We start from the raw sequence: 52,062 nt of genomic DNA, 5'->3' as shown, positions 1-52,062 counted from the left end.
ATTCGTATTTTTGCATCTATACTTTCAGGCTACTTCAAACACTCCAAAGCCTCCTCACTTTTAATAAAAATACAGTAGAAGCAGCAGCTTACCTTACTCAGGAATAGTTGTAGGTCAAGTCAAGAGAAGTCTTTGTAAAGTACTGAAAACACGCTGCTTTACAGTCCAGTGACTGGAAGGACTTTGACTCTGACCTTAGAAATCATCATGCCGTCCATCTTAGACACACAGCGGAGTTCTGTGGAATTGCAAGGCAAAACTGTCCTTGGTACCTGTAGATATGAAAAGCACAGCTGGAATCAGTGCAGGATTTAATAGCATTCGTCTTCTCCCCTGGCACCCACCGACCAGCCCATCTGGGGTCTGGGTGCTGCCAGGGTCAGAAATCAAGCACGTTCCCATTATATTCTCATGCAGAGGCAAGATTGGATTTGAAGATGAGATATTGAGCTGTATACTCTGAATAGGTAATCTTCCAGTTCTGGTGCCAGTGTAATGCTTTGCTCCTCTTGAGGTTCACTTGCTCCCCTCTCCCTTACGAGTTCACTTAAATACGGTATTTTCCGATTCCTTCCGCTGAAGCTGAAAGCTAGAAGAATACACTTGTATTTGGAGTTGGCTAACGTGCACCTCATAGGCTGCTGATTACTGGCTCTGCACAGTACTAACACAAAGTGGAAGTACAGTCTTGATATGAACTGTCCATTGAATATGAAATTACATTCCAAGTACTTAACACTAATTCATAATTATTTGCAATAGAAGTACTAGAGGTACTCACTTTAATGTAAAGCATTATTTTTTTTTATGGTACAATTCAATACTTACTTAATATACTTTTTGAAGGTAAGTTTATGATTAAAAATCGTGTTTCTCACCTTCTTAAATTTTCCATTTCATCAGATATCTAGATATTGGAAGAAACACTTTTTTATTTTATGCATTTTTTTTCCCATGTAAAATTGCTGTTTAGAGGAATCCTGGAAATCTGCAAGGGAAGACCTAAAACCAGTACGCCCATTACAGAAAGGAACAGAAAGCTTACCTCAGCCAACCAAAGGCAAAGAAGATATTAAGAAGAGAACATCTGAAAAGCGTTCAGAAAATGCAGCACAAAAAGCCAGGATAGAAGGACTTGTAAGTTTAAGACAAGCAACACCACTTCCCACCCCTCACAAATGTAAACTAGAATGAGAGAACACAGTATTACATTTATATTCTCTATTACTGTAATTTACTTTTAACCAGCATGCAAGCACTGTTGTATGGTATTCAGCAATTTAGTTTTCATAAAGTTCAGATCACTGTTCCTGTGTTAGACTAGAATTCTAGAATTTAGCATTCAGCCTTTACCCTTGTGACGATTTCTTAGAACACCACTGTGGCTTGAAATTTCAGCTTGGCTTTTGAAAAGAAACTAGTAATTTTAGAGGCAAGATGGTGTAAATGCTTTTATTTCACAAATACATAATATATATACCAAAAATTAATTTCAAAACGTATTTCAAAAAATCCAGAATTTATCAGAAGAGCAGCAGCTGAGGCAACGGGAGGACTACCTCAAGAAAAAGAGAGATATGCTGATGGCTACGAAGAAGGAGTCAAGAAATAATGTGATACCGCCAACAAACACTGACCAGAAAGAAGAGGAATCATCTCCTAAAGAGGTGAAGGATTCAAGTATTTTAATTATCCCAACCACTTCATAACAAATAGACAATTTCAGTGAAGATGTAAATGCTGCTGAATACAGTAGCAACATAAAAGGAACAAGTGGTGGGGGTAGAGACAAAGTATTTTCTAATTACTGCTTTCGCAGAAGCATACAGGCTAAAAGTTTAATGATTGTTAGCATTTTTTCCTTCTGTATTGCCAAATCCTCTTGATTAATTTAAATTTATGAGCCACTACATTGCTGGCTTTCTTCTAACCTGTGACCAAGTGTTTGAACTGAAGAACTGAAAGGCAGCAGCATTTGACTTGTTTCAGTCACAACGCACTTGTTAAGTGTTTCAGTGGATTGTCCTCTCACTGCCAAACCATCTTTCTTCCATTCTGCAGCATTGAATTTCTGAAAAATGACAAGTGTTTCTCACAGTGACTAATCTTAAAACTTTTCTGGACAAATTTGCTGATCGTAAGACTGCTTGTCATTGCCTTTGTATTTATAAGTACAGTGCAAGCAGGTAAAACCTATGATAATAACGGCAAATTCGCAGTGCAAGGAGAAACACCTGTGAAAATAGCAGATGCTCTTGTGTATCAAATTCTGTTTATACTGAGTTTCCATAGGGCATATGTGAAAAGAAAAAAATAAAGAGTTTTACGCAAGTCAGCAGAACAACCTGATAAGTGCTCTATCTAATTAGGGGAGAATGTCAGAACCAGGGAATGTTTCTGGGTTTTACTTCTCTGACATCATAAAGGCCTGTTCTACTTTTTAGTCTGTCAGGCAAATGCAAAATAAAGTATGGCCACATTTAAAAATACATAGGTATTCTGGATCACGCAGGAAGCTTAAACTCAATTCACTGACAAATAATTCCTTAGCTGATACATTCCTTAGCTTATGAGAAGTGCTAAAATCACAAAAATCCTTGCATGATGGGGGGGGGGTGATAGAAAAGTCTAGTATGGGAACAAGAAGTCAATTATACCAAGAAAAAATAAACCATAAAACCAGACTCATGCAACAGGCTAAAGCCAATTAGAAGACATCATAAAAAAAAGAAACTTCTACCTTTTGTTAATCATTGTTAGGGGTTAATATGACAGTGCGTTTGCCACAAATGATAGGTGGAAAGAAATGCTTAAAAACTCGCAACATAAATAAGGAAGCTAGTAGAACACCTTAAAAACAAACAAACAAACAAAAAAAAAAACCATAAAAGTCATTGCATCCATCTGCTAAAAAAAAAATAATCAGAGGTTTTCTGTTACCTCAGGAATGTCTCAGAATTGCCGTCCATTTTATTACATTCAGAATGTGCCCAAAGTACTATCGATTGGTGAATTTCTAAAACAACTAAGCAGCACCAGTTGAAGATGAAGTTAGTCCTCTTTCAAAAAGATTGGGACAACAGTGCAGGGGAAAAAGGCAGATTTATTTAAAGAGCCAGTCCTCCACATCCTGGGATCCACTCCCCAGGAAATGGAGTAACTTTGTAAGTCATTCTGGGTTGCAAGCAATTTGAAGGACTGGTCTGCAGCATCAGGTTTGGAAGTGAAGTTACTTGGCTGCTCGTTGTTAGAAAAAGTTGTGCACCAGCTACCTGCTGTGGCTTAGGGACCTGGTTAGCAGTTAGCATTAAACGTCACGATATATACCAGGAAGTCAGGCCATTTATTGCCTTTTTTTTTTTTTCCATTTTGTTTGTAGGAAATTTCAGAAGAGAAGCAAAAGTTACTGCAGAAGAGGAAAGTGCTTGCAGAAAAACTAAAAGAAGAAGTTATTAATAAGCGGTAATGTTAAGAAGCTCATTGCAGATCTCAGTAACAATAAGCAACTTTAAAAAAAAATTATAACCAATAATTGAATGGATTTGTTTTCAAATATGTTACATTTAGTTTTTATAGACCTTTCAGCCAAGCAACTCTGTACTGTATATAAAATATTTGAAATTACACTCAAAACAGTGAAAACAGATTTTTCCAGAATGCTGGAAACTCATTCATTTTCACTGGAATGTACTCAACAGTGAGGCAGTTTAACATCAGCTCAGCACGCAGATTGTGTGAACTACTGGCCTCAGTCACTTAATAGAGCAAAAGCAAATATTTATATCTGTTAAAATAATACTTAAGAATGTAAACAGTTTTGAATGAGTTATAATTTTTTTTTTTTTTTTTTAGGATTAGGGAACTTGGTTCTTTTCAGTAGAATATTAAAAATAAATTAAATTACTATACTTTGCAGCCAAAAAATAATAAAATTTAAGTTCACAAAGAAGTGTTACTATGATCACCTTATTTTTTGAGAAACAGATAATGCAGCTTGAAGTCAGGAGCCAAGACATCCAGATTATATTATTTTACATACTTTTGGAGCAGTTTACCAGTATCTCAGATTCAAGTTTGCTGTGAATGCAAGTAAGTTGAGAAAAGCTTTAGTTGCAAAATAAGAACTAGAACCAATATGAGACCAATTTAGTTCTAAAATCAGAAGTCTTTAAACAAAAAAGTAATTTACATTTGTCTTTGACTTAAAGTTGCGCACATTACAGCCTCTGCTGTGCTTCATTTCATTACATCGTTGACTTTAACAGTAATTTGCATTAGAAGAACCACCCAACTACTTCAAGTTCCATGTAGCTTTTTATTAAAATAGCATTTATAACTGATACATGTCGGCAGATGTTCTTTGCTTTTTCAAAAAGCCTGATAGCAGGAGGGCCCCAGGCAGAGGAACACAGCTGCCTACCAGCAGGACCACACAGCATGGACCAGGTCAGATGGGGAAGCAGCTGTGGGGGTGGGACTGGGGGGCTACAGCCACAGGTAAGAGCCAGTTAGTGTGCTGCCTGTTGTGTTCTACAGGGATTTAAAAGAAATTGAACAGCACAGCTGATGCAGCTTCATACAGTTTTTCTAGTAACAATAAAAATTCACCATACTCGTTTTTTCATTTTTGAGGAAAGAGACTCCTGTTGGTCTGAATTTATTTTTTTTAAGCACCTGACAGTACTCTAGGAAAGAGCTGGAGTGGTGGGGAACATTGAGTGAGAACTAACATGCTTCCATCAGACCCTCAGAGAAGTTGCCTTGGGTAGCTGTTAAATGAAAAAAAATCAGGACAAGTTGGGTCCACAGATAAGATGACACAATTTTTCAGCCTGGGGTTAGTCAAGGCACATACTGTGCAACTTTGCTGCCTGAGTAGCACATATAGTACTGAAGGAAGTTAATCATCTTTACTGATGGAAAGAAAAAATCATCAAGAAAAAAATGATGATCATTAGCAGGAGAGCAAGCACATGCCGGTGACACTGCAGCTATACTTCAGCAATTAATTCCTCAGATCTTCTGCAGTTGGAGCTGACTGGGTGCTTCATCATGGGTGAGCAGTGAGGAGTCCCATGCTTGGTTGCCTGGAGCCCACAAGAGGCAACACCGCTGTCCCCAGGTCCACACGCACAAACCGCCATCCGTCAGAATGCTTGGGTCTAGCTTACGGGTCAGTAGAAACACACACTCCCTTTGGGATTTCATCTGGTGGTGTAGAGTTACTTTTCAAACTGCACAATAACTAATTTTAAAGAATATTCTAAAATGGCCAATTTAAAATTCTGAGTTAACTTACCATGTACAACAAACCAAACAAAAGCAATAATTATGGAATTACAGGGTCACATTTTAATTCCTGAATTTTACAGTTCAGCATTAATATCACCACATGTATACAAATGGTGTAAAACAAGTACAGTGGTATTTTTAATACAAAATAAACTTCTGTTTTATGGAAAAACTATACTTCATATCTACACAGACAGCCCATCTTTTTCCAAACAATAGCTAAAATTAAAATTAACTACAAAATCTCCAAAACAGAGAAACTGCTTCAGTTTAAACTATTCCAGGAGAAATGGACCCATAACACATTACAAGAGTGATCTATGTGGTGGATTGCAGCTGTTTTCATATTTTTTTAAAAAACATTTGACATCAATTGTTGGGAAGTTTCCTCTTATTTCTTCATGATCTTAGATCACATATGGGCAAACTAACATTAAAATATTTACAGTTCACTTCCTGCTCTTGAAAATAAAACCTGGACTGTTTGCCTCTATCAACTTACCTATTTTTCTTGCAGTTTGTTTACCTACATGGAATGTGCTTTTATTTTTAAAAAAGCAGCTTTCATCTTGCACCCAGATTTAGGTGCTGCTTGTTGATTCTGCCTCACCGACTGGTGTCCTGCTAGTAATAATTTCATCTTGGTCCAAAATGAGTTTGATGTTAAACACCACTAAATTCATCACTATTAAAAACCTGTTAGTGTTTCTTATTACCACCTCAATTATGCGATTTAAACTTGCAAACAGGAAAATCCCTTGCTGCTTTGAGAAGAGAGAGCTCATTTTAACAAAGCGGAAAGTGATTCAAATTCGGCACAACAAGAAGCCGACAGCTATTCGAGTGTGCCGTGTAAAGCACCAGTGTGACACAAGCAGTTCCTGGAGATACTTTGGAAGCAGTCATTCCTTGGCATAGATATTACTGGATATCTAATTGAAAAAACAAGCAAAACCATCCATTTTGAATCCAGCTTCCGTTTTCTCTTCTTTAAAAATACAAATTAAAACTTACTTATTTTTTAACTTTTAAACAACTCAACATGCACTATAACTGCAGTGTCCCTCCTTCCAACCATGAGAAATTCAATTTGTAATAAATGGTCCCAAAATCTGGATTGTTCTTATGCAAATACAGTTAGTTTTACCTTAATATTTTTTTTAATTTTTTATTTTTTTTAAAAGAGGCATTGCTAAAAGAACACAACTGACAGCACCATTACAAAATTAAGATTACTGGGTTCAAAATTTAAGCTTGAATTCTTTTTCCTAGTTCTGCTTAACACTGGGGAAACCCTGCAATATTTAAAAAGAAGTTTACCTTACCTTTCCCTCCCCATGCCCTCCCAACACCTGAGACTTTCCTCGCTGAGAAGCCATCATCCAGGTTCTGTGAATGCTAACCCACTTTTTTTTTTTATTTTATTTTTTTTATTGACAGCCTGAATGGCAGCCTCCTTATTTACTAGAAAGATATTAAGTTCCTCAGAAGCCTTGTGTTTACAGAACTAACCCTTTCTAGCTCATATACCGAGTTTCTTTTGCTACTCCTTGTATTATCTTACATACTCATGGGAGAAAGCTTTCTGAATCAGATTCTTTTTAGCTCTTAAAACAGTTGCAGCATTTGAAACCCCGTAATAAAAGTTCTTATTCCAAAGTTTTGGTTTCTTTTATGAACCCAGACGAGGTCTTTTCCTTGGAGATGTCTCTTCCTCTTCATCATCATCTTCATCATCAGGATAATCCACTAGACCAACTAGACTTCCCTGCCAATTTAAAAAAAGAAAATCTTATATTGAAAAAAATACCCAGGAAGGTATAATTTTTAGTATATAACCCCCAATGAGCTTGTCCAGGACACACAAGCCTGCAGAAGGTCAAGTCTCTCTTAGGATAGCACTCAAATCTACAGTTACTTGTTTTCAGAACCTTTCATAAACAACAAGTAACTTCCCTCTCTACTGCAAGTGTTATTCGTAAGTCAGGGACTACATATTTTAATCTCAAGGGTTAAAAAAAAAAAGTATGGGGCTTCCTTGTTCCTCTGCATCCTGGCCTCAGAATTATTTCAAATCAATTTAAGCTCCCAGCTGGACTGCCACAAAGTCTAAAGCATACACATGCATTTTCCTGGTCAGTCTTTCTTACCAAGTCCTTGACAAGGTGCTCCACTAACACAGTTCAGGAAAAAAGCCCAGGCATATCTCACACAAGCAACTGGACAGTTAAAAGTAAGTTGAGGAAGGAGAGCAGTTGAATTATGCAGAAGATGCAAGATCGAATGGTGCCCATCAGGTTACCAGCAGGTTTCCATTCCTAATAGTCCTTTAAGCCTTCCCCCACACTAGTAAGGGTTTAACTACACAGGGCTTTGACTGAACACACATAAATGAGACCCCACCTAGAGACTAACACTAACCATACTGCATTATGGCCCGTCAGATTTCATTATTACTGCTCTGCTCCCTGAAGCGGGGACATCTGCTTTGTATAAGTTCTCCCACCTTTGTGGCTGTCACTGCTGTGGTCAGGGTTGCGTTCTTTGAAGAGGAGCCATTGGAGCTTGCTGGTGATGTCTGAGCTGCCACAGATTTGCTGTTTGCACTGTTTGCACCATTGGCTGCGCTGGCTGAGTGGGAAAAAGTGAACTTGAAACCCCCAGCTGAAGTCCTTTTGGGAAGATTCTCTTTGTCTTCACTCTCTTTAGCTGAGGGACAAACATTTTCATGCTTAAGTATCAGCTGTATGCCACAAAGCACAATCCACAGAGCATCACACGGGGCAAAAGCAACCTCTTTTAAATTTCAGTTTAAATGAAAGCTCACTCACTGACCTCATTCAAAGCACAACAGCATTCCAAATGAGAATGGCACAGCTGCTTTGGACATGGGGACAGCACCATCCAGTACACACAATTTCGTAGAGATTTGGTTTTGAATACCATTTAAAATTGCCCTAGACATGCACCTAGTTAACTCATTTTAATCCTAGCCTGGCTTGCAAAGACAGGTTGGGAATTTGCTACTTACTACTTGAACACCCTTACTCCTGCTTATAGTTCAGAACACAAGCAACTGGGTTGTTTACATGACACTTCACCTATCTGGCACACAGCACACCCAGAGATGACAAGCTGAAATTACGTAAATACCTTTTTTAGTTTCCATAAATTTTTCATAGCTATCTGGAAAATCATCCTCTGGTTTTGACTTTTCAACTGGAGGTACGACAGCTTCACCTTCTTCCTCTTCATCTTCATTGAACCACATTTCTTCATCCTCCTCTAAGGCTCTTGCATCTCTGCGAAATCTATTGCTACGCAATATAGATGGAACACTGTAAGAGACACACGACAAGTGATGCAAGTTTTGTATGCTGTTTCAGAATTGGACAGGATCAGAAATGGCTTCGGTGCTTTAAAGTAAATTCAACAGTTGGGGAAGGCAGTCTAGCTGCCCCTTGTTCTGTCAACGTGAGCTTCACCAAAACCCCAACTGACAAGGGGGACTGAATCCTAACTCTGACTGAAGAAGATTCTGCTCTTCATAAGCTGAAAGTTTTCCAACTAACATTTAATGTATTCACAAACTGAACTGTGCTAGCTAGAGTAAGCCAATGATGAAAGCCAGATGCAGGTTTATTCTGACATTTTCGTTGTTAATAAAAAAATACAAAACACCCCACGGCCTTCTGCTTTTTCTGCCCTCTAGGAAAGACTAAAAAAGCAGTAAGGTGATACTACATAACGTTGGAGAAGGCTCAGAATACATAAAATGGTTAGTACCTGTTTAGTTTCTGGTTTTGCCGGTCTTTTTCTTGCTCATATTTTGTCTTCAATCCCTTGAATGTCTGAACGTATTCAATAGATTCAAGTGCATTATAAAAGTTTTCAACTATATGTGCAATAAGTGACTTAATATCTTCCTGTGTAAGAACAAAATAGTATTTAAGTCTCACATATATGCATGCAGAAGTTCAGAAAGCTTTAGAGTTGATCAAAGAGTAACTAATTATCCAGAATGAAGACATTATTTTAAAGAACAAATGTGAAATCAGATTTTTCATAAATAAAGCTGAAGTCTAGAAATATATGGTTAGAATTTCTCATAAACAACCAATATTTTCAGTACTGTACCAATCCCATTTGTTTCATTAAACCATGATGTTTGTTATCTTTGCGGTCTAGGCCTTGAGAAAAAATTAGTTTAACTATGCCCTGCTCTCCCCACAAGTTTTAGTTCTCTTTCTAGTCATCAGTAGTTGCATCAGCACACATGGAAACAAGGCACCTTTTGGTCCCCTAAAAGTCTCACCGTATCAGGCAAATCTGATAAACATTAGTTCATATCACAAGGGCAAAAGTCATCTGAAAACACAATGCATTTTCCTTTTTGCTGGAAATGATAGCAGCTACAATACCCTAGGACTAAAAAGTGCTCTTCATATTCAGAGACCACAAAAATTCCCTGAGAAGACTCCCACACACCAATGCATTTGCCCCAAGTAGCTTAGGAGCTGTTGCAAGTCCCCATTTTCTACCCCAGCGATACACAAACTGGGTGCCCCTGTTCATCCTGTCTACGTAATACACCCTTCCCAACAATGCTGACAGTGAAGAGCTACTGATTCAGAGCTGACACTAAGAAAGCACATGTAAGATTTTCAAGGACAACGATCACTAATTTATAGTCAAATTGTGTATTACCAGATCTGAGACTAGATTTACTGACATATAACATGCTTCACTTAATTCTTCACTTCAAAGTTTGGTCCGAGACAACTCAGTCAGCCACTTCGAAGAATTTCACCCACAGGATACTATCTTTTACACAGACATACATACAAAGAGGGCCTCTACATACTCTTGGAGGGGATGATCAAGTAAAACAAACAAGAAGCAGCTTACTGGCTCTCTTCTACTTGAATATCTATCCCTGGGATTGTTAGTTTGTGATTTTAAGTATTAACACACTATTTCACATGAAAGACTTGTTTCGTTTTTGTACCTGTGATGACATACATATACACACACATTTCCGTAAAAGCAGAAGCAACTGCTAACGTACCACTCTGATGAATTCAAACAGTTCGATCACAGCAGAATTGAGCAGATTGTACCTAGTTCCATTATCCAACAGAGCATTTATAACTGGTTCGAACAGATTTCCCTTGGTGATATAACGGTTATAAAATTCATCTTTTAGGCCTATTATCCTCCTCATAAAGCGAAGAGCACCTACATGAAGAAAGAAAAGAAAAAAAATCAAATAATTTAATAATTATATATCAGGACTCCAGTCTGCGGCTCTTGGAAAGAGCTGAAAAAAACACACAGAACTGATGCTACTAAGAGAAAGAACGGCCCACAAAACAAAGAGCACTGCAAAGTGCTTTTTGTAAAGTTCTAAATAAACATTTGCAGATAGTTAACTTGTTTTTTCCTGAATTCTTTGTTTCTGTGCATGTGAATCTGATCAGGGTCCATTAAGTTTTGGAAGTACAGCAGCAATAAGCTTTAGCACACATGAAGTTAAATTATTAGTACATTCCTGTGCTTCTGTATCTGCTTTCCAGAACCAGCCACTCTTCCTTAAGTACCGTGGATCACAAAGTCCATTCACCTTCTACAAGAAGCACTAGATTTATGAAGCTTTTAGAGATGATCACAAATGATCCCCCCACAACCATATCAAGAGATGCAACCACTCTCCTTCCACCAGAAGCTGCATTGGTCCACATTAACAGACACCTGCCACCCTTTTTTTTTTTTTTTTTCCCCAAACTTACTAAGCAGGCAGTCTGCAATAGGAAATTAACACTAATTATGAACTTAGGTATACACTTGTATTTGTTACACATTCCATGCAGTACATAAAACACCTTGAGGAAGGAGGTAATGACAATTCCATACTCACACAAGGCCAGAAATGTATGTTTTGAATTCATCAAGACCAGTACTCTTCTTAGCAAATCTTTGTTCATAATGTAATTCTTGATGTGATACGTATGGTGTTCCACACAGAAAGTGAGCAGCTCCAAAATTAAGGCAAGTAGTTGTGCCGTTTGATAATTATCTATGAGAAAAAGTCAGGCATTAAGATACACTAAAGAAGGGGGAGAAAAAATTGCTGTCACAGAACAAATCACCACCACCTTCAGTTGCTGTTATGGTTCCTGACATTTCAGCATCACACTGAAGTGCTTTAGCAAGCAGGACATTGTGTCAGAACAAAACAAATACTAATTCAGCTTTGTTTTTTTCAGCCACAAAAATCACCCTGAAATGGCAGGGGGGCTTCTTCCATCAGCCAGTTCGTAGTTACAGGTGCCCAGAGTAACAACGCGCGGTAGCACTAGTCTTTTCATAATGCTCTTAAAGAACCCTGAACAGACAAAAATCCAAACCATAAAAGTTCAGCTATGACTCCTTAGCATATACTCTACTAAGAGTGATTTTTCAGAAGCAAGGTAGACTGGGAAAAAACAACAACAAACAACCACAAACCAAACACAATAATAACAAAAAAGTTAATTGGAAGGAGATGAAAATGTTCTTTCAGCTTCCTGCTGTCTCAAATGAAACCAAAAACCATCTATTGCAATAAAAACTTTTAAAAAAACAATATGGACATGCCTTGTTTTCTATGATGCTTTTTATTTAAAAAAAAATAAATCCCAAAACTCAAGTTCAATTAAAACTTACCAGGACAAATTGTATTACTCTTAGTGGACCCAACTACTGCATCTGATAAACAGAAAATAAAAGCACTGTAAATATTTAACAGATAGGGATAGATAAATGATTTTACCACTTTTCAAACTTTTAATCAACTCAAAACCTTCTGTAAGTTATAGGGAAATATAAATACAGCAAAAATTATAGCCAGTTGACGTTTCATTCAACTTATGTTACAAGCTTTTAAATGCAACTATGTGAAAATATATAACTTAGTACTTCAGAATTATTCCTACGAAGCTAAAAGAAAACGCCTATCCTAATTTCTTCAATGAATGCTACCCAGTACTACAGATATTCTACAAGTTTTATTTTCATTTAATACATTTTTTTCTACGTAACACTGTGAGAACATGGGTAAGATCAAATCAAACACTTCAGTACACATTTGCAAAACCGTTCCTTTCATCCCTTGAAAGAGTACTTAAAAAAAAAAAAGCAGCCTGACTCAGAGGCTGTCATTATATTACATTTGTTTGTAAAGCATTAAACTAGTGAGTGTTAAATTATGTGCCGCTTCCTTTACAATTGCCAAGCTAAAGAAAAGAAAAAAGGTAAAGGAGTTCCACATTGTATTTCTACACTATTGCCAAGTGAAAACTAGTCTTTGGGATGGATCACCTGAGCTGCTAATGACTATAGAGTAACGTCACAGCATTTTTGCAAACTTCTTTTCTAAAAAGCACCTGGGAACTACAGACACTCTTTGCTTTACAAGAACTATTTTCTTAAACCTTACTGGTAAAAGTGTTTTACGCTTAATGATATATATATAAATCATTTTCAGACAATGTTTTAGAAAGCACAGCGCAGAGGCATTCTCATTCAAAACCGCAATACAGGGCAAGACTGCTCACAGAACCCCTACAACAGAAGGAACAATGGATTTCAGGACACGTATTCCCAGCTTGCATCACAAGCTCATGGCTGTTACCAGTGCTGTAAGTTCAAAATATTACAAGATTTTTAAACAAACAAACAAAAAAAACATTACCTTTTTCACATTTATCTTCTGATGTATTTGCCAGAAGTGGTGCGGTAAGAACATGCATACAATGGTTGTAGAAGAAATTGAGAAATTCACTTTTTTCTGTTTTCTAAAACAAACATAACTTTATTAAATACTGGCATTTGTATACAGCCTCTTAAATAAGAAAGGGTAGTAACACAGAATACATCCTACAGATAATTCTGACTCCCTCTGGGCTGCCTGCATCTTTTTGATTGGACTGCAACATTATCCTCACTCAAAATATATTTCTTCATTTTGGGAAGAGATCTGAGACACCAAACCAACTTAAATAGCAACAAAAGCCCACCATGGATGCAAAAACATCCTGAAAAGACAGAAGCGACTCAAAGTGCTACATGTTCTTAAAGGCAGTAATTTTACCATAGTCACCTTCAACACTTTACACCAAAACACCTATCATCCTGTCCTTTTCCCTGCATTCCATATAATACAAACCTATCAATATACAAGTAGGATTACAATGTGCTTTCTTGTGATTTGGCTCAACACTGACCCCCCCCCCCCGACTCTCTTCTCCCAGTATTTATCATTCAGCTACCAGGAGTTATGACTGAACTAGTATTATTTCACCAAAGAACTGGACTGCTTGTGTTAATAAATACTTGCACAATGCCACATACACATACCTTTTATTATCAAAAGTTAATGGAAGTTTATTTTTAGCTTGTTAAATTTTAGTATCAGACCACACATGACAGTGTTAAGACTTTTTTTTTTAATCCTCTGACCAAAACAACAGTACGAAAATCACGCTTTCAATTTTGCTGAGACAGTAAAGTGTCTTTACCCCTTTGTATTTTCTTACATTAGCTGTGGCCAACATATTCTCTGGATCTATCAAAGTACGCAAGAGCCCCATTAACTGCACAGCTCCCCCAAGCTCAGGATCAGTATCGCAGATCATCTGCTCAATGACCACGTTGATGAGGAGGATATCCTGGAAAAAAAATTATACACAGAGTTTCAATAGTAGAATGACTTCCCTAGTTTCTATATTAGGATGTTTTGTTTATTATTTAAAAGCAAAAAAAAAAAAGTGAAACAGGAAAACTGGAAGAGCTGCATTTAAACACTGGAGCTCTGTCAGGTACAACCCACCACACTTAAATGTCTCTGCTAGGCAGAGCTACGATTTTATTACTGTACACACATGGGACAGCAACATGCTTAGAAATTTTTATATCTCAAGTCTAATTCTCCTTATGTTTCTACCATCTACATTTTTGGATTAACTGCATACAAAATGCTGAAGAGGTTTTTTTTTTGGTCATTGTTTTGCCTTAAAACTAATATATTCAGTGCATTCAACAAACTCTAACACACTTTTACTTACGTCGTCACTCTGTTGTGCCTCTTGCATTACAAATTCTCGGACCATAGATGGACTAAATTCTACCAGATAAGAAAATATATCTGTAGCAGCAGATCTAACTTGCAAGTCATCCATCCCCTAGTAAAAATGAGATCAATTTAGTGCAGAACCATTTCAAATAGAGCTGCAAAGAGTCAGGGAGTTTCAAGTTTTGAGAACATGTTATTACAAAAATTTCTACAAGAGATGCAGTGAACAGTGACAGGAGAAAGACAAAACAGTAAAATGCTTTAAAGGAGAAAAATAATGGGGAAAAAGACTGCAAGGATTTCTGTCAATTTGATGAACCAACTACACCAGTTAATTTGTCGGTGAGAGAAATTTTTGTACAGTAAGAATTATTAATTTTCCTTAGGGTATGTAATTTTTTCCTTCTGGTTAAGTGCACAATTTCTAAGCCTAGAAAACTAATGTAACAGGAAACATTGGGACTTGTCTAGACCTGGAAAAGAACCATGAGACTAGAGTTTGTCTAATCACTTAACATTTATATTACTTTTATATTTACATAACAGTCAATGTCCTTTGGTAACCTCACATATTGTTACTCTAGAATATTAAAAAAACACAACAACAGAATATACAGTTTCTGAACAGCAACAGCAATGACAATTTGCAATGGTCAAGCAGCAATAGCTGCTTCAACAAAAGGAGAGAAAAAGCCAGGTTTTCACACTGCTGATTACGATAAACTGCTTTATACCACTGAAAACGAGATTAGGATTGAACAGGAACAAGTAACAGTCCAAGATTATCTAAATCTAAAAATACTATTTCAGCACTGCTCCAATAACAACAACAAAAATCAAACTCCAACATGAAGAAGAATCCTTCCAAATTTTACCACTGTTATGAAGAGGGCTTCGAAGTAAATGCAAAGTAAAAACAGTAATAGTGATAAAGTTGGGCCACTTCAGAAAATCGTAGATCTTCCGGATTCAGGACATCACTATAAGCCGAAGCTTTCAGAGAAACAAAGTTGTCCAATTAAACTTACAGAAAGATGTTTAGCACATCTGAAAATCTGACTAAATGGCTGTGGTTGTTTTTCCTCTTTTTGCCTCTTATTAAAATGTCATTTTCACTTACCATTACAATTTCAAGAGCTGGAAGAATTCCCAACTTTGCCAAAGTTTTAAAAAACGCATCTCTGTTCTGAGGCTGTAATGTCTGAGAAAATGCGCAGAACTCCTTGAAGAAGTTAACCTATAACAAAGGGAAAAAAACAACACAGGTATTTGATTCAGAACACACTGAAAGTCAGAAATACTTATGATTTGTATCAGAGCCTGTGCGTTGGTGGGTATATGCCTTCCTGTAAAAAAGACTCATCTAGTCCTCTCCCCCCAACGTTCAACAGCAGTTAGGCAACATTAAGGGTAGAAATAAAAGGAGAACAAAGGCAGTTAAAAACAGATGAAAAAGTCCATTAAGAGGCTACGATGGACCTCAGAGAAATACAGTCATTTTGTACCTATTTTATCCCACCTAGCATAGGAAAGATTTATACTTCTGTCTGGCTTGCCTTTTGTTTGAAAGAACACAGATGTTTTCTGATAACATACACTCTAGATTTTTATAAAGGCAACTTAAGCTGATAAACATATTCAGAGATAAATAATGTTTGTAAAATATACGCCAAGGGACTATTGATAGCTCTCAGTCATAGGACTGAAAGGCCTTATTGAGTGAGCAAGATACAGTGGAGAAAAAAACAGCAATTGGATACAGTACATTAAAGAGTACTTAGAAGAAAGTACGTTTTCAAGCCTAGGACTCAAGCTTAGCACTAGCACTTTCTCAATAGTAAAATAAGTTACTTAGAACAAATAAATCAGAGTTTTACCTAACAAGAAACATTGTCCTAGGGAGCACAAAGACTACACTGCGTTAGAAATGACTGTAGGGTTAGGGAAATACCTCAGTGACTGCAGAACCAACAGAACACCTTCAACATTTCTACTTCACGTCTGAAGTTTAAAGCGCTCAGCCACCTACTGAGTACACCAACTCACCAATTCACATCGTTTGTCATCATCTGTAGCTTCATCTGTTAGTTGTGCAAAAACTTCAGACAGAAATTTTTCATCTTCCTGTGTAACATAAAAGTAAAGTGACTTAGCACATCTTACACATTAAAACTCTTATCTTTATAGGCTCTGACACTGTATAAAGTCAGACTGAAGTTAACTATCTGCTCACTTCGTAGAAACAAAAAATGTTCACTAGTAGATTAGGTAGAAAAGCTTTTTTTTTTTTTTTTTTTTAATAAACACAGTCACCTACATTTTATCACTGAAAAGGAAGTTGCAGCACCTGTCCGAGAGCTCCGTTTCCAACACACAGTCTCAGCACCCACTCCATACGGCAGGGCTGCCCGCTAAGCTGCGACAGGCAGCATTACTGGGTCCAGTCCCAAAGAACCTCTGGTACTTGTTCGGCTTGGACGCCTACGGCTCTGCCCTACAACCTGCAGGCTCGCTGCGTGGTTTTTCCACTCACATCCAGGCATCACAACACCACAACCCGTCCGTCTGATCCAGGCTCCCTCCCCAGGCCATGCACGCAGCCTTTCAGGAAGGGCACCTGCGGGATTCCCCCTTGGGTGCTGCCAAGGGGGCTCTAACCATGGAGCGCCTTTGCTGCTGGCGCCACACCGAGCACTGGGTCACACATCAATTCCTACTTCCCATCTGCAGTGTTTCAACAGTTTGCCACAGCCATGCACCCCCTGTCAACCTTGCTCTCAATAAACAAGCTCCCCCACTTGAGCACAAAGCTCAGCTTTCCCCATCCAGGAAACTTCTCTGATCATTTACTGAGATCATCACTTTGAGATCTCCTGCCAATAGGTACTTATTTTTAGGTGTATATAGGACACCGTTTCTCTTCTTGCCAAGCGTTTCAGTTACACCATGGCTTAACACTCGAGAGGTGCACAAAAACCAGGGTGAACAGCATTGCCTCCAAACAGCTCAGGCACATCCTGCTCTGCACACTGATTTCCCTGCACACACATGGAGGAGTGCTGGCATTCCTTCACATCAAAATGCCCATCACCTTTTGAATACAGTGCAAACCTCAGAACCAACAGCAGCATTGTGCTACCGCACCACAGAGCTGGGCAGCACCGCACTGATTCACTGAACAAGCACGAAGGGACGCAGCAGTACTGTGATAACCACCCATGTTACGTTGCGTGTTTTAGACAGCAGTTACTTCATACTTTGCTGTCTGCTATTACTAAATTCAATGCATTTTATTAAGCTGAAGTACAGAATTTTTTACAATCACTTGAATGTTGGCCAAAAGGTCACATTTTTCCTCACATCTTAAAATTCTCAGGAAAAAAAAAGTGCTTTACAAGCACAAGGTACCTGAATCAGCATCCAACAATGCAACTTACACAGACTTAATAGTTTATTTTAAGCCTTACTGACTTTAACAGCTAAATTAAGTCTGTTAAAAAAAACAATCATATCACAACAAGAGACCAGAAAATCCCCACCACAGACTACTCGGCAACAGACAGATCTCTGGCTTGTCTAGAGCTGCGACCCGGCGCAGTCCTGATGTCCTAAAGCACAGGGTGGATCTAGGTTTGTTTTCTGGGCTTGCTGCATTTTCCACATGCCTGCCCTTCCTCCTCAGCAGTGCTGGGTCTGCTGCTCCATGTCACATCGAAAGGGCTTCACTGCAGTAGCAAACAGCCTGGTACTCCTACAAACTGCACTTCCTAGGGAGCTTTACCAGAGTATTTAGGGTAATAAGACTTCTAATTCGTTCACCAAACCCAAAGGGACTTTAAGATTCTTGTGCCGCAACAAAAAGCTGATTTACACCAGCAGACTGGGAAAGCGGTCCTGAACCTGATGCCCACACTACTATGTAATTTTCCCCAAGCACAATAACCAGCAACTTCTCTTCCATGTGTGCTTTCTTTGTCACTTACAAATCCAAGGCAGGTCAACTGATTTAGGTGTCAATACTACTTGTAAATCAGCACGCTCGTCTCAGTCACAGTCTCAAAGCAGATACACCCATGTGCCATACACTTGTCTCGACTATGGCAAGGCCAGCAGTGACCGAGCAGCGAAGAACTGACAGAACTTCAGAGCTTCCTCCAGCGAGTACTACAGGTGAGAGTCACAGATTCACTGCTTTCAACTAAGGTGCAAGTAGGCATGCAGTACAGTAAAACTTTGGTGGAAAATAAAGAACTTTACAGAGTTTTCAAGAAAATATCTAAATGGAAGTCATTCATTTTGCTACCAGGATTTACTTTCTAGTTTCTTCCTGCTATTCAACCGAAGTAAAAAGAAGCCCAAAAGTTTACCCATGTAGTTTTCTGTCTTTTTTTCCCCCCTCCAGTCCTCTGCTGCAGTCTTATGGCAATATTATTTCTCCACTGCGTATATCTTTCCACAATTTTAATACTTTTTTCTTCACAAGAAAACAGACGCATTTGTGAAGTTCTGTTCCACACAAACATGCCATTTCCCCAAGTACATGGACCAGAAATAGAATGAAAACATTTTGGTAGCCATTAGTTTGCACAACAAAATATGAACTGACAACACTCCAACTGTCAGCAAATGCAGCACAGTGCTTCGCACCAAGGCTCTTCTGGCAGCTTAGCTTCTTTGTGACAATCGGCTACTTTTAAACCTGCTTCTGACTAGGAATCCTTCAGTGAGTTTTTCAAAGCTCTGATACAGTAACATTTGGTTACCTAGTATTACTTTGGGATATCAGTATGAAGAGAAAACGAATTCAAATTAATTCATTAACTACTTTATACTACAACATGAACATTTGAAATTAGTACAATAAGATAATTGCTTACAATCCATTAAAAAATCTGTAAATAAACTCACCTGAAATCTACTATCTTTAAAAATCAAAAATAAAAGTAAAGTTTCAGAAAAAGGGAAAAACAATGCAAATCACAGTGTGCGTGATTACTTTAGACAGTGTTATAGACCCATAATCAATTTAAAAACTACACCTAGGTGCATCTATACATAATCCACCTATACCATATTAAAAATCACTTACCTGCAACATACTGACAATCTCAACTTTGTTGAAGAAAATAAAGGAAGTAAGGGTAGAAAGAAAATTCTCTTCAAAAACAGATGGTGTCGGCAAGATGATGTCCTGAATATACTGTACCCTGTAAGTCTGGTGGATTTTTTGCCTGAGTTCAGAGTCTGTTATAGGAATAACCTCCTTAAATTTTGCTGTTTTGGTCAAGAACTCCCTGTGACGTTTTGGCTGAGCCAAAGAAGGATCATACTCAAGGCATCCAACAACATCCATAATACACTCATCAGAAAACATCACCTCAAACAGAGTTGCTTTATTGAGGAACAAAATTCCTCTAATAATTTCATACAAATGATGCAAGCCTTCTGTGTTCTCTAAATTCTCGCAGACTTGGAAAAGCTGCAATAGTTTTTTAATGTAGCCTTCATTCTCCAAGGCCAGCGCTAGCTTTTCTCTACGGATGGGTGAGGAGAGAACAGAGGTAACTAGGTCAGCAATCTCTTCAAGTTTGTTGAGTTCACAAGAAGGAAGGTCAATCAAAGGACTAGTTTCAGGCATTTCTTCTATGTGTTCCTCTTCGGACTCGATAAGGTCCTGTGTGACTTCCACTGAAGGATCCTTACCCTGAACCTATGAACAGAGCGTGCACAATTACTGTCTCATCCCAATACATATGCAAGAGTAAATCAAGTCGATAATACATACATAAATCCTTTCATACCTTCAGTTGCCTGGAAAATACCTAACCATGAAGAGGAGAAGTTTGCTGCTTGTGAATCCTACAGAAGTCACTACCATTATCTTAACAGGTATTTCTCAAAAAGTGAAAAAAAAAAAAAAAACACAAACCACCAAAACCTAATGACATCTGTGAAATAAAGTAGTCTGAAGCACCTTGAAGATAAACACAAAACATACTAGGAAAAAAAAAGATGGGCATAACAAACCCTTCTTCCAGTGTCTCAAACAGAAGTGTATGAAGACTTCAAGTCACGGTAAGAGCCCACAGGTGTGTTAATGTTACACGAACCGTAACAAAAGGACCAAGAACAAAAGACATGAAAGGGTCATGCCCCAACTGAACAGGGGAAAAGGGATGCAATCATCTCATCTGCTCTGCAGTGCTTTCCTTCTGCTCTATATGCCCCTCTCATCTCCTCAGCCTTCTCATGCACCCTATACTTTTTATTCCCTTCACTGATCCGACCCTAAGATTCATAAATTCCCGGTGGACCTCCCTCACAAAGGATCACCTCTCAGACAGCAGTCTTGAAGCACTAGGAGTTTTGAAATTCAGTGCAAGAGACTAAGGCTAATGTTTTGCGCTGTCTGATCACACAGAGACCTCCCTCTCAGACAGGTGATCAGCTCAACCCCAAACGGGACCAGTGTGAAACCTGGACTATTTATTAGACACACATACTTGCAATTACTAGCATTGGTTCCTTTCAACAATGGTATTTGAGTACTGGCTGAGAAGACGTGTAGCCTAATGAATGCTAAGTTTAAGAATGCATCTAAATTGCCTACTTTGTTCAAAGCAAACTGCTAGAAAACCCCAGTTCCAAGTATCTTTAGTTACAGCTTTACACTTTTACAATCCGATACAGTTACAATAAGTTCTGACATGAAAGCCTGGGTTTCTTCTTTTAAGTACACATCCGTGCAATTCCACTGACTTGTTAATTCCAGAGATGAAAGTGTAAGATCTATACTCTGTTTCATAATAATGAAGATTGAAATATCCATAAGACATGGATAATAAGACTTAGGTCATGATGAAAAAATGACAGAGATTTTGAGCTCTGACAGCAATGCCACCTCTGCCTCTCAAAGCAGGATCTGGCTCCTTGTGTGTTACAACAGATTGTTAGTTCCACACTCCAACTAGTTAGCTCCTTGCAGATTGGGAGAAGGACAATTAAAATCTGGCACCCCCCCAAAAAAAAAAGAAAACAAGAAAAAGAAAGAAAAAGAAAAGCCACAGAAAATAGTGGTGAGCATATGCTTATTTTCCAAATAGATTTAAAAATTACAAACCAAATACGTGAAGCCACAGAAGACACTAAATCATTTGGAAGAAACAGAATATTAAAATATAACTGTACCTGGCAGATTTTCTCCCAAATTTCATCACAGCCAGCTTTTTCTTGAAAACTCAGTGCTAAATCATAATTTTCTGCTTCTGACCAAACAATCAAGGTGTCCTGTACAAGACAAAAAAAAAATTGTTTGAGACAGCTCAGACCTACACCACACATTCATCTGTATTCCATTAAGTCATACCTAAAGAATAAATAATAATTACACTTGTCAAAAAAAGACTATAAGCCACTGAAATATTAAGTTACCTGTTCTGCTGTAAGGGACATTTCTCTTTTTTGCTTTATGAACATCCTCTTACATATTATCCACGTATGTATTTTTTCCATACCAAAAACATTTATAATGGCATTTTTCTGCAACCTAATTCCAAACTGAGGCTCTTGGTTGTGCACGTGAATGCACACATCACAGGAAATTAAGAAAACTTGCAATATAAAAAGTTAAGTCTCCTCATATTTAAGAAGCTGCAAACCAAAGTTAAAGATTACAGTGTTTCCTCCTCAGAAAGGGTTTAATACAGCTGTAGCAATGTGAGAAACACAAAGCCTCACCTATTACAAACAGGTGTCTTTTTCCTGAATTCAAAGACATACACCATGGATTATATAAAACTTGTAAGATACTACTAAAGCTCCAAACATCCTGCCAACAGGTATTTTCACTTGAGCAAATTTTCTTTCCCTCCATTCTTATTGCCTCTATTAATTCAATTTGTACACTTGCACAATACATCTAGGAATTTGTTGGAATTTCTGAACAGACTTTTTTTTTTTTTTAAATGAAGCATTATTAGGTCACTTGCTGCTCCAAGTTACACATTTCCTTTCAGTATATATCTAACAAAATATTTTATGACTTATTTCACTATGACACTACTACTACAGAATCTCTTATTCTGAAATAAACATAACTACCTCATTCAGGTTAGAATAGGTCCTAGACAGGGGGATTCAAACACACACTGAATAATGGCACTTGCACAGAAGAACTGTGTGAATGTAACTTAACTGGCTGGCAGTGAACTGCAGTATATCAATTTGTTCTTTCATTTTTACCCCTTCATTTAGAAGAAACAGAGTCTGCCCTTCATGGAAAGCACTGAGCTCATTGCCCTGTGACCTTAACGCTGCTCAGAGATTTGTTTCTTTTTGCAAGTGTCCTATACCACACTTACACTTTTGTGCTCCTGCCACAAACATTAATAGGTAGTCTGCCTGCTCTTGGGCTCTGATTCACGCGTGCAAGTGGCACAGCTTCATACAGCTGACACGGTTTTGCTTACAGCTGTCCAGCCTCATCTCTGGCTCACGGACAGCTGAACCTATGGTTACAGCGTGTGATGTTGGAGTGAGCAGTTGAACTGGCCTTCAATGAAAAAACAACTGTAAACTGCAGGGAGTGAAAAGCCTGATGGGCTCCCTGGTCTTGTTCAGAATGAACTGGCGCAGAAAGCAGATACGAGGAGAGCGGGCCCTCAAGTGCTCACTCTGTATTGCCAAAGGCACTTTTTATTTTGCAAAGACTGAAAAACAAAACACACAAGTTTTTGCTACTGTATTTTATATAATGTTATAAAGTATTTTGATGTAGGGTTTTTGAACAAAGTTTTGTATCATTTCCATTCAAGTCCAGGTATGCTGAACAATGCCAGTTTGTTACCACTGGAAGACACTCTACAACATAACAGGAACTCAGTCAACAGCTTAAAACAGAGTGCCTAAATGATTTAAATAAGCTACAAATTAGCAGGATCAACTTGCCTTTCACAAAGTACCCTCTCTAAAAAATGCTCATTTACAGGTTAATCGAAAAATCAGAATTCTTAAGTACAATTTTATGGCAGTTACTCATTTCAAATTTTTATTTTTGTATCTGAAAACATTCTGTGAAATTATGAATGCCCTAACACTCAGAAAATGGATACACTTCCAGGTAAGCTAAAAACCAGAGGCACCTCAACAAACAAAGAGAGACATACATGAAGAAGTCCTGTTCATAGCCCAGAATCATTCCACTAACAGGCCTGCCGCAGTAACTCAAACGACTGTGTGCATCCATAGAGACTGTACTTAAAATTTTTTGTGACAATTCTCGGGTTACTGAGTAGTACTTGTTACAATCTGCACTGCCCACACGAGTAGAAGTTACGTAAGTTTCTCCAAAAATATTTCGGAAGGACTTCTGAAATATAAAGTGGCTGAAGTGTTTCCAGTGAACAGGCACACAGAGGAACTGCATGGAACAACCAGGATCCTTCCTGCTCCCTTTCAAGCACTTCCGCTCGCTCTTACCAAGCAAGATGCTGCCTATTTAATCATCTTTATTAAAAGGTAGTTTCATTAGAAAATAATTATCCGACACCAATATAATATTTACTCAGCCATGCGCTTCCTGCATGTCCCAAGACGACTCAAGATCAGACAGATATCCTCCAGACCTAGCTCCTTCACAAGACTACCGCTTCGGCCTGCTTAGATCAGCGACAGCAACATGCCTTCATTCCCTCACACAACACAAGACAAAACAAAACAAAGATTAATTCAGAACAATTTGAGCTTTATGAGGGCAGTTCTAACCCCCTCCTTCATTGTCAGTACTAGTTTGTACAATGCCTGCTACTCCCTCTCCTGGTTCGAGCACCAGCCCCTCATCCCCCTCCTATGTCAGCACAGGTATGCTGTGCAGGGAACCAGAGAGAGGACAAGAGACAAACAGAAATTAAGCCAGCAAGAAGACGTGTTCCAGTGGGATCAGTTCCTACATCTAACCTGCTGTATGGCTACCTGAAGACTCATGCTGGCACGAAGAAGTGAAGAAGCCCCCTGGTAACTGCTCTGGCTGGCGACAGCAGCACCCCTGGAAGCCTGTAAAATCCCAGCCTCAAGTAACTCCACTGATTTTGCCTGAAGCAAATTGCTCTGTTGTCACTTGAAAGATGGCAACTGTGTTTCAAGAGCATTCGTACACATTCTTCGTCTCAGATCTGAAAACAGATAGAGTGTACCTAAAGGAGAGTTAACATCAGAAGGCTGTGTTCACGATGAGAATTTCTGTAGCTTTTTACCAGTCTTAAACCCATGCAACTGAAAATTACCACCCTTGTAACAAAGCTGGAGGAACAAAGCACACAAACGGATCCATCTGACTTTCACTGAGGCACCCGTACATGCTTCTCTGCCCACATGCCAGGGAACAGCAACCTCAAGGAGAGGGCGGAACAAGACGTGGGTGTGGTAACACCCTGAAAGCACTCCTACTGGAGCCTCCAGAAGATACCTTGGCAGCCACTGCGTGCTCAGCAGAGGCATGCATTTCTCAAAGCCTATGCCCAAAATCCAGCGAGCTGCTAAAGCTCTTTAGGTGTCTCACACTCTGCATACACAGCATCAGGAATTCTTTTAGGCTCAGCAGCAGGGCACCCACGTCCAAGTCCTCTTCCTATTGCATGCCTAACACTGTGACAAAACTGAATTCTGTACAAAAGCTAGAGAGACCACAAACACGATTCAAGAAGGCAGTATTTATAGTTAATCAATCACTATAGTACTACTTAGTGCAAATAGTATATATTGGGAATCATAAACTGATGCACAGCAACTAAATATTGGGTATTTTTCCACAGAACTATGGTATGCAAATCCAAACTTAAGTGGCAGCTATTCCATGAGTCAATTCAAGTTATTTTTAAAGAGACAGATGTGTAGGCAGGGCGTGTTTCCTTTTTGTCAAGCTGCACCATGTTGTGGCTTTCCCCAAACCCAAGAAGATCAGCACCTTAATAAAAATCTGCACCTACACTCTGACAAGTCAGTCAGCTACAAAAGCACCTGTCCTGGACAGATGAGCACAGCCTCCAAGTCCGCAGGCTACCTACAGCACAGCAGACTTCAACACTCGACTAGGGACACCAAGACCACCTCTGTTCTTCACTGGTTAACCAGAATATTTTGCCTAATTCTTTACGCCATTTTAAATAACATCGGTTCTGAGACACCCAGGTGCGAGTACTACAATCTGAGCTGAGGCTGAAGTTTCACAAACTGCAGCACAGGACTGCTACACAAAGTTTTGATCTTTGCCACTCTGCAGCACATCAAATTCAAAGACAAAGCACTGTCAACTAAAAGCAGTATGAGCTCAGAAACTAGACAGATCTAGAACCTGCCTCTGGAAATCATCCATCATTATTCCTCTTAAAAACAACGGAAAACATCTCCAGAAGAGTGAGAAGTGAAGCAAAGATTCAGCCACAAGGACACAAAGCATTAGGATTAGTAATAAAAGCCAACCCGAACAAACTTCAGCCTAAGATCAGGTTTTTGGAACTACAACCTAGAAAGTCTTTTCCATAACAACAACAACAACCACTACCAACTTAAGTCACTTGAAACTGCTCAGTTAAGCAAAGAAGGTTTTCAAGTAAGCAGTTGTATGAAGTTTCAGAGTATAAGTTGCAAAAGGAAGCAATTCTAACTTTGCATCAACACAATCCGTGCTTGTATTTCGTTATGCAGTAGCTTCCTCTACTAAACAGGAAGCAGTTCAAGGCTCTTGCCTTTCAGAACCCTGCAGAGCTCCCACAAAGACCGTCCTCTCTTTCCTCAGCGGCCCACCCAAGAAAAGCCTACAACCATCATCTGACTAAATACACCAGTATCTACTGAGTGAAAAATGGAAACCACAGAAGACAGCCTTCTGAAAAGCTAGGCCCACAACTGACTCACTCCAGCCAACCTGTGCTCAAGAGCTACACAGGTCTCTTTCCCCCAATTCTCATGACATAGCTTGTCACCTTTCTTTCAAAAAAAATCCAAAACAAAACCCTTAATGATTTGTCTCTTCATCATTTAGGAAGAAAAAAAAATAGTTGTCTAGTGCTGAAACACTTCTGGATACCATAATGATGAAGAGCAGTATTAAATACTGAACAAAAGAAATCGAGAATCTACTGCAGAACAAAGAGGCAGGAAAAAAAACACGTAATAAACCACAAGAACAATGAAGGCAGAGACACCAGAAATGAATACAGAAGGAAAAAGCAATAAAAGCAAGAGATTTAGTAAACTAAGTTTTGTAGTGGATTAAACAAAGATGACCTATTAATGTAGCTCCCAACTGTTTTACTTCTTTGTTCTGAAGAAGCCTTACCCCCAGGAAAGGCAACTGTGCAATTAAGCCCCACCATGGCTAGTCACTTTGCTTAGGAGAGCAGAAGGTTCCAGGGCTTAAAACAAAAACTAAACAACAATAAGGGAAGTCCCACAAAAACAAATTCCTTCGTATTACTTCCAGAGGAAAAAAAAAAAACTCAGGAAGTAAACGCGACACAAATAACAGAGCTGGCTGAAATTTTGCCCTCCTGACGTGTCGATTATTTCATATGAGCAGCTTTTGTCTCCTACTCAAGGCCATATATGTTTCTAACTAATTTTCATATATATATGTATATATTAATAAGACGAACATGTAAGCTTCTGGAATACAAAGTAGTGCAGCACCACAGGCTTCTAAGCAAGTTTTTCACCTCTATGAAAAACAACATTAACAACTGCATGTCTCACCGCTTAGCCCTTTTTCTGGAAAACAGTGCAGTCTTAAGCTGGAGAAACCTACGGAACCTTTGAACATAAAACAACTCCTCAGCATCAGTAATCAGAAAAAAATAAGGCCTAGTAATGATACTTGCCTGCTGCTTTTGATACGCGGTATTTGGATTTATCTTCGATTCTAGCAGTAGCGAACCTGGAAAAGTTATGAAGATATTTACTGAGTTTAACCAAACAAACATTTCCATGGGTCTTACAGCAGCCGCCCGCATGCCAGACAACATATGTTCAACCTAATCCGTATCTTCCAGAAAGTCCTGGAGAACGATCTTTAAACCTAACTCCTGACAAACAAGCCAGGTAAAACAAAATCCAACAGAAACACCCACATAAAAGCGCTTTTCTCTTCTACTTGAGACCAAAATTCTCTGCAGCACTATTTTCTCCTCCTGAAACCTGGTGTGACAATTAACTGCTTTAAAGGCCATTTAACAAATCCGTACAAATTTGCACCAGGTAGCATGCTGCACAGCATAAAGATGTATTTGCCCACACAAGCCACGTGGGCCATTTGCTTTTATTTCCTTCAACTGTCCTTCAGAAGTGAATCACCCAGATAGCATGAACCCAAAGACTTGACTTTGTGTATGTGAACAGTGTATGTATCCTGGCAACAGCTCCCAAGTCATTTATACCAGTCTGAGGTGGTTTATTTAGCACATTAGCACCTGTCGGCTGACCGAGCGGCAAGCGTGTACCACGCAAAAGAGAGCCTTGAGGTGACTTCAAAGAGCAATAGAATATAATGGCACATAATTTGATTGCCTTGGAATATGATCGGTAAATTTCTAGGGAGGAGAAAAAAAAAAAAAAAAAACACCACGACCATAATATTTCTATAGTAGTAACGAGGAAAAGGGCACTTCAGAACATGGGGGGGGGGAGGGGGAGGTGTAAATATTCCGAGGCCGAGCAAGATGTCGCCCCACGTAACTTCACCTCCGGCCAGGGCACCCCGAGGGTCGCAGGCTGCGGAGCCCGGGAGCCGGGATCGGGGGCAGGGCTGAGGGAGCAGGGCCGGCCCGGAGCTCTCACCGTCCGCCTCGGCGCGCACCAGCAGCGACATCCCCTTGAGGCGCTCCACGTAGGTGGAGGAGACGTGCCCGGTGCCCCTGTCGTCCCATTGCCGATCCTCGTTGAGGGTGTACACCTTCACCCGCCGCCGGGTGTCCGACATGGTGCGGGCCCGGCCCCGGGCCCGGGCTCGGCCCGCGGGGGGCGACGGGGCGAGGGCGGCGGGGAGCGGGGCTCGGGGCGCGGCCGCTCAGGGGCTCCGCGGGGCCTCCCCCGCGCCGCTGCCCATGGCCGCCCGCCGGCGAGAGGGCGACGCCGCGCCCCGGCTCGGGCCCCGCTGGCGCCGCTCCGGCAGCTACCGCTGCGCCGCCGCCATCTTGTCGGGCGCCTCCCGCCGCCTTTCTCTTCCTCCCCGCCCGGCCACGGGCTCCCCTCGCAGGGGCTACGGCGGCCGGCAGGAGCCGCGGGGCCGCCGCGGGACGGCGGCAGGGGGCGGGCGGGCGGCGGGGCGGGGCCGGCGCTGTGAGGGGAGCGGGGCCGGCACTGTGAGGGGAGCGGGGCCGCGGCCGCTCTGAGGGCTCGGCTCGGCTCCGCGGGGCTTCCCCTCATCCAAGGGGCACATATTGCAGCCTCTAGTTATGCGTACTAAGGGTATTTCTTTCTTAGAGCCTGCCCTAGAAGCTGGTACCAGCGCTAAGCACCCCTCTTCACACACAACGTACATATCTAGCTAGGGCTGCCACCCCCAGCCCAGCAGAGCTCCGCACCTACAGGTTAAAAATTAGGGCTTCTTGGTGCCTGCCCTCAGCCCTCGTGGGGCACAGTCCTATACCAGTGTACCGCAGCGTACCAGTTAAGACAAACCACTCACCCTTGTAAAACCTGTAAAGCTTCATTTTCGTATTTAAGCCAGCTACCCCCTTCCTCTGTCCAAAAAAAAAAATTTAAAATAAAAAGGTAATAATGAAATTTAAAGCTTACTTCTGGCTATTGTGGATAGAAAGGAAGAGCACAGAGCACCTGCTGCTCTGCTAGGGGACAGAAGGCTGTACGTGAGACCTGGGGAGCTCCAGCACTTACACGCGGAAAACGGAGCACGCAGCAAAGCCAGCTGTATGAAGCGACGGGGACCTCAGGGAGAAGTTCAGAAGCGTCCCACAACATCTTCCATGCTCTGAAGGGAAAGGAGAGGGCAGAGCGAGTGCTCCCCAGGCCAGGGTGTGTCTCATTCCCAGACAAAGCAAGGCTCTTTTTGCTCTTGCCTAATTGCAAAAGCAGTCACACCAGTATAGCTCTTACTGAAAAGACTGGCATTTCTCTGGTTTAAGTTCAACCTTGTTCCAAATAAAGAGAAAAAGCAGTTTACTGAAGAATAAGCCAGCATACATAGCCATGTACTATGGTTCCATATGTTAGAAGAACCTTCACTGGGCAGACAAGACAATATTGAGAATATTTACATCTATGCAATGATTAAGTCTTGGGTTTTGCTCTGATGTTGTTTGTAACAGGCCTCTAAGATTTACCACCATTCAGCACCCAATATTTGACAGCCACCAATCCTTTCTCAGTGCAGCTTTCAATCAGCAGAACAGCCAAAAAGTTCAGCACTCCCTCGCAGGAGGAGTAATGCATCTGAGCACTGGCTCGCCTGCTTATTTACTCTGTGAGAAGAACCCTTACCAAGGTTCTGGGGAACTAGGGTTCAACCCCAGTCAAACCTGTATTTTTGTCTTTAACAGGGGCCACTGAAGACACAATGATTATCTTTTGCAAAAGATAACAAGATACACCTCTGAGAACAATCACATACGCTTATCTCGAACATACTTTCCGTGTGCATCATATAATTATGAATAACTAAGTCAGTAACTGTATGAAAAAAAGGCCATGTTACCTTTGTAGTTTCACCAGCCATGGTTTGAGGATCACAACAAGCGGATAGGGTCCCAGCTACATTTTTAGTGGTCTTTACTATATTATATGGCTTGATCCTCTCAAGGTATTACACAACGACTATTTCTGCACCAGTGAAAGTCCAATAAGAAGAAAAGAAGCATGTGAAAAGAAAAAACACAACGGCCACTGCATACTGCTGCTTCAGGACATCTGCCGCTCTTAAACTCCAGCCTTCTTCTGCAAGACCTCTGTGCATACTCTTTAGTTCTTCAAACAAGCGTGTAAACGTGTGACCTCTCCTCTTAAAGTTTAAATATGACACTTATCCAGATACACACAATAGCGAGAAACCACACTAGAAGATTCTGGAGCAAATTCTCATTATCACGGTGAACAACTACAAAAGGAATAGGAAATATGCGAGCCAGAATCAGCACACACAAAAAATATTTCTCTGCTTAAGCTGCAAATTAGGTCTGCGACCACCTCAGGCATGAAAACAACCTCTGTGGAAAACCTCCTGAACAGATGCAGACATTATATTTCCTTGGTCACCTGGCTCCTTTTTGCGGAGAACAGGACTCTGCTGCCTGGGCATGGTTTGGCTGGGGTGTACAAACTGCAACATGACCTTATCTATTCCACTAAAAGTCAAGTCAATTCTGGGAAGCTTTGCTTTTAAAAATTATGCAAGCATTGTTCTAGCTGCTCTTATGAATCTGATTTAAAACCAGAGTAAATACAAAACCAGGAAAGTAATACATGGAAAGTTCTACATCATGGGGCTCAGAAACAGCAATACAGCACTTTTTAATTGAGTTGTTGCACCTGTCAGTAGCTCACCTACTCGTTATCACAGAGCAATATGCTGTAGCTGTTGAAGTTCTCCATTCCTTATCAAAACAATAAATTTTGTTAGGATAGGCTGCATACAGAGCAAGTCATCAGTTTTGACAAGATGGAATGGCTCTAACTTCATTTACTCATTCCTACATTCCTACATCACATAAAAGTTCTTGAAGTTAGACTGCATCGTTCCCTCTGGCACATAAGCCCAGAAGTATGATTAGGCCAGTGCTTACACTTTTATTGTACGTGTAGTATTTATTGAAAGCATTTAAAAACACCTCAGCTCCTAAAGCTCTGTGCCTATGTGAAAGTTTCAGCTTTGCCAAACACAGTTCTAGCCCTCAACTGTTACAAAGATACAGCACCAGCTTTGGTGTGATAACAAGTTTCCAAAAATTATTATTCTCTAAACAGGATGGAAAACAAGAAATTTTGTTTACATGCAACAATAACAAAAAGGCGATTTTAAAGAGACACTATTACCTTAGTTTCTGTAAACATCACCTCCAGTTCTCTACAACATTCAAACACTGTTCTAACTGCAAGCTCTTCGGAGCAGACCAGTTTTGCTTGTCTGATGGTAGTGCAACAATTCTCTAGATTTCAATATCTTAACACAACAATGCTAAGACATCTCACTTCCCCGAAAGTTTTCACCAGTTGCACAATACAGCTCTGAGGAAAAGCAGTCTAGACTCTGCAGACAAACCAATTTAAACAGCATACTTTCACTGAAGTTGCATTTTAAGTTGTTCTCTCCGTGCTATAAAAAATAAGTATTCACATCGATTTAAGCTTTTTTTTTTTTTCCTCTTAGCAGTAACACATTTCTGCTTGCTAAAACATTATTGATTTGGACACTAGCTGGCAATATAAAAATAGGCTAGGTAAGGATATTCTTACCTTCAGGTGGAACAACGGATGTGGAACCAATTTTTCAGAGTTCTCACACAGAGGTTGGACTGATCACTTGCTAGATGCAAGTATCTCCTCACTTTTTTTTTTCCTAAGTATTTTGGATTCTGAGATTAATGCCAGAAAAATAAACATCCACAACTTGAACTCTATCTTTTCATATTAGAAGTGCTTAGAAGTATATATATAACTTCCTTTACGATACTATTAAGTTATAGAACTAGAGAAATTCACTAACATTTATTAATAAAGTTTCACTTATATTCTGTTACCAAGATAGGCTTCTGAAGCCTACCATTTGTTTGGAAGAACGTAGTTTATTTTATTGCTAACAGGTAATAATGGGTAACAATTATTTTGAACCTTAAGGATGACAACGTCAGCCTTTGAGTAAAACATTGAGATTCTGATTTACCATCATAATCCATGCAAAAAGCTCAAGTTAAAAACAAACAAACGAAAAACCAAAGCAAGAAGACTGCACCAGCCTAGTGCCTGCCTTAAAAAGAGACTACAGCGGTAGCTTTCATTTAGCACAAAGAGATATCTCAAATACAAGTCTTCCTCTCAAACTTCAGTCAGGAAGTTCAAACTCTAACTGGATAAACTTCGTTAAATTGCACCAAGAAATGAAGCTGTAAAATACCAGGCTGCTGCCTGGAATCCTTGTTATGCAATGCTGCTTCACCGAAGTAAGTTCACAGCAGGCGGTGTAATGCTGCAACTGCCCAACTTCACTCTCCATAGCAATTCTCAATGGCTCCATTTAAAATGATGGGTCATTACAGAAGCTAATCATCTATGGCAGTAGAGACAAAAATCACTATTTCAAACATGAAGAAATTGCTACAGCAACAGGGCTGAGTTCTCTCTCAAGCACTAGGAACCCACCTGTTCTCCAATTAATACTGATAAGCTGAGGGAAGAGTCAAGCACCTCGCACACCATGGCCCAACCTGCTGTTAGTGACGGCTCCCAGATGGACCCTGGGTGCCTGACCCCAGCCTGCTGTCCCTCCAGAAAGGTTCTCACTTGTTCGCACTTACTCAATTCTTGGTTCCAACTGAACTTCTCTCCTCAGAGGTGAGCAGCTGGTTTGTGCTCCTCCCATACAGTTCCCAAACTTATTTTCTTCCACCCCTTCCCATAGGGCCTAAAACTTGTTACAAGTGCAGACAGTCAGGTTCCACCACAGGAACACACAAGTATTGTCCCCCACTAAGCAAAAATCCTCCAGCACCCCTAACAGCTTAGTTACCAAGATCACCACCTATCACACAGACTAACAAATCATCAATATTGCTGTTACTATGAGTGAGAAATTACAATTACAACTTGTATCAAACATTTAGATTCTTTGGTCTCTTAATTTTCAGATTCAAATGCAAGCATCTTATTGGTAATGTGCTAGCTAAAAAGCTCCTAGCATTAGTATTATAGTAACTAGAACACTGTTCTGTTTACTACAAAAAGAAGCTTTACAGAAAATTGTCTATAATAAAAATAAGCTAAACCTTGGAAAACCAATTAAGATTGCAAAAGTCAATTTCTGAAAACAGTTATGAGAAATGAAAATGTTTCTGAGCTTCCGTTCGGGAATTTTAACATTTGTCACTATTTCATTAACACTATCCAGGATGATAGCAGCCAGGATACCAGCCATTTAAGTTAACTCACAGGAAGCAAGGATATTAGAATTCTTGCTAAGAAATACAAGGATACAGTTCTCACAGAAGAAAAAAGATTGTTAAGGAAAATTTTTTCCATTTTACATAATAAAAGACAGACAACAACAAAGAAGGGGGCTATTTTTTTTTTTTTTTTTTTTAATATTTTAGGTCAGAATAAAAAAGGCAAAATAGTTTTTACTATACATTCACATTTCTCTTCTCTCCACTTTTTTTTTTTCTTTTTTTCTTTCAGGAGGTCCAGAGCTGACTTGCCATTAGAAACTTGATTTTCCTGTTAGGAATATCTACAGATTTGGGTACACCAGAAGGGATACCTCATTGATTTTTAAGGTCTGCACATCACAGTAGAAAAAAACAAGGAGTTGTATGTTTTGAAATTTAAAAGAGATCAGTGAGTCTGATAATAGAACATAATCATATAGAGGAATTCTGAGACTCTTAATGAGGAGGTTTTGGGGGAAAGAAACATCACATCATTTGTTTATTGTAAAACAATTATTTTAGTATTTTTATTATGTATCTTAAAACTCAGTATTAATGAACCCAGATAAGTGATGTCGTTTCAGGTAGGTTCTTCATTTTTGTCCCCCTTCTGCTCAGATACCTTAGCAAGTCTGAACCCTATGGCAGTTATTATGTATTTATCTGAAAGAGTGCCCATCATGATACAGGTGATAATTTGTAAAGTTTCCACATTTTGCTCAGCATTTAAATCTTAGACACTGAAAAGCCAGTAAAACCTGGACTGGCCAAGTATGCCTCTCAACCATTGTCATACCTCATCAACCAAATACACAGGAGAATTCCTTCTCCCAGGAAGTACTCTTAAGTACTTGCCTTCCATCTTTGCATTTTTATCCTGAGATGGTAGCAGGAAGAATCTTAAGCACTGAAATGACTTAAAGTAGTCTGCTCTTCAGTCTATGCAATTCCACATTCTTAGATTCTTACCCGTGCTACACAATGTAAGAATATTGGTTGTTCCTGTTTCTTTTGAACAATGTTTTAATCAGTTTGAATACTTTTAAGTTTTACATCACCTTTAAGCATGAATACCATCTATTTTAAAAATATGATTCACTACCATCCACATGCAGAGACATCTGCAGATTCAAGTAAAGGTGTCTCATGTTTCCATGAACTACCAGGCCTTTTTTTCCTGAAAGAGAAAGAAAATACTCTGTAACCAACTAATATCAAGACATCAAATTCAGAAACACTTTTTGAAAGACTGTAATTTTCTTCACTGAATTTTAATTTCTTCTAGCATTGTGAATCATTTTAGAAGATTGCCACAGATTGCCTTAAGTTATCATGGGTGCATTTGCAACTCTATTTGCCAACCTTGTTGCACAATTACTCTTAATCTTATGATCAGATACCTTCCAGCTCTAGCAGCTTCCTAAGGAAAACAGAATACACACAATAGATTTGGGAAAAGTTGAGACAAATCTATCAATCATCAAATGCATGCTTGGAAACTAGTTCTAGAGAAGAGCTTTTGGCACTCCAGTGAGTGAGTTTCAGTTTCAAGAAAACTGAAAAACAAAACAAAACAAAACAAAACCCTCACCTTCCCCTACCCTGCCCTTCCCCCTACCCCAATATAAAAAATGGTGGCAGGGTAGGGAAGATAGAATACTTCCAGGTATTCTAGATTAATAAGTATGTTGGTTTTGGAGAAAATACACTGTCTAGGATGACCGAAACCATCAAGGAATTTGTACTCTTTTTACAGCATCAAGCTCTTTAGAACAAAATGATATGGAAGGCAAGGTGCTACCTTATGATAAATTGTAACAATTGGCAAGCAGTATTCACACAACACTGAACATCAGCTATACAGTACAAGAAACAGACTGATAGTCCTATACAACAGTTGTAAAGAAGGCACAGTACTGAGCTGTCAAATGTTTCCTGTGGCCTTACCAGTCATTGAGATGAAGTAGATGACTGTGGAACAGTACCTCCCATCATAATGCTGTTTTTGTCTGTGAGGGTTTTAAGCACAGTTGTGGCTGGTGACTGCAGAATTTTACGTGAAAGCCTCATTCTACCATCAGTTGGATCACGTCCAAAGTATTTAACCTGTTAAGAAAACTTACCACTTTAAGACCACCACACCGCTTTCAGATCTGATAAAGTTATCTTAAATCACCATATGAGACTGATCAACTTAAAGATAGAATTAGCTTTAAAAAAGGAGAGGAAAAAAAGAGAGGAATGCTTAAAAAAACTGAACATGCAAAACCACATACAACAGACACTGTTTGGTCTATACTGCTTAGTCAGGTCAACATGGTACCTAAGACAGCAAGGGTATGACACTAAAAACTCTGATTGGAGGTGATCAGGCATTTAAGCAGCACAGAAAAGCAATCTGATATAGCAAAATATTTCCTTCAGAAACACACAAAAAAAATTCAAATACTAAAATACGAACAGTTTGTTATCATTTTAAAGTTCAAAAAAATTTACCTGAATTTCTTGTCCAACTTCTAATCCCAGGGCACTAGGATGTTTAATCTAGAACACAGGATTTTTCAGAAAAACTCAGTTTTCAGGAGGGAAAAAACAAACAAAAAAATATACAGTTGTCTTCATGCTACATGTCAAGCAACCACGCATGGACCAAAGTGGCTCAATAAACTAGTCAACTAATGAACTACAGACTTCTACATTACATAGAAAGGGTATTAGACCTAAAGATGTGATGTCCATAAAAGTATCAACAACAGGATGATAGCAAGCATACAGCGAGATTCCTTGCAGCTCTAAACACAGGGCAAGCAAAGGTTAAACAAGAAAATGCTGCTAGTCTAAGACAGCTTTTTGTGTTACAAAAATAGACTCTAGACTCCAGTATGTGTGTTATAGCTGATGGAGACTAGGTTAGGTAAGAATTCATTTAAAACAAAAAAAAATGTTTTAGAATCTCTAGTTTACACTTGTTTAAGGATGCATTACCTTTCTTTGATCGAGCTGTGAATTATGAAGTAACACTGGTGTCATGTTTGGATACAATTTTATCATCACTCCAGAATCTCTGGAAAACAGAGCAAGTCATTTCAAAAATACACTGATAGAAGTCTATATATAACTTATTTTGCAAATTTACTCCAAAAACAAACATTAGAAAACTTTTCATAGACAAGATATTACTCATCCTTTTTTTAAATTCTCCTCTCAACCATGGCTATGCATTTCTCCTTAATCTAAACTGGATGGAAACTACACCGTCCTAACTATTTTAAATACAAAGTACATCCAAAAAGTGCTTGCCATTTCAATCCAAGATTTGTCCTTTCAAAAAAGTGAAAACAAATTCCAATCATCTCTCTCAGATACAAAGATGAAAAAAGACCTTCAAGTCTGTAATTTAAGGAGACATTCTAATATCTAAATAGCAAAAAAGAAACAGCCTTATTAAGAGAATGTTTTCAATAGAGCAAAATACTAGGAATAACGCAGGTGCCAACATCACCAGCAGAAGTTTGGCATGCTTTAAAAACCAATTTTATAATCCTGTCTATGTCTCAGGAATATATCTATGTAAATAAATTAAATTCAATTTCAGAGCACTTTTCATACCTAATTTCAGTAATTGTGGCTGTATAAACTGCACCAAATTCTAAATTAACTTCCTGCTGTAGGGAAAAGAGAAAAAAACAGTAAGACACGTATTCACAAACTGCAAACTGAAAAAGCTAACAACAAAAAGTCTGTCCTTACATCATCTTTGCAGATTTCACGGATAAACTCTCTTGCTTCATGCATAGCACTAGGTGTGGGAGCAAACACAGAATACGTCTCTTCATCCAGCTGACTTAAAGTTACACCTTAGAAATAGAATTTATTAACCAAAGAATCCTTGGTGAACATTCCTATTTTTTCAGCAAGCAGAAAATTCACATTTAGTAAAGACTTGCACAGAGCAAAATGGTTTTGCATAGTCTGACAAAGATCTCAAGTCCTCATCATTTCAAATATTCTTCAGACTAGGCACTGGACAGCTCTACATACAACTGTATAGAAACCATGTCACAGGTATACCTGCACGAGCTTGTGTTCCACATGGAACCATCCGCATTTGCACAATTGTTGCTTACTATAACCCTGCTGTAAGTGGATAAAATCTTGAGAGCTTAATTTAATCTTAGCTTTTTCATTAATGTTTATGAATTTCATTATTAAACTGTAGCTTTCATCAATAGCTGATTGAAATTAAAGTTTTTCAGAGCTAGAACATAGTAAGGTTGCACAGTAAAATTCTTCACACCTCTCGACTAGTTTTTCATCCAACAGGCCACATATGCTTGCAGTCAAAGTAGCATAATCTTTTCTCCAACCCAGCCCCCTGACAAGCACTACCCAAGCCAGAGAGATTATTAAAAGAGTTCCAAGTCCAAAGCAGCTGAAGCAGAACATCTATTTGATATGCTATGAACATCAAACGTTTTTAAAATGTAGTTCTCTAAAAGTAGGCAATGTGTGAAATTTTACTATATTAACCAATGAAAGAAAGAACCTGTACTTACAGATAAGTGTTCAGAAGAATCTGATATATTTAATGGTATTACAGCAGAAACACCTCTATCATGGCTGAACATTGGCTGATTATTAGCTTCATCATGTTGGCAAGGTGTAAAGTGTGGATTAAGTCTAGTTTCACTGGTTTGAAAGTAACGAAGAAAGTACAGCCTCTCAAATACCTAAAGTTCTTAACACTTTAAAAATTCTGCCCACTAACTTCTGAGGCCAACTGTAGCTATTGGTCTAATTTCGACCTCCATTAGTCCGACCTCTACCAATGCATCAGCTGCCCTATTTGGGAAATGGTAGTACAGAAGATGTTAACTTTGAATTTGGCACTTAACGTCAAGCAGAACAAGTTTTTTCCAAGAAATGCAATGAGGTCAGTAAACTTCTCCCACACTACTTGTTACTAGTTTAAGCCCCAGTACACGTCACTCCTGCAACATGATAGTGAGCTCTATTTCTAACATTTCCCAGCATGTTAACAGCATATACAAACTCCTCACAGAGTCCTAAGAAAACAGGGCAAGAGCACCACAGAAAAGAGCTCAGTACCTCTTCCTAATCAAAAAGCTTTAGTCTACAGACAGAAAGACTACATACATTTGATCTATACTGCAACATGTTCATAACATATCAGACTCGCTTGGCTTCACCACTCATTCATGTGTGCGCCATACTTCTGGAAATTCCTGCTGCAAGAAAACCTACATGCACTTCTACAGAGAATCTACACAACAGAATAGCCAAAATGAGCTTTATCTATTTGAAACATTGGAATCTCTTATTTATTGAGCCTTTAATGTACGTTGATCTGTACTGAGTATTGGAATGGCTAAACATACTAGTCTAAACAAACACTGTTAGACAGGCTGCAGTATAAAGCACCTTCTTCACTTAATATTTCTTCCTATATAACTTGCTAGGACGTTTCTACTGAAGCACAAACGCCCTCAGGTATTAAACAGAGGTGTTCTACAGAACAATTTGTAAAGTTTAAGCTTACCTTTGTCTAGGTTCTGAAAGGACATGAAAGGTAGCATTAACACTTAACAGTAGCTGTGCTAGTAATTTATGCGCTACCAAGTTCCACTAATTAAAACCCCATACAAGAGATTTTTGTACAGTGAAAAGAAGCTATTAACACATGAGGATAAGTGATCACAGGAAAACAAAGATGTCTTACCCGTCTGTGCTTGAAGTTTTTTCAAATTATAGGCCCCAGGACCAATGAACCTTAACCTTTTCGATAATGGCACATGGATTGTTTCTGAAAGAACACATAAATATACTTTGAAATGCTAAGTATGATGATCCTGAATACCATCACAAAAGTCCTTTTTTTTATGGCTAGTCATATTATATGCTGAACACTGATGAAATTATGTTTAAGTATTAGAATTAATGAAGACTTAGAACGTAAGTAATTTGAGTGTAAATTACCTTAAGCCATTCCAATGCTGGCATCTATATCTATTCTCATTTTGTGAGTTCCACACAACTTCAGCTTATTCTGCTTTCTAATGTGCAATGAAGTAGTACAGTACTGCCCCTCAGGGCAATAAAAAACAACAACTCCCCTCACAAATCACGAAAGACAGAAAAATATGATACATTCATTAAAAAAAAGCTGTTTTAAACAGTAATTTATTGTTAAAAAACATAAAAAGACATCAATTCATATCAACATACAACTAACAATTACCTACAACTGGTCCATTTTCTTTTCTGTTAGGTCTGGGTTTTGCCAGTGTTTGGTTCATAATTTGCAAAATCTCCCTCTTTGCAGCTGTAGAGGTTTGGCAAAAGGAAGAAGAGGGAAAAGTTTTGCGTAAGACTAATATAAATGTATGTTGCTTTTGTTATAAAGTAGATAACATCCATTCATGAAATCTACCTCTTGCCTAACTTATCAATATATCATGGTAATACGACACATTTTAGGTAGTGTACCTTTGTTAGAGTACGACCTTCTGCTCTGTGTACTAGTCCTACACCTTCAGCACTTTATGCAGACCAAAACATTAACAATGAAGCACAGAACTGTATGCTATTATTTAAATAAATTAGAGATGATGAGAGCAACAGGGTGTAGCTTTGATTAGCTAAGTTATGATATACTGGCCTGAAACTTTAACTGATCTTCTTGAAGTGATACACCTTTGAACAGGAATTACTAGTTCTTCTGTTTTAATAAATGTTTTCTTGTTAAAGTGTTGCCACAGTTGAGTGGAAATTTCTTAAAACTAGAGAAATCCTTATTAATGCTTGTACCTTCAGTTTTCATATGGCTCAATAATATTTTAGCTGTACACACCAGAATACAAACAACAGTAAGTTTCAATAGTAGATATATTTGAATTTATGATAAGCAAGAAAAAGTTTGCTGCTGTTTTTGATAGTATTATTCTGTTGGATTTAAAACAAACATGGAATAGGATGTTTGTTAACTGTATTCGGAATAACAAACACTTAAGTATTTAAATAGCAACTAGGTGACTTTTGCCTCTCCCAACTTTCACCTATCAAAAGCAATCCAATTTCAGTGCCCAAAGCTGCACTTCAGCCTTCATTACCTGTATTATTTAAGGAGTATTGAGCTACTACATGTTAATGATGAACTCCCTGAGATGTCAAGGACTTTTACCCTACCTTTTTTTCCCCCCCCCTCCAGTTTGCTCAACCACAAGTTTTACCGCATTTTTTTCCAGAAGTTATACATTGATTTAAATTGGTCATCGTTAGAATCATACCATTTGCATTAAGTATTTTTTTGTTCTCTTAACAAGAAAGTAAACCTCTAGGAGCAGCACACACTTTCACATACACTATGTAAAACGATATGGAACATAACCATGCCGGGAAGGGCAAGCTTTTTTGAAGACTAAATGCTCTCAAACAAACAAACAAAAGTTTGTTCTGTATCAAGTACTAACATTCAAGCATAGCACACAACACTGAACTTTTTTTTAATCCCCATGCCTGCCTTAGCTCCCCGCCCCCCCCAAAATAAAATATTTAAATAAATAATTTAATACATTTTATAACTTAATATAATGGGTGCAAATCTTAATATGGACATACCAGTGCCTTGCTGAATAGCTTCCATGACAATTTTTATTGGTATTCCTGGTAGTTTTAGATCAACCTAATGTGAAAAGAGTTAAGTAGTGAGTTAAGTAGCATCAATACACAGGGAAAGCTTTTTTAGACAGACATTCCCGAAGATTGATAAAATGAATCTTTCATGTTACAATACCTGCAAGGCAGTTATCCCTTTATTAGTACCCGCCATCTTGAAATCCATATCACCATAGTAATCTTCAATTCCCTGTCAGTACAGGCAGAAAGAAAAATTGGAGTAACTATGTCCCAGTACCAATTCTTATTACACCAAAAGTGCATTCTAGGCTTCAGTAAACCACAAAGTAGACTAGGAGCCACTTGCAGACTTGGTGTCACCTTTCAGATTTGTATCTTTTTTTTTTTTCCCCCACCCTTACTTCACCATTCCTGATTAACACAGTTCCTTTCTGTTCTTATAAGCTGAGAGCTTTTGTATTTGTGGCCTGGTTTTTGAATAAATCCCCAGTTTACTTGGTACGATCAACAGCTGCCACAGGAAACAGCAGCATGATCATGTGCATTTTTTCTCCCCAGCAACCCTGCCAATTGCTCTCCTTCCAATATACCGTGTTTTTCAGTAAACTACTGATTCCAATAATTATAACCCTTTCTTCCACAAGAGACAAAATTTATTTGAAATAGTACACTTATCAGAGCTTAAAAGTAACAACTGAGTAGTTACACAAAATTAACATGACTAGACATTTTATAGATTTTTTTTTACATAATGGAGGCAGCTGCAAGACAAAACAGAAGACAAAACTACTACTATGTCCAGTAGCATATGTTCTAGAATTAAGTGGGTAAAAATAATGTTACAAAAAGGATGTAGAGGTATTTTACAGAATTAAACATCAGTAGTAACCACTGTGCTACCAAAACTCACCAGGATGTCTGTCAGCAAACGATAGTCCTCAAGATCTCCTTTTTCTGGACTGTATTTGGTAACGAGACCCACTGCTACACCTGCCACTGCACTTGATACTGGAACTCCTAACAGCGGTAATTACATGTACATGTTTTTTTAAGCTTTGGTCATTTCCAAATCCTTTAACACATTATCATATGCAGTTTATCCTTAAGTGCCATGTTTTGTACCTGCATCCATTAATGCCAAACTTCCACCACATGCAGAAGCCATTGAAGATGACCCTACAGAGTTAGAATATACGAGAAAAATAGTGTTAAACCCTGGTAACAAGCATTCAAAACAAGACTTACTGGTGATATTGTTCAATGACAGTTTGAAAATTAATGTTCTGGTAGCCAGAAGATACCATGCAGCAATACACGTACTACAATAAATAATTAGTTTATCAGACAGTTTCTGTAGCAAAAGCACTTTAGCAAGAAACTGTTAACAGTTTGAATCTTTTTTGATACTGAGCAAAAACTGATCATCAAGCTGGGGAGTTTGTCAGCTGCAAATGGGACTCATTCCCTTTCCTCAGTAACTCCTTCTCCCAGACACCAAATCTCACTACACTGCTAGGAAATTGCAGGTGGCTCTCATGGAACTCCTGGCCACAGAGCAGAATCTGCAGAAAGGTGAAATCAATAGCTTCCTCCCAAAATGGGGAGATAAAGGAAACAGGAATTATCTGTACATCAGGAAGGTTACCAGCTGTGGTTCAATACTGAAGAATGGGTTTCAGTACATGCTAACATATTCCTCACTCTGGAGCATAAAAATGCCCCAAAAAGGCCACTTTATTAAAGTCTGAACTTATACTTATGCCTTGTATTGATACTGTGCTATTATACAAATGGAAAGGAAAGGTCCATATTTTAAAATACTTCAGATAGTAGAGCCACCAAGATTAAAAAGCTTAAAACTGAATCTATTGTCTACAAAAACATCTATATGTAGTTTGTCAAACTTGAGGTTTTTTGTTTAAGAACAAGACTCTCTCTTGTTTCTTGAAGAACAAGAAAGCCGTAATACCATTTGACTCTAAGACTTCAGAAGTAACTCGTATTGTGAAAGGGAAATCCTGAGGAATAATTGGTTTCAGTGCTCGCTCTGCCAGTGCACCTGTTAAAAATACAAATAAAAGCCATAAATAAAAGACGATCAAAATATTAGAGCTTACAGCATAAAACTTCAGTAGTTTTAACCTACCATGTCCAAGTTCTCTTCTGTTTACACCAGTAACTTTGCCAATCTCGTTTGTTGCATAAGGAGGAAACTATAGAGCAAAAAAATAGAAGCGCACATACAGGAGGTTAACTTGTTTCTTTTTCACTTCAAAACAAACACTTTGAAAAAGTCTCTTTGAAGTTTTGGTGCATCTCAAGGTAAAAGCAAAAAAACCAACAACTAAATATTAAACAATCACACAACTTCTATCAGTCACTTAGTTTGCGAGTCAGGATTAGTTGACAGCGTTTACTTAGTTCACGCTTTAATTCCCCATAACAGAAGAGAATAAAGCAGCTGCAAGGTAGCCAAGGAATAGGACAACAGGCTTACTCTAATTAAACTTGTCAAACAACATATCAGAAATCTTGTTTCTGTCATACAGATGACACAAATATGTCTCTTGCCTGTACAAAATACTTTGGGCAAGTTCCAAAGGCTGACTAAGACTGGAGATGTAAAAGCACTTATTGACTACTAGTGTAGCATGTCAGCTGCACACATTAATTTACTAAAAGTAATTGAGCAGGTTAATCCTGCCTGCAGTAGTAACCTGTCTTTAAGAAACTAACCTGATGTTAAACTATTAGAAAGCCTGCATAAAATAGCAGCTTATAAATTACGTAGTGCTTTTTAGGAAACCAGCATTTCTGTTGATAAACTACAGGACAAATTCATATATAAATTGTAACTAGCAGAACCTAGCAAATCTAGAGATAATTCATATTCTTGGAATTAAACAATTTCAATTCTGAGAGCAAGACCTGAAGCCCTTATATAAACCATGCAGAAAGCTGTGACAATGAAACTCACCTCATAATGCAGCATGAAGTTTTTATCTTTAACTCCACTGTTAAAAAAACAAGACCATGTCAAAAAGAACAACCAAATGTGTCCTAAATATTATATGTAGTAAGATTATATTCAACTCTACCTAGAAATTGACCAAGTAAATCCTGCAGATCTGTTGATTCATTAACAGCCCCCCCCCCCTTTTTTTAAGTAAATGAATTAAAAAACATGGTCTACAGTTAACATACGAGGGTTAACTCATATGAGTTAACATATGAGGGTTGTATCTCTGTAGACATTTAAACAGCTTTCCTAGCTGTCTGGAATAGAACCGGCCCTTATCAATGCTTTATGCAGATTTTGATGCATCAGACAGCAGACAAACCTCAAGAATATCAGCATCTTACTGCACACACTGCAGTACACTCCAACTTCACACATGTCAATGGAATTAATGTCTTCTTATTAACAGCAACTTTTATAAAATGTGTTTAAGTGCTCACCCTCTGTTAGTACCACTGACAGAAAACCATAAAGACACACATACCTCACAGCTGTTGAAATAAGATCTGATTTTACACTTGATTCTATGGAGTCAAATGTAACTGTACAGAGAACCTAAAATAAGGGATAAATAAACAGCTCTTAGACACGTCTATGTTTTACAACTTTTCATACTGATAATGAAGAATGAAAAAGTGATTTCAGCAACAAATATGGTACCATCATCTACCACTTCTGAAAACTTTCTTCTCTCAAACACTCATGATTTATAAAGATTATACAATCTTATAAGTGATCACATTTAAAAATATTGATTTAATGCCTCCTGCCCTGTCAGAAGCCTGTAGCAGTTTGTTCACTAAAACGGAATAAGCTCATTTAAAAACCAGGGATCTTAACTGTGCAGACAATACTGTGTGAAATAGCTAGCCTGCTTATCACACAGACTTCCAGCACACATTATTCTTAGCAGGATAGAATAAGGAAATTTCACGTTTAAACGAAAAGTACAAGCCTTTTGGCTTCTGATACATTATATTTAGAACTTAAATCATTTAACAATACTACCTGTGTTTGACCTCTCTGAAATAAGGCTGATCCATGAAGCATTTTAAACATATTCACTTCGCATTTAATATCTCTGAGGGAAGTCAAATCTCTTCCATCACATCTAAAGTTAGGAGCAGAAATTATGAAATCAATGAAACTATAGTCTCAGAGAAAAAATTGACAGAAATAATTATACAGCAAGGATTTTACATACCTTCTATATTCGTTCAGAATAAGATTTCTAAAAATATCCTTAGAGACCACATTGAAAGATTCCATGATTTCATAAGGCTCAGCCTCTGGAAATTTTTCTGGGTATAAAAAAAAAAGAAACCTTAACTGAAATTAGGAAATGAATCTCAGAGAACTTCTAAAATAGCACGGCCAACAAACAGCACACTGTAATTTTAAGTACCACTAGTTTGATATAAGCATTTTCTAAATACTAAGAAAGCATAAAATACCTTTCAGCTGCTCTTCTGTTTCAAGCCTTATTTTGTTAATTGCTTCATCTCTAGAAATCTAGAACACAGGATTTGCAACCAGTTAACTCTACAGAGTGGAATAACAGAAGAAGTTTGGGTTGTTGGGTTTGTTGTAAAGTTCTGTAAGACCCAAAGAAAAATAGGACCTCCACACAATTTCAAACAGATCAATTATGTACCACAAGAAATTAGTTCTGGCAGATAAGAATTTACAAGACAATTCATTACTATTACACATACATTCAGATGAGAAGAGGTTAGCATAAAGAAATTAAGTCTTACTACAATTTCATTATATTAAATCAAATCACATTTGAATTGATTACTTACTTTATCATGGCTAGAATCCGTGAACACTGCATAGATCTTGTTAAAAGCAAGTCTTTTGGAAGAAAAGAAAGAAATTTTGGAAATGCAATTACACAAATAGTATCTTTTGAAGACTAAATGTTTGGTTTTTGCATGAAAGCACCAGACTGCCATTTACAAACGCTACTAGTCTCAGCTGTCCATCCTGCCTGCTGCTCTCCTACTCCCCATCACCTCCATGACAAAGTTCATGAAAGCCAACATAACCCTGGCTCCTCATGTCACCATTCCACAAGAATGGCACATGAGGTTGCAATGCTTTTACTGTTTTTACACCACTTATTTTGCCATGTCCTTCTCACTAAGCATAAAAGAAGAGCTAAAGGCAGTGTCCCTAAGTTTCTATGGAAAACGTAGCAAGAAATTCTAAACATTGAAAACATTTTCTTGAACAAGATCCCAAACATTTTAATCACAAATGATTAAATAATCATTAGTAAGTATTTCTGAGTCACTTAACAGAAATTAGGTCAAAATTGTTTGTTCTGAACTTACTTCTTTGCACATTCCACAATCTCCTCAGGAGCAACAAACAACTTCTGAACAGTTCTCTTGACAACACCTTGTTCTTTCACTAGCTGTTGAATTCCTTGAATTATGTGCTGGGTATGCTTCACTCCTACTTTAATGGCATGACAGAAATCTTGTTGCAATATATTCTCAGCAGTTGCTTCCAACATAACTACCAATGGAAAGTCAAAAACTAGATTAATTACTATTTTATTTTTCAATAGCAATCTACAACTCAACCAAGACAATATAGGTTACCTTTAAACTGCATAATAATGGAATTTACTCTACCCCAAAGTTATCTAGCAATATTATTCATTCCCACTATTGCCTAGAAACAGAAGTTTCAAAGATTTGAAAAATATCTGTAAAGAGTCGCCTACGATTTTCAAACCGAGTACCCAACAGATATTGATAGTTAACCCACTTACCAACTTGATTTTGTGGGGCTCCAGCAACAACTAAATTTAAAATGCTAGAAGACATTTGTTTTCGGGTTGGATTGATAACAGTTTCTCCATTGATTAGTCCTACCCTTACTGCACCTAGAAACAAACTCCAGAAAATTATTATTATAATAAGAAAAGTTCTTCTAAGGCATCACTTGACTCTGACAATTATACATCTAAAAGCAATGATTAAGCTAAGGATTTGTTTTAAAATATTAGCATGTCAGCTATACATTAAAAACAAATCTATAAGGCAAGATTATCTATTCTTCAATTTCTCTTTGGCAGTATCACTGCGCAGCGCTTATGTTCTTTATAAAACATTTGCAGTGACACAGTTCCCATAACACATTTGCAATGGCAAAGCTCTTCTTGAGTTCCTGGAGAAAAAGTATTCTTATACACCTACTTTCTCCACAATGCTTTAAGTTTCTTTAAAGACAAAATTCAAGGAAGCTGCTGACCACTGTATTACAATATTTCTGGATTATAAATCCTTATATAAGCGTTTTTAGTCCAGAAAAAATGCTGCTCTGAAGCACAACAATTCTATGCATCATAAAGTGAATTTCAGCACATTAAGCAAAAGATAGCGGCCTTTAGACTCCAATTCTTGTTAGAAGCAGCAAACTGTTGTCTAATTTGCCCATTATATTCAAGATACTCAGGATTTCAAAATATGTACTTACCTATAGGACCATTCCATGGAATATCAGATAAGGCAAGAGCTGCAGAAGCTAGAATAAAGAGATATAAATCTATTAGCAAAAATGAATTATATTAAAATCACGCAAGCAATAATTTTGAGTTTTCTTACCTCCATTAATTGCCAGAACGTCAGGATCATTGACACCATCTACTGCTAAAAGATTACAAAGGATCTGGCATAAGATAAAAGACAGTGAATATTTTTGACCTATAGATTTTTATTAACTGTCAATAGAAAGCTAAGGACAATAAAACAAAACATTCCACATCTTTATACACACTTAAACTAAAAAGGAAAGCTGGTTCAGGTGCTTTAGCCAGGAGGCTTATGAAAAAACATGTGAAAAATATAACATGTAACACTTATTAACTTTTTCTCTCCCCTGTTGTAACAGAGCACTTTTGAATTTTCTCTCTGTATCTCTGCAACACAATTTGAGAACTAGCATATAATAAAAACATTTTAAGACATGCAAATGAGAAACTAAAAAGTAGAATTACAGAATTAGACTTTTTCAAACTGTAAAGCCATCCTGGATGCTAATAAAAATTGCTTTTCTATCACTTATAATTTTCACTGGACATGCCAAGTCTTCCATTCTAAAGGTAGCTACAGTTAAGGACAGTCAGCACGACATACCTGTGTATCATAAAAGTAGCCTACTGGAAAGAGTGGTCTGATTGACCTATCTGCAAAAGAAACATTCAGAGTGTAAGCACTCAACTTTCAGTAGTCATTATCCAGTTTAGCTTCTAATAAACCCCACAAGAAACTGACAAGATAGTTTAAATGAACAACCCAAACAAAGGAGAAGAGAAAGGGTAGAGAAACCACAAGAAATTTTAGCATGAGATGTAATCAACTCTAAAATTTCACCAGCGCTCAGAGAAAAATAAGAGGTATATATGGGCGAGTATATCAATCATCTCGTAACACAGAGTAACAAACATTAAAAAGTCTTCTATGGTTTAAGATACAAATGGTCTATTAAATAGTATTTTACCAGAAATGCCTCCAATGAAGAGACATAAAAGACAGGAATGCTTTTACTGATTTTCTTTGAGGACTGTACGCTACTTCCAAGATGTCTAGATTTACTCCTAACTTTATTTGTCTGAAGTGCGTAGAACTGACAACCCAGGCCTTAAAGGATGTTCTCTCTCAACTCGTTTCATGCAGTCTTAAAATGCTGACTTATTTGACATCAGCTTCATGTACACATTGAACCTCAAAAGCTGTTAATCTTAATCGTGAAAGTCTTAAGCCGTGATAGAGAGGACTTCAAGAGGAATCAAGAGACAGGGAATGAATGTATATCATTCAGTCCATCTGGCATGTATTTTTGAGTTTAACTTGGTTCTTTCTTCCACCTCTCCAGATAGATATGGAACTGCAGAGGTGACATCTCATGAAGGTGAGATCTTAGATACACTAAGGTGACATGAAAGTTCTTGAGATCCAGACACATATATAAAGGAATATGTACACAGCCCCAGATGACTTAAGTTTTTACAATTAGCCCCAATAAACTTCAAAAAGGAAGCGCAAGGTAGGTTTTCCCTGACATTACTGCAGAAACAATCAACCTTGCAAGCAACAGTTGCAAGTTACTACCTCTTCTCAGAGGCTCATGAGGATATTATGTAATATTTTTAAAATATCATAAATAAAATGATTCAGCCTACCTATTACTCTGCTTGTAAGAATTTCTTTGTCAGTAGTACCAAGTTCTCTTCTTAAATAGTTCGTAGGAATTCTTCCTGCTGCTGCAGCTTTCTGACGATAGTCAACCTTTTAAAAAACAAAACCAGGATTCCTAAGGACAACAGATCACTAATTACAAAGCCACATAATTGTTCAAGTTGGAGAGGACACCTCAGAAGGTCTATACTCTAATCTCTGGCTCAGAGCAAGGTCTATGCTGAATCAACTGCACCCTGTGTGATGTGCAAAAATTTCAGGTCACTGACATAAATATTGAATGGGCAATGTCCCAGGATAGACCCTCTGAGAAATCCACTATTATTCAGTCTTAAGGTAGAATAGGAATCATTAATCCTTAACACTTGTAAACCCTTTGAGCATAACACTCTGCCCATTTTTTCCACACAACTAAAATATGATGTCTGAAACTTGGACGCTGTAGCAGACATCCAAGTTCACAAAGCTCTCAGTAGAGAGAACACCCACTGACCATCCTTCATCCACAGATACAGTGATGTTATCACAGACTGCTGTTCTGAGGTCCAAGCTCTGTACTCTGCTGCTCGCCTTCCTCTCTCCCCTCAGCATCTTGAGCTCTGCTATTTAATGATTAGCACAGCAAAGGCTGTCACTAATTATCACAGAACAAGTTCTGTCATTAGTACTTACCACTAGTGGCATGAACTGAGATGCAGAAGGCTTGGTTTTACTGACTGCTGTGACCATTACTGCTGTGTCACCTAGCTGGATCAAGAGGAGAAAAAAAAAGATTATCTGCAACCAAAGTATTAATCGAAATCCTACACGTATTTGTATATTAATATTGCAGTTCCCAATACTCTCTGCAGAAAAACAACCGCATAATTCTATGCTTTTTGCAAGTTGTTGGAAAAAAAGCCCACCGTTGCCCCCAACACATAGCTACACTTTCATTAGGGATTAAATTGCTACTTGAGACTTGGCACAACTTTTTTACAGGCTGGAATGCACCAGTAATGGCTGCTCACACCCAAAAGTTTTGAAGTTCCACACACTCTAGGCTCTTTTTTTTTTTTTTTTTTACCTGAACAACAGCAGACCCATCAGCAAACCTAGCGAGCTTTCCAGAAGACAGTTCCATCTTCCTGTGGGAAAGAAACAATCTGTTACTGACAGTGAATATAAAGCAACTCTCCATTGCCTCCTACATTCACCTCCAGCACCTATCCTAAAGGACAGCAGCTGCACCTCAGGGTGGATATGAAAACCCTCATTATATGTGGAAGGGGGAACTCCAACCACAAGCAACTCCGATGGGGTTTTGCCTCAGAGCTCCCAATTTCTTCAGCTCGGGGAGAAGCCTCCAGCCGCACAAGGTGCCTGTCTGTCTGTCAGTCCCACACGCGGGGTGTCTGTCACACAGGGTGTCTGTCAGTCCTACACGCGGGGTACCGCCTGCTCCAACCGCGTTTGGGCGCCGTGCAGGCGCTCGGCACAACGCCGCGGTGCCGATTCCCGCTCCCTGCCTCCCGGTTCCTCGGTGCCGCTGTGGCCGCTCACCTGCCCCCCACCTCCACCGCCACGGCCCGGCCGGGCCCGGGCTGCGCCGCCACGCCGCGGGCAGGAGCCAGCCGCGGCCCGCAGCCTCCCGGCAGCGCCAGGCGCCGCCATCGCGCCGCGGCCCGGCCGCTAACGGCCCCAACGGCCCCCAGGGGCAGGGCGCCCAGCGCGGCCCGGCGGCAGCTCGTGACGGCGGCCATCGCGCCGGGACGGGGCGGCCACATCGGCGGCAGCCGCGCCCCCGTTGGCTGGCGGGGGCGGTGGGGAGCGGGCCGCCGCCGAACAAGCTGGGTGCGGGTTGGCTGCTGCCCCGCCCGCCGTCCCCGTTCCGTCGCGTCAGCGCGGCCCGGCGCCCCCTGGCGGAGCTCCGCGGGCTACGGAGCCCGCGCAGGGACAGGCGGCGCCGGGTGGGCCAACGGCACCGAGCCGCCATGGCCGGGGGGGCCGTGAGGGGAGCGCTGGTGCCGTCACGGGGCCAGACGTCACAGCCCCGGCACCTAAAGCGTCACTGTCACCTTAAAGGCCTAAAAGGAAAATAAAAACACACGCGTACACACACACACACAAAACCCACCACATTTTGAATTGTTTTCCCCTGAAAACCATGTCCCGTGTGAACTTGTTAGGCACGAAGCTCAAAAACCACAATAACACCTCACAAATCTAGGGCTGCAGGGCCTGTGAGCAGGAAGAGCCATGCTGGTGGCCAGCAAGGCCCTGCCACTGCCCTGCTCCTCAGCGTGGCATCCACCAGGCCTGCCACAATGCAAACTGCCACGTTCCCTCCAAAATTTGGGCCATCAGGAGACCACGGCTGAAACCTGGGTGAGATTTCATTAAAAATTTAAGGCAGCTTATTACCAGATTGGTTCCAGCGCTGTTTCAATATTGCTCGCTCATCGGTTCCTTCACAGGATTTTCCTGCCATTTTGTCAGCATTTGTAAAAACCACATTCATGGGCTTTGTGAACAGCCCAAGTAATAGTTTTTCTTCTGTGCCAACAAGTTTCTTACCTTTTTGGCAAGACAGAGCAGAAATAAAATGATCTAGAAACTTGGGGTTTGGCCTGGGTAGGGCTAAGAGCT

At 39.1% G+C, this 52,062-nt stretch overlaps 3 protein-coding genes across 7 annotated transcripts in view; 1 reads left to right on the top strand and 2 right to left on the bottom strand.

Moving 5' to 3' along the window:
- The window catches only part of CFAP36 (cilia and flagella associated protein 36), an 18,537-nt gene extending 14,200 nt beyond the window's left edge, over positions 1-4,337 (top strand). For both annotated transcript variants that reach the window (XM_040553034.1, XM_040553035.1), the window contains exons 8-10: positions 974-1,137; positions 1,518-1,667; positions 3,380-4,337. In XM_040553034.1, the coding sequence (XP_040408968.1) occupies positions 974-1,137; positions 1,518-1,667; positions 3,380-3,466 (401 nt within the window). In that variant the 3' untranslated portion in view covers positions 3,467-4,337. The remainder of the gene's footprint in view (positions 1-973; positions 1,138-1,517; positions 1,668-3,379) is intronic.
- Positions 4,338-5,332: 995 nt separating this feature from the next.
- Positions 5,333-28,611, bottom strand: PPP4R3B (protein phosphatase 4 regulatory subunit 3B). Of its 4 annotated transcripts, none has more exons than XM_040553031.1 (16): positions 28,232-28,611; positions 27,277-27,332; positions 21,593-21,691; positions 19,494-20,114; positions 16,451-16,528; positions 15,525-15,641; positions 14,397-14,513; positions 13,869-14,000; positions 13,025-13,127; positions 11,998-12,039; positions 11,210-11,368; positions 10,361-10,530; positions 9,079-9,218; positions 8,446-8,630; positions 7,799-8,001; positions 5,333-7,060 (listed from the first exon to the last, which is right to left on the bottom strand). In XM_040553031.1, exons 1-16 carry the CDS (start codon positions 28,371-28,373, stop codon positions 6,965-6,967), a joined length of 2,460 nt encoding a protein of 819 aa, XP_040408965.1. In that variant the 5' UTR covers positions 28,374-28,611; the 3' UTR covers positions 5,333-6,964. The 4 variants fall into 4 exon arrangements, with proteins under 4 accessions (XP_040408965.1, XP_040408966.1, XP_040408963.1 ...); XM_040553032.1 differs by having other exon boundaries at positions 8,446-8,609; positions 13,851-14,000; positions 28,232-28,467; XM_040553029.1 differs by having other exon boundaries at positions 13,851-14,000; positions 28,232-28,465.
- Positions 28,612-33,671: 5,060 nt separating this feature from the next.
- Positions 33,672-51,285, bottom strand: PNPT1 (polyribonucleotide nucleotidyltransferase 1). Its single transcript, XM_040552661.1, has 29 exons — positions 50,977-51,285; positions 50,501-50,561; positions 50,107-50,181; positions 49,419-49,524; positions 48,373-48,422; positions 47,842-47,905; positions 47,714-47,761; positions 47,007-47,120; positions 46,561-46,747; positions 46,027-46,078; positions 45,676-45,733; positions 45,426-45,522; positions 45,230-45,332; positions 44,706-44,776; positions 44,180-44,216; positions 43,349-43,415; positions 43,172-43,261; positions 42,325-42,378; positions 42,113-42,219; positions 41,360-41,431; positions 41,185-41,248; positions 39,806-39,889; positions 39,287-39,370; positions 37,297-37,403; positions 37,156-37,211; positions 36,532-36,610; positions 36,043-36,090; positions 35,494-35,652; positions 33,672-34,724 (listed from the first exon to the last, which is right to left on the bottom strand). The coding sequence occupies exons 1-28, from the start codon at positions 51,198-51,200 to the stop codon at positions 35,497-35,499; spliced, it is 2,415 nt and encodes an 804-aa protein (XP_040408595.1). The 5' UTR covers positions 51,201-51,285; the 3' UTR covers positions 33,672-34,724; positions 35,494-35,496.
- Positions 51,286-52,062: the final 777 nt, after the last annotated feature.

Source organism: Cygnus olor, chromosome 3 (assembly GCF_009769625.2).
Source record: "Cygnus olor isolate bCygOlo1 chromosome 3, bCygOlo1.pri.v2, whole genome shotgun sequence".
NCBI lineage: Eukaryota > Metazoa > Chordata > Aves > Anseriformes > Anatidae > Cygnus > Cygnus olor.
This window is presented reverse-complemented; position numbering and strand designations above follow the sequence as displayed.

What these genes read in the sequence shown, in the direction of transcription:
- PNPT1 (XM_040552661.1), bottom strand. Translation starts at nt 51,200, where the DNA reads ATGTGGCCGCCCCGTCCCGGCGCGATGGCCGCCGTCACGAGCTGCCGC. An exon ending in ACTTCATGCTGCATTATGAG is followed by an intron (nt 43,416 to 44,179) that starts GTGAGTTTCATT and finishes TTTGCTCTATAG; the next exon opens with TTTCCTCCTTATGCAACAAA. An exon ending in AAGGGATAACTGCCTTGCAG is followed by an intron (nt 41,249 to 41,359) that starts GTATTGTAACAT and finishes TTTTCACATTAG; the next exon opens with GTTGATCTAAAACTACCAGG.
- PPP4R3B (XM_040553029.1), bottom strand. Translation starts at nt 28,373, where the DNA reads ATGTCGGACACCCGGCGGCGGGTGAAGGTGTACACCCTCAACGAGGAT. An exon ending in AGATTGTCAGTATGTTGCAG is followed by an intron (nt 16,529 to 19,493) that starts GTAAGTGATTTT and finishes TATGTTACACAG; the next exon opens with GAAGATGAAAAATTTCTGTC. An exon ending in ATTTATGGAAACTAAAAAAG is followed by an intron (nt 8,002 to 8,445) that starts GTATTTACGTAA and finishes TTTGTCCCTCAG; the next exon opens with CTAAAGAGAGTGAAGACAAA.